Below are 72,089 nucleotides of genomic sequence, written 5' to 3' on the forward strand. Positions count from 1 at the left end.
TTCCTTAATAAGGATGAGGGAAACCCAGGTAGCTGTAGCATGTAGAAGCCGTAGTCAGCAAAGAAGCAAGTATATCAGGAGAGACTAGAAATTAGAATGGGAGGAATGATTACAGGTGCAAGCTTCTGGAGGAGATGGGAAGGGACGGAATCAAGGGTACATGTAGGGAAAGAACTGATCTTGCAAGGAGAAAGGTCACCTCTTCATCAGAAAAGAAAGCAGAATGATAATAGCTAACATTTACATAGCATTTACCATATGCCAGGCACTGTGCTCAGCCCTTTATGATTACTACCTCACTTGACTCTCACAACATGAGAGATAGGTGCTAGTGTTATCCCCATTTTGCAAGGCAACAGCTAGTGAATATCTGAGCCCAGATGTGAACTCAGGTCTTCCTGGCTCCAGCCTACTGCACCACCCTGAAGCAGAAAACTGATAAGCTACTCTTCTTACGTTCACCTATCTCCATTGCCAATCATGGGATATCACAACTTAAGGAGAATTAAAATGATTCTCCTTAAGTTGTGACATCCCATGACTTACCATAATATTATGGGGAAATTACCATTTTTTTTTTGGTGGCAGCTAACCGCTTTGAATCACTGAAAGTGATGCTCTGCTTCCCACCTGTAATCCAGCCTATTCAATATCCTCTTCAGTTCTGGGCATAGCTCACTGTCCAGCTACAGTGACATTCCAAGATATTCATCATGATAGACTAACTCCATTTCACAGATTGGAGACTAGTTATTGTTCATCCATTTTGTCATTCCTGTATGGATTGTTAGGCTAACTCTTTTAAAAGGTCACGGGTCTCATTTAAATAGCCCTGTAGAATTCTGGGGCTTGATGCAATTGGCCTGCAAGGGTGGGGAACCTGCACCCTCGAGGCCACATGTGAACCTCTCGGTTCTTCCCTTTAATAAAAGGATTTGTTCTGTAACGTTTGGATTCAGTCAAAGGGCTGCACTTGAGGACCTAGAGGGCCACATGTGGCCTTGAGGCCAAAGGTTCCCCAACCCTGGCCTAGTGTAATCCACAAACAAGAGCATCTGGAAGACCTCACTCTCATGAGATCCTAAAACAGAGTCCATTTGGACTCTATGCAGAACTTTTTTTTTCAACAATGGTAAAGGCTTTTGGTGAGCATATATGTTTTATACTTTGCTTAATTGATAGAAGATGGTTGGAAAAAGTTCTTTTTCTATATATCAAAGAATCTTGTATGATTGAAACATTATGTAGGGGGTGGATATTATTAGAAGAGAGAGGGCTACATTTTGCTCTGCAATCAAATGCTTTTTGTATATGTAAGGACCACAGAAATTTTGGTTCCTGGGAAGACCTAAGACAAAGGTCATCAGTTCACCACTTTGATACAGACCTTTTCAATCTTTTTCTGGAATTGATTTACATGGCAACCAGAGTTATGATGAGGGTTGATAAGAATCTCCTCACACCAATTCCATAGAGCTCTGTGGAAGTTTTTCTAAATGGAATCGCAAGGACATTTAGAGGGGGCGAAGTTAGTAACTAGGAGTATGACAGAAACTAAAAGAAACTTTGTACCACAACTCAGATCAAAGTCTAGACTGCGCAACAGCAGAAGAGTTCAAAACACAAACTTTAAAATGTCTAAGGCCTTCTCCATCTAGTTGGCTGGATGTAGCTAGCTGTGTGGTCTGGCTCACGGATGAGTTAAAAGCTAGTTTCCGGGCAAAGAACTAGCAGATTCCTTCCACCTTAGAAGAAACCACCTTAGAATTTATACCCAGCAGAGAGTCACCAGGGGACATTAGTGGTGCTTTTGTATTAGTGGCACAAGTCAGCCTGCCCGAACATGTTCCAGGTATGTGTTTCTGATACATGTGCCCTTTCATGTATATTCACTGGTTACAGGTGTTCCTGCATGTATGTCCCCCCCACCAATGGTGTGACAACCTATGACATAGTGTACCCTGGTGTACATGAGAGAAAGCTTGGTTTTGTTTATTTTGCAATGCTGTTTGACTAAAACTATTTTGTATGGAATTATTTCCTCTGTTTGGTTTTATAAGAGTAAAACAATCAGTGGGGCCTCAAAAGCTATGGTTTTGAGTGTATGCTGACCCACAAAATGCCTCAAACCTGAGGTATCTGTCTGGAGTTTCCAGGGGCTAAATAGAATTACCTACAACAGTAACTTGCATTTTCTATGCATTCCAATCAATCGTATTTCTGTAGTGATGTGTTATTCTACAGTAGAAAATAGTTTGTGGAAGCCTGCCTTTTTCCATCTCATATTTTTCATCAAGGATACCCTTAATATATGTGTAGATAATTCTTGAAAAGATTTCATAAAAATGAGAAGATAGATATATGGGAAGTGATAACTTCTAAACTCTTTTTTTTTAATATCTGTGATTTTTCTTTTAAAAATAAACATTGGTGTTTTTTTCTCTTCTAGACATCAGGCGTACTAATTATTGGTTAGGTTATATTGATAAGACAATTGGTTAATAGATCCTTTTCACCAACATTTCAGTGGCCATACCTCTATGGGTGAAGCCAAAAGGCAGGTTACACTTTCAAAATTGTTTATTCTGTATATACTTGATCTGGTCCAGCTACCTTCTCAAAGGTTATCTTTTTGAGTGCCATTTCGACTTCCTCATACAGTATATTACGTACTGAGGTGTTAAAGTTTAAATATGATGCTTTTGCCATCAACAATGACAGAAATAGATTGTGGAGATATTAACACATACGTTCCATTTATTTGTTGTTCTTCACATTGTGTCTCTAAGTGCCCTTGGAATGAAATGACTTTGTTGAGTCTCACATCAAGTTTTCTATAAACTAGTATGACGGGGTGTGGTATAACATAATAGTATGATTTTGGCTAGTAAGCCAAAAGTAGGTCATTCCTAGGAGCACGCACAATAGACTGCCTCCTGCCACCCTGCATTGGGTGGTAAGCCCACTTCTGGAAGTCTGTGATGACATATAATGGAGTGGAGCTGCCTCTGATCCAGAAAAATGGTTTCCTGTCTGCTTATCGCATAGTGAAAAAAGTGCTTTTAATTGGCTGCTAAGTTGTTACTGAGTGATCCTCCAAAAAACTCCAACAGAGGTATCCGACCTCTTTGTTCTTCCTGCTGGTCACAAGGTATAAGGACAATTCTATAAGCTCTAGAAGGCCCAGAAAGCACTGTCCTTCTTACCACTGGCCAGTCAACGAGCACACTGCCTCCTAGGTAAGCTTATGTCCAAGATCAGTTGGCCTCCTGTTTGTATCTTCTTTCCTTCAGTACAAGGCCCTATGAGATCTCGAAAGCCCAGTAGAATCACTCTTTGTCTGAGCCTGGTATGCAGATGTACCATAGAGAAGTAACCTACTTGACCCAACCTAGCAGTGACCTGACCTGGCAGCCAAGACATTGCGCCCTTCAAGCCAGGGAGCAATTTATCCATCAACTATGATGTACCTGAAAGTGAAGTTGGCGGTGGAAATGGACATAGCAACAACGTTATGTTTGAACCTGCTTCCCCCAAGGACCAAAGTGATAAGGGAGGACAATGTGCCCTAGTTCAGGGGACTCATTTGTACTTCAGTTCTTGATATGTCTTTTCAGTAAATATAACTTTGTAAAAGCTAGCTGATATTATTTGGCTTTGAGTGATCTCACAGTGATATCAACAAGTTAAATATTATTGGTTAGATGATAATGAGGAGATAATTGGTTGATTGACATTAGGGGAAATACAATGGATAAAGGCTTGAAGCAATAACATTAGAAGTACCCCACAGCCCCTCAGGTGTGCCTCTAGAATCCTTTGAGGGAGAAAGGAAATAGGGCTAGCCACCCTCTGGGAACCCAGTTGGATGGTATCAGTGGGATTTGGGACAAATGCCCCCAGAGTTTATATGGGGTACACTGGTTTTTCCCTCCACTGTTCTTCACATTTTGTGAGTTAATACAACTTACAATCTTCCACCATCTTCCATAATGTTTTACAAATTAGTTTATACTCTAAACTAGCATTACTCTTGGTTGCTATGTTTCTTCACTTGGTAAGATGATAGAGTATTTGCTACTTGAGGTGGTTTCTTAGCTCTTTTGACCTCCCTGTTCTAGCAATTGATTTTACACTGGTTAAATTTCTGTAAGAAATTATGATAATCAGAGACTTTTCCTTTATCTATTTCCCTTTTCTTCTTTTGGAGGCACAAGAAAACCAACTCTGCCAACTCCATATTTTGCCTCTCCAAAGAGAATCTGTAAGCCATCTTTCCATTTAGTGCACCTTCCTTTAGGTCTATATTATGGCATATTAAAGGGGAAAAACAAATCAAAGTGGTAATGAGGGAGGGGTTGAGGTGGAAGACAGAATGGGAAAAGAACAAAAAGAAAAAGAGGAGAAAAAACTAAGAGGATAGCCACACATATAACATATAAGAACATGCATTGTAGTACGTTTGCCCCCCTAATACAACCTTAAAGCAGCCTTAGGCTGAGCACAGGCCCTGCAGGAGTACTCCTGTGACCTTGAGAGTGAAGGAGAATGCCAGGGCAAAGATTTTTTTAAAAGATTGAGTTTACACCCTCCCTTCTCCACCTTCCTTGGCAGGACCATGGTGACCTCTCAAACATGACCTTATTGAAGAGGGAGAGAGATGCAGTTGTAATGGGGGTTTGGCCCGTGCCCAGATCACCTAAAATAAAATCATCCACATGGGAAGTGCTGGGGAATCTGCTTCCAAGAGACAGGAGAACTGACATGTGAAGGGACATTCTGTGTTGGCCTACCATGAGATAGGGAGTAGCTTCTTTCTGATTTTAAAACTACCTGATAATATGAATGTATATGTATAGCCTACATCAGATTGTAGGCCATCTTGGGGAGAGAAGGAGGAAAGGGGGAGAAAATTTAGAACTCAAAATCTTATAGAAATGAATCTTGAAAGCTAAAAATAAATTCTAAAAAAACAACCTAAGTAAAGCACAATAACTCTTTCTTCACTCTCATTTCCTCCGTTCCCATTCAATCACAGCAGGTGAGACCATGTGGAAAGAGGAGAGGGCCTCAGGACTACCTCCTACTCTCCTTGGTCTAAGAGAGTGACTTGGGATTTTAGTCTGTTTCATTTGTCCTTTTCTGTTCTAGGTCCAGGGAGGGGAGTTCCTGACCAGGGAGCTCAAGCCATGGAGATCTTGGAGCCAAGGATTCTGGGATGGATGTTGCAACCAGACCAGCAAGGAAACCCTGAGAAACCAGGGTCCTGGGACCCTACCCCAGTGAGGTTTTGGTTTTGAACTTGGTGGGATTAATGCTACTGTGAGCCTAATTCTTGAGTCTTCTCCTCTCTCCAGAACAAGGTGGTAGTGTTAGGGGAAATGTTTGTATGTTCGCTCATGTTAGGCCTTTGAAGTAAACATTCCTTTATAAAAACTAATCTGATGTAAGCAGGTAAGAGGAATTGGGATGTTAGTCAGTGGTCCCTTAAAAGGGGAAAACATAATAGATGAGCAGAGAAGAGACAAACCTCCTCAGGGTATTAAAGAACCCTGGAAGGTGGGGGGTAAGGAGTGGGGAATGTAAGCAACCTGGCCCTCACTGGGGCCAGAGCAAACCCATGTTACACCATTAAATGCAGACATCTGATAGCAAGACAAGAAGACCCGGAGATCAGGAGACTGGGGAGCAGAAACCAGTACCTAGTACTTCACTGCTTGCTCAGTCCATGCCACCTTTGGGAGAGACACCTAATGTTTTCCAAATTCTATATTGTATCAACACAAAGTTGATCTATGCTGGTACTTTTTCAGTGACAAGCCCCCCCTAGTAAAAGTCATTGCTTGCTCTTAGCTGAGAGCAAGGCAAAGGGAAAATCTGGGGTTTTGCGCTGCCTGCTATTTGGAAGATGATGGAAGAACAGAAAGGGCTGCAAGCTAGAAATTCAGGGGCCAAGAACATTGATGTTAACCTTCTAAGATTTATTTATACCATTCTGATTAAATATTTTATGTAGTATATCCTTGTAAATGACCTTAAATGAAACTCAAAAAGATAGAAAGAGAACAGGAATAAGGTAGGGGGGACTGGAGAGAAGGAGGGAAGAAGGGGGACCTACAAGCTGGGAGATTTGTTTAGAGCAGGGCTGGAGAACCTTCGGCCTGGAGGACACATGTGGCCTCGAGGCTGCAGGTTCCCCACCTCTGGTTTAAAGGATAATGATTGACATAAGAGTCACATGAAGGGGTAGGGTCAAGAGGTGAGTAATATCTTACTGCTGCTCTAAGAACCTTAGAGAGACCCAGGGACCATTTTCCCACAAGGCCAGACTCCTCTAGACTCTCTAGACTCCTCTACCATGCCCAGAAAGTTCTTCATCCTGGAAGATCCCTTCAGCCTTGGAATACACACACACCTTAAAAATACCCTCTGCCCCTGGGGCCTCTCCCTCTAATTGGATACCTCCTCCCAGAACCTCCATTTAAGGGCACTCAGGCCAGTCATCTTTGCAATTCCCACCAGGCCTGGGTACCTTCTCCTTCTACCCACCCACCCCTTTTCAGCACCCTTTTATGTGTTATTTTCCCACTGGAATGTAAACTTGAAGGCAGAATCTGTCTTTCTTTTTGCTTGCTTTTGTATTCTCAGCACAACGCCTGGCACATAAGAAGAACTGACTGGCCATAGTGGATGGCCCAGAGCACTCTCCAGTGTTGGATCCAGTTGGAACACGGACACGCAGGACAGGAACACTTGGGGGCTTACTAGATATGGTGAATTAATTTTAAAAAGCCTTTTAATAAACACTATGTATCAAGTTCTATGCTAAGCACCGAGAATACAAACATGAAGTAAAATATAAATATAAAAGAGAAAGAGTGGATGTCAAAGTAAGAGTTTTTCACTTTACTGTTCATTTGGGCTGAGGGCAACAGTGTTTCATCTAGGTCCTCACCGTCCAGGAGATAAAATCAAACTAAGAAATCCCAGGACTTGCTAGGATTAGATGACATGATTGCAAAGGAACAATCTACAACATCTCCAGAGTTACAGCACAAATGAAGGCCAGGGCAGAGAAAGAAATAGGACCTTGAAGAGAATGAAGGTGAACAACTGAATTTCCAGGTTTGGAGAATAATTTAAGGAATGAATGCACCAAAGCTTAAAGGCTGTGTGCAGGCTGCCATGAACTCAGAAGTCTGGACCCATTCCAATGCTTCAGGTCCACTCAAGTCGCTGAGGCATCTTGTTCAATCTGGGAGTTCCAGGGGCCCCTAGACTGATGTTTAACTACCTCTAAAATCCCAGGTATACCTTAGAACTTGACCCTGACCCCTCCAACACCTATACACACACATACACACACACACACACACACACACACACACACACACACACACACATACACACGACTTGAGCAAGACCTTAGCCTTAGTGTTGGAAAAGACTTCAGAAGTTATCTAGTACAACTCCTCAATCTACAGATGAGGAAACTGAGGCCCAACAAGGCTAAGTGATTTGCCCAAGGTCACCCAAGAGGTGTTAAACACAAAATTTGAACTTGTTCCTCCAACTCTAAAGTCACGTGATCTTTCTGGTGCCTGATACTGAGAAGCAAGTAGAATCTGGAAAAAAAAATATAGTCGAATCCAGGTGACTTCTTATCAACCCACAGTTACCATCCATTGGAAGAAAAGTATGAGTAAATAAACCCTGCCTGTGAGTTGGAAAGAGTAACAGTGAAAAACACTAGGAAAATGGTAGAATGTGAGAAGAGAAAGTCTGGTCTTATGTGTACCTTAGGCTATCTATGACTCAGTCATGGTCATTCAACATTAGAGCCAGACGTAACTTCAAAGACATCTAGTCCATCCTCTCATTTTATCAATAATTATAAAAAGAGAGTTGCAGGCCAGTCCTGCCCTTGTTAAGGGCAGAAAAAGGACAAGAAGCCAAATCTTCTGACCCCCAGAGTGAAGCCAACAATTCACAATTCTGACACTGAGGAATCCTACCCTGTACTATTGCTAGTTCTGTCTATATCTTTGCTCTCTGATCTCCTTCCTAATCCAGGAAGTGATTAAGTTGGTTGTTTTTTAGATGATATGTATTTTCTGGATGTCAGTTCAATTCATTTGAACAAGCAGCTAGGTGGCACAGTGGACCTAGTATGTGATATCAGGAAGCCCTAAGTTGGAATCCTGCCTGACACTTATTAGCAGTATGATCCTGGGCAAGTCACTTAACCTGCCTGCTTCAGTTTCCTCATCTGTAAAACTGAGATAACAGTACCTACTTTACAGGATTCTTGTGAGGATCAAAACAATATGTAAAAAGCTGTTCAAATTTAAATGCTAGCCCAGCACTGTGCTACTCGGCTGGTGGCTTTGAGTGAAAATCACAGTAGTTTCCACTCGTATTTTATTTTATACTGAGAGTTCTGGCCTCTTTGCATGAGAATCTATACAAAACATTAAAATTAGGTATGTCCTTTCCTATATTTGCTCCCAAAAAAAACTGTGGACTTGCTGGCAAACTCCTTTGCAAGTACTGGGAGTTGTGTGCATGGCTCGGGTGGGAGAAAAAAAATCCATTCTCATCATCTCTTCCCACTTTCCTCAGAACTTGTATCCAGGCCCTGCCATGGATTAGTTGCTCCAAACTGGAAAATGTTGGTCAGTCCCTTGAGAACATTCTTTCCCTAGGGGCAACTAAGACATCATCTGTCCCCTGAAGGCCATGAGCCTTAGGCTGTGTGGACACAGAAGCCACATTCACCATCTCCCCATGGGAGGATCTTGTAGCTGGCCTCCTCTGAATTTACACACAGCCTGAGAGGTTTATTCTTCTTTTAAGTTTATTTCTCTCCCTTACCTAAAGCCAGTCTCCCTCCTTCTTTTCTCCCTTTTTCTGCATATGTGCATGGGCATGCTTAAAATTGCCCTAAGAATTTTGGGATACCCCATACATAACTTTTTTATCTTTAGGGTTCAATTCTAAGTATATTGTTCCTATAAGTCCTTGGTAAAGAAAATAGAAATTACTTATTCTGTCAGCCTGAGGCTTCTGAGCAAACATGGATAGCCTTTAGACACTCTGTGACCATGTGCAAGCTCACTTAGCCTCTCTGCACCTCAGTTTTTCATATGAAATATGAATACAATAAAACTTGTAGCACCTGCCCCTACTGGCTTGCTGTGAGGCTCAAATGAGATAATATCCATCCTTCCAATTGCTCAGGTTTGCGATCCTGGAGTCATCCTCTTCTTCATTCCCCCATAGCTAATCAATTGCTGTGTCTTACTAATTCTACTTCCAACAACTGCAAGTATTTAAGCACCATCTTTCACATCATTCCCCTTCTCTCAGCTCACACAGCCACCACAGTAGTTCAGGTCCTCATCACCACCTGCCTGCCTTGTTGCAGTAGCTTCCTAACTGGCCACCATTTCCTTTCCAAATCTTTCATATAACTCCCATAGTGATATTCCTAAAGTACAGGACTGACCATGTCATGCTCTAGCTCAAGAAGGTCCAGTGACTCTCTATTGCTTCTAAGATCAGATACAAACTCCTCTGTTTGACAATTAAAGCCCTTCACAATATGGCCCCAGACTACCTTTCCAAGTTTATTGCTCCCCTTCATGCATGCTATGTTCTAGCCAAACCAGCCTCATTGCTATTGCCCAGGAATAAGTTTTTATCTCAATCTACTGGCCTTTAAACAGAGTGGAATGCACTCCCTCCCCATCTCCACTTAATATCCTTAGCTCATGACCTGAACTCACACAACAAATGCCTATCCCCCTCCAAAAAAAAATGTACCTTGTATTTACTTGTGTAACAAGGACTGGCACATGTGCAAAGCATCTCTGATAGGGTCTCCCCACAAGGAGGAGTCTGGGGACCCTATTCCCCGTGGAGTCATGATGACACGTAAAGGAAATGCCTTAGAGACACATTGGAGCATACAGTCTCGGACCAGATCCAACAGTCAATCATCAAAAAACATTTATTAAGTGCCTACCATGTACCAGGCACTGCGCTAAGTGCTGAGGATACAAAGAAAGAGTCCTTGCCCTCCAGAGCTCACAGCCTAAAGGGGGAAGACAACACGTAAAGAGGATGTTAAAAAGGTGAGGTGATCTGCTGAGGGGGCATGATGAAGTCCCACAGCTGGGGGAGGCATGAGTCACAGATTTGATTTCATCTTGCTGAATGATGAGTTTCTGGAGATCAGGAGACCCAGGAGGTCAGCAGGTGGGAAATGATGGGGTGGATTCCCTGAGGGCCCTATTCAAATGATAGAAGATTAGGGAGGAACTGTCCGATATCCAACGTCTACCCTCTCCAAGCAGAAGAAGGGAGGGACCCCAGGAGCAGTGTGTGCTGAGGAAGTGTGATCCAGGAGGTCAGCTGGATGGAAAAGGATGAACCAGGATGAGCGTGTCTACGCATTTTCCAATGTCTTTCCAATATCTCTTCCATTAAATTTCATCAAGACTCTCCTGGCCTTCTCCACAGGAGAAGAGGAGATTCCACCATCAGAGAGGCTCTGCACATGGGCTATTCAGTCCTTGTTATATTTATAAGTTGACATATTGTTTCCTCCAAAGACTGTAAGCTTCTTGAGAGCAGAAACTGTTTCTTTTTTGTCTTGGGATCCTCAGAGCCTAGCCTAATGCCTGGCACAATGAAAATGCTCAATAAATACTTACTAATTGATTAGTGAGCAATAAGTGCTTACTAATAGGATTTGGCAGTTTGCAAATCTTAAAGCACTTGTGTGTGTGTGTGTGTGTGTGTGTGTGTGTGTGTGTGTGTGTGGGGGGTGTGAGTGTGTGTATGTATGCCAATTATTATTATCAGGCCTAATACCTCTTTGGCCAGCATACAACAAGCATTCATCAAGTATTTCCTGTGTGCCGGGCACTGTGCTAAAGTGGTAGGGTTACAAATACAAGCAGAAAGGACAGTCCCTGCCCACAAGAAGCTTACATTCCAACGGAGAAAGACAAAACATAAAAGGGAACAGAAAGGTGGGAGGGTACAAAAAGGTGCTGAAGTTTGGAACATCAGAAAGCATTCCCCGAAGGGAAAGGTAGCATGACTAGCCTGGTTGTGTCTCTCAAATGCAAACTCCTGAAAGGAACTCCCCAGTGGGCAAAGAGGGCCATCATGGCAGAGAGATGTTCCAGGGTATGTCAGCTCCAAGTGATACAGGAAATTTCGGGGTAGAGAATGAACTCAAGTCATGGTGGCAGAGTCTGAAGGGTCTGAAGCACAATACCTCTTTGACCTCCTAAAAGTGGTGACTACTCCCCTTAGAGCAGTGTTTCCCTATTTAAAAAAAAGAAAGAAAAAAAGGAAGTAACTCTTACTGCCCATTAGCCATCCTCTCTTTCCCCCTCCCCCACAGCCACAAATCAGGCTTCCCAAAAAACTGGAGAGAAGATACTGAAATCCAGCAATGCAGGTCAGACTAAGAGAGTCCATTCCTGACAGGCTATTCAGTAATCAGGGACCCATCCCCACAGCAGTAGTGGCTGGCAGCTACTCCTCTCAGGACCACCATTTTCCTGTCTGTAAGAAAGACAGTTGGTTTCAGGGTTAAGTGAGAGATAGTGATGATAAAAGTCATTACAAGGTCAGTAAAAATGCATACAAATATGTGCTTTGAGTCCCTCAGATGATTAAATGTAAGTTTAAAAAGGGGGGGGGGGGCATTGGAGGCAGCTAGGTAGAGCACTGGCCCTGAAGTTGGGAGGACCTGAATTCAAATCTGACCTCAGACACTTGACACTTAACTAGCTGTGTGACCTTGGACAAGTCACTTAACCCCAATTGCCTCACCACCACCTTAAAAAAAGGGTGAACGTAAAATCCTCTTTTTTATGCCTTGGGTAGCTGGACGTAGAGCCAAAGTGACTATTCAGCTATTAACATCCCAACTTGCTTATAAACGGTTTCATTAATCTCACCTCTTAGCCATTCGTGCACTTCAAGGAAATCTGTATATTATAATGGAGTTTCCTTTAGTTCATGGCTTGACTAGAAGTCCCTTGAGGTCCCTTTGAACCCTCAAATTCTATGAGTCATTATTGTGAGTCCTTCCTCCACCAATGAAGATAGCATCCCCTCTGGTTCTTATTAGATGGCAGTGTTCTGAATTGATGTGGCAAAAAAAAAAAAAGGTTACAAATAATTTGGTGAAAAGCCTCTCTGAAATTCGGTTCACCGGATTTAGAGCTAGCTGGGGTCTTTGAGAACATCTTGTCTCTCATTTTACAAATGATGAAACTGAGGCCCAGAGAGCTCAGAGAGGATTAAAACCCACCTTCTAACTCCAAATCCAGTACTCAACCTGTTCTAGCATCCTGCCCTAAGAAGACATCACATAGTCCACTGCCAGGCTTTATGGGAAGTTAGTTTGGTAAGACCTTCCAGGGTTTGAAGTCTACTAGCATAGCCTGCATCAATTCAATTCAAAATTACTTTGGAACCTCTTATGTACAAGACCCTGTTTTAAGGACAAGGCCTTCAAAGGCAAAGGGAGAAGAAAGCAGTATACAGTGGAAAGGGTCCAGAAAGCTCTGGACTCAGAGGATCTGGGTTCAAATCTTGACTCTAATGCTTACTACGTATGTGACCTCAGGCAGTCACTTACCCTCCATGGACCTGTTTTCTCATCTGCAAAAATTAGAGGAATAGACCAGATGGCTGCTCAAGACCCTTTCAGCACTACATCTATGATCTATAAATCAAGGATAGAAACTCAGATAACCAGAAGAATGGTGAAGTCTTCCACCCAGGGTCTCCTTCATACCATCACAAACTTTAGTAAAGTCCTTTTAGCTATATACTATACATTGGATGGCAAGAACCAATTACATATATAACCCATGGCTCTGAGCAACTACCACTCCCCCAGGGATGCTAATTTTAAAGGTCGATGCCTAGAGAGTCAGTTTCCTTTTGGAAATGTTCAAAAAATGTTCAAAATAAAACTTAGGCATAGCTCATATCTACTCTTCCCCAAATGTGAGTAAAAAGGCCCTCTAGCTCCCATATAAGCCTTCAAGAAATTACATCAATCATAGAACAGTCTTTATTTCACCCTGCATGCTCATAGGAGACCATAAAGCAATCAGACAGCTTATCAAGTTCCCTTGGAAGGGAGATGAACTGGGAGTTGCTATCAAACCAACTCTTCTACATTCCAGTGAATCTCTATTTCCTATAGTTCTACACAATTTCCCCCCAGACATGCAGTATCACCCTGCAGGTTAGACTCTCCCAAAAAGTTAACCTGCTTTGGAAGCACTACTGAATAAACAATTTCCTTCCCATCAGATCTGAACTGTTCAGCTTTGCTCTCCAAGTAGGACCCTGTGCAGGAACCATGTAGACAATCTTCTTTCTCCAAGGAGCACTCTGCCTCAAAAAACTCCCCTTCTCTCTCCAGGAAACCTAAGTTTAAAAACTTTCAAAACTTGGAGTTACCCACAAGGCAGCTCCAAAAGCTGGTGCTGCCCAGAAAAATCTCCCCTCATTCACACAAGACATGAGGCTCTTTATACTCTCAGCCAACAAGCATTTATTAAGCATTTACCACATGCTACGCACTATGACAAACAAAGAGATGGAAAGGTGATGCAAAGAAACCATGGTCCCAGCCTTGATGGATCTGCCAATCTATTGGGGGAAACCACATACAAACAACTTTTTACATGCAAGATATATACAGTGTAAACGGAAGGTAAACTCTAAGAGAAAAGGCTAATTGGGAATGGTAGGGAAGACCTGGAAGACCTGGATCCTAGATGCCTTGGCTCCCAGTCCTGAGCACTTCATAATATACTTTGTGCATCCCATGATAAAGAGACAGAATGGCAGACTGGATAATGTCTAGGCTTCGGAGTCAGGAAGACTTGGGTTCAGTCCTGTCTCTGACATATACCATCTATGTGGGCAAGTCACTTGTCCTGAGCGCTAGGCAACTCTCTTAAGACTTTAAATGTCAAATGGGGTGCCTACCTGCATTAGTAGAAGGAGGTTCCTCATCTAGGAGTTCCCTATATCAATGAAATCACAGGCCCAGTCCCTATCCCTATGCCTCTCCCTATCTCATGATGACTGGGAAGCATGTGTTTAGATAGAGATGTGATGATCTAATCAAGAAAATCTTAAATCGAAGATAGCAAGGGAGAAAGAAAAATGCCTAGATAAAACTATTAAAATGGAGACTAGGCAAGACAACAAGTGTGATATATTGTCAATCAATCAATAAGTACTTACGAAGCACCTCCCATGTGCCTGGCACTATGCTAGGCCATAGGGATACAAAGTAGTGCTGAGAGTCCTGGAGGTACATAGAGGTAAATGGAAAACAAACCCAAATCGATTTCAGGGAGACAGGAGGGCACCACCAGCTGGAAGGATCAGGAAAGATTTAATATAGAAGGAATACAACAGTGAGGAAGATGTCTGATAAATCACAAGAGAAAGCATCTAAGAAAAGAGTTACAAACACAGATTTCTATACATGTAGGTAACAGATGGAACTTGAAATTTCCTAACAGGAAGGGAAATTTGACCTTATTGGCTTCATTAAGATTTGGAATGGAATTCATAACCAGAATAGGGTTTTGTATCCCACTTGGTCCTTTCTGGGGGAGGGGTTGGCAGGGACCTGGGATGGAGCAGGACTAGAGCAAAGTCTGAGTCTAGCAAAGACTACAGTAAATTCATCTATAGGTAATTAGTAGCATCCTGCTCAGGGATAAAGCAGAGGGAGAGAAGTGAAGAACAAAGCCAACAGATGGGCACATTTCAGCCAAGGGCAAAGAGGCGCAGAAGGAGGAACAAAAGCCAAGAAATCAAAGCAGGATGGTGGAAATGTCAGCAGGAATCTGGGAGAAAAGTCTGTTGTGATGTGAGAAGATGCATCATGGATAGAGCACTGGACTCAGCCAAAAAGACTGGCATGTGAATCCTGCCTCAGAGGCTTACATAAGTATTATTCTAAGCAAGTCACTGAATTTCACTAAGCCTCAGTTTCCTCATCTGTAGAATTGGGATAATAGTATCACCTACCTCGTTGAGTTGTGAGGATCAAATGAGACAATATAGGAAATATATGTACTATGTAAATGTGCACTATTATCGTGAGATGACAGCTTGAAGAATCAGCTTACATCATGGGGACATGCTGGGCATCCTGCTGACTATTCTGATTATTACATAGTAGCTGTGGGCTACTGGTGGCTTGTGAACATATTCTGAACTGAAACTCAAAATACATTGTCTGGCAAAAATATATTCCTTTTGCCAAACCTTGTTAAAAGTACAGTTTCTTAAGTTGAACTTAAAGTAATGGAAAAATAGTGACATTTCCTAGATACATAAGGATTGACTCAAATTCATAAGAATAATTTATCATTTGACAAATGGTCAAAGAATGTGAAACAGCAGTTCTGTAAAGAAGAAAGTCAAATTATCAATAGCTACATGAAGAAATGCAAATTAGTAGAACTTTGAAAAAGGACTAGCATGAAGGGAGATCAGGAAAAGCTTCTCATAGAAGGTAAGATTTTAGATGGTGCTTGAAAGAAATGAAGGAAATCAGGAGGCAGACATGAGGAGGGAGAGCATTACAGGCATGGTGGACAGCCCATGAAATCAGAAGATGGAATGCCATGTTTGAGGAACAGCAAGAATGTCAGTATAGCTGGATTGTAGAGTTAAGTGATAGGGAGTAAAATATAAGAAGACTGGAAAGGTAGGAAAAGGACAAGTTGTGGAGGGCTCTTTGGTTTTGTTTTTGCTTTTGTCTTTTTAAAGTTTTTTTTTTCAGTCAACAAAAATATCTTTCTGTCCCTCCAATTTCCATCTCTCCATTAAAGAAAGACGGAAAAACAAAACCCATGTTATAAATATGTATAGTCAAACAAAAGAAGTTCCTCCATTGACCATGTTCAAAAAATATGTTCAATCAGAATTCTGAGTCCATCACCTCTCAATCTGGAAGTGGGTAGGTTTCATCATGGGTCCTCTGGAATGGTGGTTGGTCACTGCATTTCAAAGTTTCTATACAGCTTTGGCCTTTCTATCAGAAATGTTTGGAAGTCCTCTATTTCAGTAAAAATCCTTCCCCCCCCCCCCACCATAGAATTACAATCAGTTTTGCTGAGTAAAATGTTCTTGGTTGGTTGTAAGCCTATACTTTGCCTTGTGGAACATCAGATTTCAAACTCTCCACTCATTTACATGCCAAATCATGTGTGACCCTGACTGTGGCTCCCCAGTACTTGAATTCTCTCTTTTGGGCTTCTTGCTGTATTTTTTTTTCTTTGATCTAGAAATTCTAGATTTTGACTATAATGTTCCTAGTTTTTATTTTGGAGTTTCTTTCAGGAGGTAATTAATAGATTTTATTTCCATTCTGCCCTCTGGCTCTAAGGGATTTGGGGAGTTTCATTTTATTTCTTGAAATATGATATCCAAGTTCTTTTTTTGATTGTAGCTTTCAGGTAGTTCAATGATTCTTAAATTATCTCTCTGTGATCTGTTTTCTAAGATTAGTTGTTTTTGCTATGAGGAATCTTAAATTTTCTTCTAATTTTTCCTGTCTTCCCATTTCATTTTAACATTTCTTGGCTTCTCATGAAGTCACTAGCTTCTGTTTGGTCCATTCTAATTTCCAAAGAATTTGTGGTTTAGATAAGGTTTTATACCTCTTGTGCCAAGCTGTTAATTCCATTTCCAATTCTTTTTTCCAGACCTCTCAGTTCTTTTCCCATTTTTTCTATAGTCTCTATTTCATTTATAAAAACTTTTAACTCCTTTTAAAATTCTTGCTTCCATATATAACCTACATAAAATTGCTTACCCTTTTAGGGAAGGGGGAGAAGAAGAAAGGAGGGAGAACATTTGGAAGTCAAAATTTTTTAAATGAATGTTAAAAATCATCTTTACATGTAATTGGAAAAAATAAAATACTATTTTTTGAAAATTCTTGCTTCATCTCTCCCAACCCAACTTATACCCAACCTACATTTTCCTTTGAGTCTTTGTTTTTTGATGTTTTGGAGTAATTCTCTTCTGGGTTTCTTTGAGTGTCTCTGTCACCATAATACCTTTTTATGTTTGGGATTTCTTTTTCTTTGGTATTCTTCCAGCCTACTTTCTGACTTTGGACTTGGTGTTTGAGCTGGGCTCTGTTCACTTCTAGGGAAGGAGATGCCTGGGCTGGTCCAACAGCTACTTTCTTGGAGGTACTGAGTATTGTGTCAATTCCAAGATTTCCAAGACAGCTCACTCTGAGGAAGAGCAAGTTTTCAGTGCTCCCTAAGTAGCTGGAAGTTAGAACTGAGACATTCTCTCCACCCCCCACACAAACACTCAACCCCTGGGGTCTGAGCCATACAGCCAGTTGCTCCTTTCAAAGTAAACAGCCTAAGCCCCTTGACCACTCCTCACTATAGACTATCACCCCCTAGATGAATTCTCCCTCCCTAGTCCACTCTGGATTCTGACCCAGAACTAAATAGTGAGTGAGTGACAGAGCAGCCAGGGAGCACCAGTTCCTGAAACCTACACAAATTTAGGCCCCTCTATGAGAAATTTGAAAGATTGTGAGAGATTGCGCCAGAATGCTCTGTGCAGACATTACTGGCTAGACCCTATCTGAATACCTCTCTGTCTCCCTGTGCAAACCTGCGCTGGAAAAATGACTTAAGATTTTTTTTCTTAGATTTCATGGTCAGGACTTGATATAGCAAGTTTTCTGGATCTTTGTGAAGTAGGTGTTTGTTGGAGGAAGCTTGGCTGAACTTCTTCCTACTACTCCACCATCTTAGTTCCACTTCTGTGAAGAGCTTTAAATGCCAAATAGAACATTTTACATCTGATCCTGGAGGTAAAGGGGAGCCACTGGAGTTTGAGTGGGGTAGGATGTGGTCAAACCCAGACTTTAGGAAAATCCCTTTGGCAGCAGAGTGAAGGATGGATTGGAACAGAGAGAGATAAGGATTAGTGGGAATAATGCATCCTGTGAAATATTCACATGTATTCATATTCACACTAAATGAAGTTATAATTGTGTAAAATATGGTAATTGATTCTATCTCAATGGAAATATACAGGCAAATCCAAATAATGTGACCACTTCTGGGGATTCATTATTATTGCTGAGACATAGCTGCAGTTCTAGGCAGCGGTAGATAGAGCAATAGGCTTGGAACCAGGAAGACCTGAGTGCAAATATGGCCTCAAAAACTTACTAGCTATGTGACTTTGGGCAAGTCACTTAGCCCTATTTGCCTCAGTTCCTTATCTGTAAAATGGGGACACACTGGAGAAGGAAATGGCAAACCACTCCAGTATCTTTGCCAAGAAAACCCCACATGGGGTCATGAAGAGTTGACAAGACTGAACAACAATAACATTATGAGGGCAAGAACAGTTGTTTTATCTAAATTTTGTATCTCCCCCAGGCCAGGAAAAGACTCTGCGCATAAACAGGTATTTAATAAATGCTTGTAGAACAGAAGAGGATAGAATATTCCTAAATCCCATTAGTAGAAGTTGGAGCTTCCTGGACTAAATAGCTCCCTGTCTAATCTGAGCTAATGGTAGCCAGGCTAGCTACTGTTCCCAGTCTTATTTCAAGAGCAAAACCAGCAGAGCGCATAGAGTCAGACTGAACAACCAAACAACAAAGCTGCAGTCCAGACACACATGGGGTGATGAAAGCCTACATCAGAGTTGTGTTTGTGTGAGCAGAAAGAAGAGGACGTGGATGAGAAAGTAGTGAAGGTACAAAGGACAAGATGACAACTGACTGGATATGTATCATTGTCTGTGAACAGGAAATGTGTAAGCAGATGTACCTCTTCCATGTATTTCTGACGTAGGTTGTCATCATCTGTTCTTGGTGGGGAGGAAATCGCACATGGGCATGTTTCTCTTCCTCTGTGCCCTCTCTCCTCTATTTCTGCTGAGGCTGGGGGCAGGGTGGAGAGAAGGGGAATAAAACTGATGGGACTGGGGCTGGAACAGATCCCAGGTCACTAAACACACCCTGATGGGAGTTTTCTGACTCTGTCCAAGGGAGACTCTGGTCCAAGTCTGGCAGCAAAGACTTGAAGGATGATTATATAATAAGAAAGCTAGATAGGTCAAGACATTTTCAAGTAGGACCAAGAACCCTGGTCATAAAGAGTCCAAGCACTGGGTTCAACTTGTGCCTTTGCTTGCCTGTACCACCTCAGACAATTTACATCACCTTCCTGGGCTTCGGTTTCCTTATCTTTAAAATGACTTCTGAGGCACAGTATGTCTCTAGGGCTACAATCCCAGGAAAGCCCCTTTTCTGTCACAATGAGCAACTACCAGGATGACCCTGGGCAAACAGACCCATTTAAGCTCTCAGAGGTCATCCAACAAGCATTTATTGCGGGGGCGGGGGAGGGGCGGGGGGGGGGGGTGGAATACTACAGACAAAGTGCTGAGGGAAGGGAAGGGAATACGCATTTTTTTTAAACACCTACTACATGCTAGTCAGTATGCTAAGCACTTTACAAATAGCTTCATCTGATCCTCACAACAATCCTGCAAGGGAGATGATATCATCATCTCCATTTTACAGCTGAGGAAACTGAGGCAGAGGTTACAGTAAGTGTTTGAGGTCATACTTGAACTCAGAGCTTGCTGACTCCAGGTCCACGGGTCTATCCACTGTGCCACCTATCTTGGCTCAATTCCATAAACATACAGTAACAGCCCACTAAGGTTAAAGAAAAATCAAGTCAGTACTTGAGGAGCTCTCTCTCTTCCCTCCTCCCCTCTGACTAACTGACCTCCCAGGCGCCCTTTAAGTCCCAACCAAAATCCCACCCTGTACAGGAAGCCTCCCCTATCCCCTCTTAATTCCGGCGTTTTCCCCCTCTTTTGCCTATTTATCCCGTACATAGGTTGCTTTATACATATTTGTTCACATGTTGTCTCTCCCCTTGGATTGTAAGATCCCTGAAGACATGGATCGCCTCTTGACTCTTTGAATCGCCGGCCCTGACACATTGCCCAGCACAGCAGGCACTTAATAAATGTTTATTGATTGGTTGATGCTCCAATGTCCGCTCCTCTGTAAAATGGGTATAAATAATCCCCTATCCACTTACCAGAGTTTTGCACTATGTGAGTGTAGGGGTAGAAACTGCGCTTCTTAGTCCAAAATCAATGCTTGCGGTTTATTTGTGTTTGATTGACCCATGAAGATTAGCACCGAATCATCTAGCCCTGCCGACTGATTGATGATTGACTGATAAAGATAAGCACAGAATCATCTAGCCCTTCCGAAAGAAAAGGGATTCCTGCCCCACCCCACAATGGCAGACGAGAGCTAAGAGCACGTGCTCAGACAACCGGGCGAGGAGACAAATGACCCGCGGGGGGAGGGTAGCCGGGACCGTTGGACCGAGAGCTCTGGAATCCCGAGCGTTGCCCGTGCGCGTGCGCGTGCGCTTGCGCGTAACCCGAGTCTCCCTCTCAGCTTGTGGGAGTGGGAGGGGTTGGGATGAGGCGGGGGGCGGGGCTCTATGGCAGGTGACTTCTGTGGGTCAGGTGACCGCCGGCCGGGAAGGAAGTGCGCTAGGCCAGCCCCGGGTCCCCCACTCCCCGCAGCCCGCAGTCCCCATCCCTTGGCCCCGGGAGTCACACGGACCCCGGCGGTGTGGCAGCATCAGGGCAGCTGCCTTTGCACCGCCTGACCATGGCGTGGACCAAGTACCAGCTGTTCCTGGCCGGGCTCATGCTGATCACCGGCTCCATCAACACCCTCTCGGCCAAGTGAGTTCGGGGAATAGGGGACCCCCACCCCTGGGGTCGGGGCCTTGGGCGGGGCTGGTGCGGCGAGGACGGGGCTCCGCATCCATCCCTCCTCGAGAGCTTCTAGGTGAACCGACGAGAGGCCTCGGAGTGCGCCGGAGAGAGGACGAGCGCTTGGGTTCGAATCCCCGGGTTCGAATAGCCTCTCGCTACTTTGGGCCAGCCGCTTCTCATTTCTGGGCCTCAGTTTCCCAGTCTGTAAAATGAGAAGGTCGGAAGAGATGATTGAGGAGTCCCCTGCCAGTGTTCGTTCCTCTGGTATCCCCTCGGCCACTCTCCCTCTGTCTTTTTGTCGTGCCCTCTGGAGCCTCCAGCCTGTTGTTAAGTCGTTTTTTCAGTTGGGTCCGACTCATGACCGCATTTGAGGTTGTCTTGGCAAAGATACTGGAGTAGTTTGCCATTTCTTTCTACCAGCTCATTTGGAGATGAGGAAACTGGGGCAAACAGGGTTAAGTGACTTGCCCAGGCTCACACAGCTAGGAAGTGTCTGAGGCCAGATTTGAACTCAAGATGAGTCTTCCCAATTCAAAGCCCAGTGCTCTCTCCACTTCGACACCTACCTGCCTCTCTGTTCTTAATAATACATCACTGCTAACCCGCTTCACCTCCAAAAAATTTTGTGTGTCTGTTATTTGTGGTATATTTGTATAAAGGTGTCACCCTGCTGTCATAGGTTGTCTCTTCCCCAGTGGAATGTAAATTTCTTAATGGAAGCATTACCTGGTTTTTACTTTACTTCCCTAGCAGAACTATTATATGCCTGGCTTATAATAGGTGCCTAATAAATGCTGAATGGATGTTGAATGGAATTCCAAATCTTTGGTCCTCTAAACTATGTTGGGAGGAGGCCAATTCATATCCCGGATTCTAGGCCCACAGAGATTGTTTCACTGGAGTTAATTAGAAAGTGCCTTGCTTTTTGGGTTGAGTTTCAACGTAAATAAAATGGGTATTGGTAGTAAGACCTTTGCCCATAGAAGAGAGGGGTGAAGAAATGAATGTTGAGCTTGCTTTTTTAAAATGAGAGCCGGACTTGTTGAGGGAACCCCCCCTAACTTCTATGCAAGGTCCACCTTTTTAGCTAGAGCTAGAAAGGCATTGGAAAGGTATAGTCCAACACCCCTTGTTTTGAAGATGTGAAAACTGAGTCCCATAGGGGCACAATTACTTGGCCAAAGTCACAAAGTTAATAAATACCTGATTCAGTTTTACAAACATTGGTTAAGTGCCTGCTATATGTGATAGGTGCTGAGGCTTCCAAGATTTATCTTTTATCACAATTACTTCTGCACTCTAGGTGGTTAGGGTTTTAGGATTCCCTCCTTTCCCTGGCACTTTGGCCATGTAGGGGTGCTGGAAAGCTGCGTACCCCACCATCCCTTAACACTCATACTGGGGATTAGGCCTCTTAAAAAACTTCCCTTTGCTACTTTTCCCATGGATTGCCAAGGCTTCAAATTATTTGTCATCTACGTTGGGCTAATACAACTCTTTTAAAAGGCTCTAGACAAGTAGAGAGTGGTCTATCTAGTAGGAAGCAAGGAAATATCCCTGGTCACAGAAAAAAGGAAGGTCATTTTATCTACCTTTGTTTCCTTGGTCAACCAGTTGGTCCTGTTGAGTTAGTTTCCCAAACTGGAGGACAAACTTTGATCCTGCCCCTGGTGGTTTCTGGTGTGAGGAATCTCACATTGTAATTATATTTCTCCTTTGCACTCTACTTTACAGTTTTCAGTGTTCTTATTTCCATAATCTCATTTGATCTTCGTAATTACTTGGTGGGGTAGTCAGGGTTGGAATTATACCCCTTTTACCGATGAAGAAACTGAGGTTTGGAGAAGGTCAGTAAATAAGTAAGCAGCAGAACTGGGTGGGACAGGAGCCCAGGCTTTCGACTACAGATCTTTCTACTACATCACCTTCCCACCTACAGGAGAGATTAGTTCAAAGCTGTAAACCCAGAGCAGTGGTTTCAAGGCCAGTTAGAAACTGTAGGGGTAATGGGACACTTCCCAAGAACTGAAGACTGGGGAAGATCTTAGCAGATTGCAGTTTAAACTTCCAGCCTGAGAGTTGATATACAGAAATTAGGCTGCAATGTACATAATTTGGCTTAGAGAGAAGGTGGGGGTGAATCTTGATTGGTTAATTTTCTAACCCATTCTAAGCCATATCTTTAGGGACAACCGTACATAACACACACCCCCCAAATCAGACAGACATGCTCCACTTGGAACAGAAACAAACTCTTGAGAACTCTCCCAACAAGCTGTATTTGGAGACTGAGTCTACATTCTCCTAAACCAAAGCATCAGACCCTCTTTGTCCTCACTACTCTACCATGTCAAGAAATCCCTCACTAGCAGCTATAAAGAATTCCCCTCAAAAGCGCTTCTCACTTGTTGGTCCCCAATTACTCAGTCCATTGTGGTAAAGTAAAAAACACAAGTTTTGGAGTTTTAGGCAGCACCTAACTTTGAATAACAGTTCTTCCAAAGTCTCTGTGAGTCACTTCCCCTTCTTTGGACTCAGTTTCCTTGTTTATGAAATAAGGGAGTTGAGCTAGATGGCGTCTGAGGGCCCTTCCTGCTCTAAATTTATGAATCTCTGATTCTCCTTGCTCCCAGAATGATGCCCCAGAGTCAAGTCTAGTAACTCCATTCCTTTGGCTGGGTCTCAGGATCCCAGGCTCTGTGGCTTTCTTCTCTGCTACTGTTCTCTTCTTGTGTGTCTTGTCCAAAGACGAAAGAGGAATTCCTCTCCTTTCATAAGTAACACATTTAGATACTTTTTTTTCTTACTATTGAGGTACATGTTATTGTTCAGTCATTTCAGTCATGTCCAACTCTTCTTGACAAAGACACTAGAGTGCTTTGCCATTTCCTCCTCCAGCTCATTTTACAGATGAGGAAACAGATGAGGCAAACAGGGTTAAATGACTTGCCCAGGGTCACACAGTGTCTCAGACCAAATTTGAACTCAGGAAGAGGGGTCTTCCTGACTTCCAGCCCCAGCACGCTATCCACTGTGCTACGTAGCTGCAGGTTATTATCAACCCTGTTTCACAGAGGAAGCAAGTGAGGCTTAGGTTCCTAAGATCCTAGAACCAGAGCTAAAAGGGACCTCATGCTCTCTAGTTTGACTCTCTCATTTTACAGATAAGGAAACTGAGACCCAGAGAGGTGAAGTGATTGCCCAAGGTCACCCAGGGAATAAGCAGCACAGTGGAGGTGAAGGGGGTTGCCTATGGTCACACACCCTGTAAGTGCAGAGCAGAGATTGGAAACCTGATCTTCTTATTCTAAGTTCGGTGTTCTTTCAGTTATACCAGTAGGGTCAAACTCAAATAGAAATGAGGGCCACTAAAGCATATATTAGGATTCCTACAAATCACATATTGATTCAGAAAACTACATATTAATATTATGTTTTATTGCATCTTTATTTATTTTGTTAAATATTTCATTTTTATATTACATTTTAATCTAGTTTGGGCCATGGCAGCCAGGAAGCACAGTGGATAGAGTGCTGGGCCTGAAGTCCGGAACACTCATCTTCCTGAGTTCAAATCTGGCCTCAGACACTTACTAGCCGTGTGAGCCTGAGCAAATCACTTAACCCTATTTGCCTCAGTTTCCTCATCTCCAGGTGAGCTGGAAAAGGAAATGACAAACTACTCCATTATCTCTTCCAAGAAAACCCCAAATGAGGTCATGAAGAGTTAGACGTGGCTGAAAAACGACTGAACAACTATTTTGAGCTATACTTGATAGTATTGTGGACCACGTGCTTGATACAGCTAGGCCAGGGGTGGCGAACCTGCAGCCTCAAGGCCACATGTGGCCCTCTAGGTCCTCGAGTACAGTCCTTTGACTGAATCCAAACTTCACAGAACAAATCATTTTATGAAGGGGGTTTGTTCTGTGCATTTTTGTAAATGAGTACATTTACTTCTGCTAGGCCAATAAATCTCTCACATTGCTTTAGCCTATCTGTTTTCTCTGAGGCCAGAGCCTTTGGGTTCTGCCTTTATCACAGCCCCAGCCCATTAAGCACCAGGCCAAAGGCTAGCCCCCAGGCAGCTGGGGGCCAGAGCTGCTGCCCGAAGTAGCACTGGCTCAGCCTGTTCTGAGTGACAGTCTGTTCTGAAAAGCCCTTTCTCTCCTTCCCGTAATCCCACCATAGCTGTGAGGTCTCCAGCAGCCCAGACAGGACCTTGCTGTCATCTAGGCCAATCCTTTCATTTGTCAAGTCAATCAGTCAGTCAATAAACATTTATTAAGTGCCTACTATGTGCCAGGTACTATTAAGCACAGGGGATACAAAAAGAGGCAAAAGATAGTTCCTGCCCTCAAAGAGCTTACAATCTAATAGGGGAGCCAACATGCAAACAAATATATACAAAGCAAACCATATGCAGGATAAATAGGAAATAGTTAACAGAGAGAAGGCACTGTAATTAAGATGGGTTGGGGAAGGCTTCCCATAGAAGGTGGGGTTTTAGTTGGGACTTAAAGGAAGTCAGGGAGGTCAGTAGTCAGAGCAGAGAAGGGAGGTCAATGTCACTGGATCCAGTAGTACAAGTTGGGGAATAAGATGTAAGAAGACTGGAAAGGTCGGGGGTTGGGGGGGGAGCGGGGCTGGGTTATGAAGAGCTTTGGATGCCTTTTATATTTGATCCTAGAGGCAACGGGAAGCCACTGGAGTTTATTGAGTAGGGGAGGTAACATTATCAAGCCTGCATTTTAGGAAAATCACTTTAATGGCAGAATGGAGGGTGAATTGGAGTGAGGAGAGATTTGACAAAGGCTGGCCCAGCAGCAGGCTATTGCAGTAATTCAGGTGTAAGGTGATTTGAGGGGCTGCACTACACTGGTGGCAGTGTCAGAAGAGAGAAGGAGGCATATTTGAGAGATTTTGCAAAGGTGAAGTCATCAGGCCTTGGCAATAGATTGGGTATGAGGGAGGAATCCAGGATGATTCCTGGGTTGCAAGCCTGAGGGACTGGGAATATAGTGTTGCTGTCAACACTGATAGAGTAGGCAGGGGAGGGAGGAAATATGATGAATTCCATTTTGGACATGTTGAGTTTAAGATGTGTATGGCATGTCCAGTTTGAGATGTCTGAAAGGCAGTTGGAAATTCAAGATTGGAAGTCAGCAGAGAGTCTGGGGTAGGATAGGTAGATTTGAGAATCGTCAGCGTGGAAATGGTAATTAAATCCATGGGAGCTGATGAGATCACCAAATGAAGTAGAATGGCGGGAAGAGAGAAGAGGGCCCAGAACGGAACCCTGAGGGACACCTATAATTAGTGGGTGTGATCTCGAAAAGGATCCAGCAAAGGAGATGGAGAAGGACGAGTCAGATAGGTTGGAGGAGAACCGGAAGAGAGTGATGACCAGAAAACCTAGAGAAAAGAGAGTATCAAGGAAGAGAGAGAGATCAAAGGCTGCAGAGGTCAAGGAGAATAAGGGCTGAGAAAGGCCGTTGGATTTGGCAAGTAAGAGATATTGGGAATTTTGGAGAGGGCAGTTTGAGTGTATTGGTAAGGTTGGAAGTCGAATTAGAAGTGGTTAAGAAGACAGAGGAGAGAAGGGGGAGACACCTATTGTAGACTCCTATTTTAAAGAGTTTAGCTACAAAAGGCAGAAGAGATGTAGGGTAATAATTAGCAGGGATGGAAGGATCAAATGTGGGGGGTTTTTTTTCAGAATAGGGGAGATATGGGCATGTTCATAGGCAGTAGGAAAAGAGCCAAGAGAGGGAGAAATTGAAAATAAGTGAACAAGTTGGAATGACAGAGGAGCCAATCTGATCACTTAAACAAGCAGAGGAGTCAGCCTTGGTAAGGAGTAAGGCCGCTTCATCATGTGAGACAGGTGAAGGAGAGAGAATCAGAAAGCATTTGAGTGATAGGGTATGGGGAACAGGGAAGAAGAGGGAGTTCATGGCTAATGGCATCAATTTTTTCTGTAAAATATAAGTCAAGGTTCTCAGCTGAGATAGTGGGGCAGGGGGAAGTTTGGAAGGTTTGAGGAGGGAAGAAAAGATTTGGAAGAGCCACTGCAGAGCATGGGATAGTAAGTTGATAAGGGAGGTATAATAAGATTGCTTACCAGCAGTGAGTGCCCAGTTGAGGTTATATGGCAAAAAATCCTACGGGACCCAGTCAGAACAGTTGTGTGATTTTCTCCACCTTCATTCAGTGGCATACGTGTAGGAGTGAAGGTGACAAATTGTGGAAGTGATCCAAGGATGAGACTTAGCTGGGCAAAATGGGCAATATGATATGGGTGAGGGATTGAAGAAAGGACAGTGTAGATTGGAATTGGTTAATCAAGGGGTCTAGATGGAGAGAAGAGAAAGGAGTGGCTAGTGCAGGAGAGATGGTCTGGTAGAGAATTGAGGGAGTCAAGGGATTGGAGGACATAGTGTAGATGAAGAGTGGAGTTATGTAAAGAAAGGGAGAGGGAGAGGTGAAATGCCAATAGATTATGGTAATACTCAGGCCCTGAGAAGTAGAATAATTGGGACAGGGCTCCACAGCTGGTGAGCAACAACAAGACAAATGCAAACTAATACTCCCTAGCTGATGGTTTAATATCTTGGATTTGGAGCAGGTTACCTAGGTCCATTTCCCAGCTCTGCTGCTTACTAAACCTATGACCTTGGACGAGTCACTTCTTAGACTCTCTAGGTTTCAATTTCCTCATCTGTAAAATGAGAGGGTTAGGCTAGAGCAGAAGTGGGGAACCTGCAGCCTTGAGGCCACAGGTGGCCTTCTAGGTCCTCGGGTGTGGCCTTTTGACTGAGTCCAAGTTTTATAGAACAAATCCTTTTATTAAGGGAATTTGTTCTGTAGTTTGGATTCAGTCAAAGGGCCACACTTGAGGACCTAGAGGGTCACGTGTGGCCTCAAGGCTGCAAGTTCCCCACCCTTGGACTAGATGATCCCTAAGCTCCTTTCCACTTATGAATGCTATGATTCAATGAACTCCAAGCCAAAGCCTTTCTGCTCCCCCCCGCCCCAGTCCTCCTCCTATAACTTCAACTCCTCTTCCCTAAGCTGGAGGGTAGAGGGGCAGGAGGGCAAAAGCTGCTTTCATTTTGAAAGGGTCAGGATTTATGTGTGTTCACAGTGGGGAAGGGGGAGAGAGGGAAGGAAAATGATTATTCCCTGGAGAGAGTTAAGAGTTAGGGTCTGTGCCGTAGGCACAAACCCTCTGCCATCTGATGCTTACTATTTGCAACTATTGGCAAGTCAGTTAACCTACATGAGCCTGTTTCTTCATTTGTAATGAGAGTGTTAGACTAGCTGGCCTCTTTGGTCCCTTTCAGTCCTAGGTCTGTTTTCCTCTGATCGTGGCCTTTGGGGTAAGAGGCATGGTGGAGGTTGGAGGAAAGGACAGTGGTGCCCAGAAAAAAGAATAAGGAAGTAGCCAGCTTGGCTTGGCTCGGCTCAGCTAGCAGACATTGTCTCTTTTCCTTAAATCTCAGATCCTCAGCTGCTGGATCGTAGTGAGTCATTTGCCTTTCACTCTCTTCCCTAGCAGCCCAGACCAATACAAAGCCCAACATTTTTCAGAGGAACTGAGCCAGGGGAAGTGGCCGTTGGAGCTCTCTTTGCCTCACCACCTTGTATCGCACCAACGAATACCTGCTATTTCTGGCTACTTCCCCAGGGAGACAGCCTCATCTGCCACGTGTGGGATTTACAGAAGGGCCAGGACCTTACCAGCTCTTTGGAGGCAGTGATGATAGCAGTAATAGCAGATGTTTTATAGCACTTTTAAGTTTCTGAAACATTTTATGCATATTATCTTAGTTGGTCTTCACAGCAACAAGTACTAACTACATAGTATTATCATCCTAATTTTATAATTGAGTCAGCCAAGGCTTAAAGGAGCCTACGAGTGACTTGCCCATGCAGATGTCAGGGGCTGGACTTGAACTTTGGCCCCTCTTGACTCTGAAGTTTAACCCTCTTGCTATTATCTCACCTCTCAGGGTAGCACCAGTCCTCCTGGTCTTAGGCCATTCAGCCCAACTTGAAACCCCTTATAACCAACCATCCCATACAGACTCTTCCAGAGGACAAGGAGAAGAGGGTGGGCAGCCGCCACAGCTTTGGCTAGAATCTGGGCATATGCGCAGGGCTAGAATTAGACATGGGGTCTGTTCCTGATGTGCTATGTGACCATGGGCAAGTTATCCCCTTCTGCGGGGCTCACTTTATCTGAAATGCAACAAGGTTCGTCTGGATGACTTCTGGGGTTCCTTCAAGGTCTAATATGCTGTAATTGTGAAGTAGCCGTGGACAGAAGCAGGACACTTAGCCCAAGATTGTTCACTCCAAGGACTAATGCCTATAATACCAGTTTGGCTATGTTGTCAGGATCTAGCTGGCCTTGAGACTGAGATGAAAAGATAACCTGGTATAATGAAAGGAGTAAGGGCAGCTAAGTGTTGCAGTGGATAGGATGCCAGGCCTAGCGTCAAGAAAACCTGAGTTCAAATCCAGCCTCGGACACTTCCTAGCTGTGTGACCCTGGGCAAGTCACTTAACCCTGTTTGCCTCAGTTTCCTCATCTGTAAAATGAGCTGGAAAAGGGAATGGCAGACCATCCTAGTATCTCTGCCAAGAAAACCCCAAATGGGATCAGGAAGAGTCAGACACAGTTGAAACACGTAAACAACAATGGAAGGAACACCATATTTGGAGTAAGAGAACATGGATTCACATCCTGGATCTGCCACTTAACTTGGGAGTGGGGAGATAGAGGAGTGTTGAGCTTCCTCATCTGTAAAATAAAGAGGCTGTACTAAATGATCTGTAAGAACCCTGACAGTTCTAGATTTGTGATCCTGTGATCAGAAACAAAAACATCGGTCATATTCAGGGCACTGTGACTGATTTCCTAGCAGCCCTAGGTTTACTATAAGACTGATAGGCCAGGACTGGGAATGTGTAGGTCAGGAAGGACTCCAGAAAAAGGCCATTGCTGGAGAGCTGGCCTTGGGCATAGCAGTTTTAAGATCTGGAGACTTAGCTTTGTTGTTATTATCAGTTAAAATATTTAATATTAATATTGTTAAACTTGGCATCTGACTTGGACATGTCACAACCTCCGTGGGCCTCGGTGTCTACATCTCTCAATTGAAAGGATTGTACTAGGTTCTAAAGTCTCTTAAATCCCAATAATTACATATTTTATTTACATATTAAATAATCACATATTCATAATTGTGGTTGTTAATAACTCACATTACTATTGCACCCAAGGTTTATAGAGTACTGTTATTTGCAAGAATCCCATGACATGAATAGAGTAAATATGAGCCCCGTTTTACAAATGAGGAAACTGAGACTCAGGATAAATCATTTGCCCAGGGTCACTTAGCTAGTGTCAGAGCTGGGATGTGAACCAAGGTCTCCTGATTCAGAGGCTGGTGCTTTTTCTATTGCATTGTGCTTTGTGGAACCTCTGCATCATGCCCCATCCCTGTGGGGTAGTCAGTGTACCAAGTGCCCATAATTAAGGAGAAACAGCCCAGAAACACTCAACTTGGCTCTGATCATCTGTAACTGGAAACTAAAAGCTGCTTGGTGGAGCAGCACACCCTGCTGACACCCGATCCCTGAGGAAGCCAAGGCCTACACCTTAGGGGCTGATACAAAGGGATCCCATTTCCCTGCCCCGGGAATATTGCCAGCATATCCATACCTGTGTCTGGCCAGTCCAAGCAAGACTCCTTCAAGGGAGATAGTCCATATGAGTGCTGAAAGAAAGTGGCAGGGAATAGCCTGTAGGCCTTTAGCTTGTCATATTGATGGGGCTTTCCAGCTCTATCTTAGAGCCAGGCATTCACCTAAGCACCCATGCCCCTGCAGCACGAAGTGTTGAGTCCTAAGCCCCCTCCTCTGTTCTATCCCAGGAGCATACTCAAGTCTGGAGAAAGAGGGAGGCATGCTAGGTGAGAGCTCCTGGGCAAGAGAACCAGGTAGGCAGGGGTCCTGCTTTTCCATCCTGCCCATCCTTTCCTCAGTGCTCCTTGAAAGACCCTTCCAGGGATTGTTTGGTGATTTGAAACTGAGAAATTATTATGCCCGCACACTTCCTGTGTTTTCTTTTTTTTTGGTCAGCAAAGCTGGAAACAGGCTGGGGCTTGTTCTGAGCACCCTGCCCAAGTGACATTTCTGGTTGATCTGCATCTTAGACCCCTTTCTCCCAGATGATGTAGCAGAGACAGGACCAGTGGACCAGAGCCCTGGCTTCTAGGCCCTCCTGTGCTAATTGGTACTTGTGCCAATCATGTCATCTCTCTGGGACTCAGTTCCCTCCTGTATTAAATGAGGAGGTTAGACTCACTTCATTGTCACTGGAGTATACTACAGCCCACCTGGACATAAAGGAAGCAGATTAGTTTGAGAAATAAATCACACACCTGACACAGAGGCGTGAGATGTAGTGATGGGAGGGGGAAAGAGGGCCAGGAGGCTTTGATTATCCAGGCATCTGCTGGAATTCTCTCTGCCAAAAGCATAGCAGCTAGCAATTTCTTGACTTACCTTATTGAAAACTTCATTCTTTAAAAGGCAGAGGAACCAAAAAGGAAAAATTCTGTTCTAGATCTGATTCTCACTAACAGAGACAAACTGGTTTCTGGGGAGGAAATTAGAGGATAGTGGCGGGGGCGGGGGGGGGGGGTGCCGCAGGTAGGTGACCGCTCCATAATGGAATTTATGATAGAGAAAGAGAAGAAACGGGGCATAATCTGACATACACCCTTGATTTGGGGAAAGATAGGATCCCATGGAGCAAAATGCTTCAGGGAAGTTGGCCCACGAGGGATGATGGAAGATGCTAAAGCTAGAAAGGGAAAGTTTCCAGGGAGGAAGAAAACTGGGATTTGTCTGAAGAGACTGATGTGGAGACAAAAGGAACTCCCCAACCTAGTTGGATTTTTAAGAGACATGTACAGTGGATGGAGGTATGTGGCTCAGGCCTACAGAAATGTTGTCAGGGTCACTAAAGCTTGGAAGGAGCTAAGACTGGCAAGATTAGGTGAGGGTATCACAAAGGGGTTTAGTCTTTGTGGTGGGGGGAGGTTAAGCTCTCTGGGGGAAAAAGAGCAGCGAAAGAGAGAGGCCTTTCCTTGGGCTGGATGGGATGGTGATGATAACTGACAACAGAGAAAGCAGACCTAGCCAGTTCTTGGTTTGTTTCTGTTTTCTCTACAAAGGAGAACAGCCTTTTACTGGAAATGAGAGGACAAGAATGAGGAACAGGCAGTTGGACACCCAGAAGAAGTAAGAGAATAGTAAGAAAGCAAAGATCTGGCCTTGATGAACTCAGGTGCCCTGGCCCAGCTGGGCTGCATCCTTGGGGTAATCCTAGCAGACGAGATGGCTGAGCCACTGTCAGCCATATTGGAAAGATCCCATAAAGAGGAGAGGGGAGCACAAGACTGGAGGAGGCCTGTGAATCTGACTTAGATTGCTGAGAAGTGCCTAGAATATATCATTAAAGGGATGATTGGTGAACATCTAGAAGGGAAGTGATGATCCCAGAGAGCTAGCATGGCTTCATCAAGTATGAGTCATGCCAGATGAACCTCATTTCCTTTTTTTGATGATATTCTTAAACTAGTAGATGAGAAAAATGCTATGACTATGCTCTTCCTAGATTTTGGCAAAACTTTTGATAAAGTGTCTTAACTATTTTTGTGGAGAGTACAAAGAGATGAATTAGATGATAATACTCTCAGATGGGTTCAGAACACACTGGGTGGCTGGTATCTTTAATGGGTCAGTGTCAACTGATTTGGGAGGTCTCAAAAGAAGAAGCCAGAGGTGCTCCTGTGCTTGTCCCAGGGCATTGTATAAAAGGCATTCAATCATGTGCTCCTCAGATTTGCAGATGACACCAAGCTTGGAGGGAGAGCAAACCCACTGAGTGACAGTCAGAATCCAGAAGGATCCCAACTGGAGCTTTGGGCTGAATTTACTAAGATGAACTTCAGGCACAAAAAGTGGACTTCACAAGTATAAAATGGGAAAGGTGTGGTTAGACTACAGTTGTTCTAGAAAACACTTGGAGTATTTAATGGACAGCAAACCCAAGATAAGACCATGGTGTGATGTGGCAGCCCACAAAGCTAATGCAATCTTGACCTTCATTAAGAGGTCCATAGGTTCCAGTAATAGGAAAGTCCCACTGTACTGTGCTCTCATCAGACCTCGTCAGGAACAGTGTTAAGTCTCAGCACTATGGCTTAAGGAAAACATTGACAAACTGAAGAATATCCAGGGAAAGACCACCAGGATGCTGAAGGGCCTTGAGTTCATATCATACAAGGACTGGTTGAAAGAGCTGGGAGTTTTCAGGCTGGGAAAGGGAAGACTTGGAGGGGAGGTACGTAATAGCTGTCTGCAAGCATTTGAAAGGCTGTCATGTAAAGGAGCCATTAGATTTGTTCTTTGTGGCCCCTAGGGGCAGAACCCTTAGAATTCCCCAGCAGTTCATGGGAGGTGGAGAGAGGCAGAAGTTGAATGTGCCTGTGGCTGGAGAGGTCACACAGAGGCCAGGGGGCCACGTGGGAGTTTTGAAAAAGCAGGAATTTCTTTCAGGCCTAAGTTGACGTAGATGGCTGCAGAGGTCCCTTCCAGTTGTCAAATTCTCTGATTTTGTGGTTCTGAACTGGATGAGCTCTCAGTTCCTTTCCAGTCCCTTAATAACATAGTACTCTAAGGTTTACAAAACACTTTCCATACATTTTCTTATTTGAGTCCTGAAACAGCATTGTAAGGTGGGTCTTGTCTTAACCCTATCTTACAGTGAAAGAAACTGAAGCTCAGAAAGGTATAGTGCCTTTCCCAGCATCACATAGCTTAGTAAATGTCTGAGCAAAGATTTGAACTCAGGTCTTCCTGACTGCAGACATCGTTCCCTCATCTCTGCTGTTATCTCCAGGACCTGCTCCCCAGACCTCTGTGGTGCAGAAGCATTCTTAGGTATCTACTTTACCGTTTCATCTGACCAAAACCTCCAGTCATTGGCTCTCAGCCTCTTTGTCTCCTGTGAGCTAGGTATCAGGGGAATAATACCTACACACTAGTAATGCCCGGGTAGTCACTATCTCCTGAACATAACAGAGAACAGGCTTTGCCAAACCTGGTTCCTCAGTGCTTCATTCCACTAACTGCCTGCTGTGTGTCCACACTGTGCTGATTGCTATGGTACAAACAAAGGATCAGAAGACACAGTCATTACTCTCAAGAGTAACCAACCATTTTCATTTTGAGATGATAACTTCATGAGACCATACCTGAGCCATTGACCAAAAAAGCAAGCCGGGAAAGTATTTGGATTGTGTGTTGTGGCATGTGGCATAACTACAGTGCCAGAAGGATTTCAGAGGAGGGAACAATCCTGGTGCCCTCGGGAAGGCTGGGAAAGTGCCTTGGTCAGACAAAACCTGTGTTCCAGTCCCAGCTTCCCCTCTTACCCGCCCTGTAACCTTTCTGAACTTCTGAAATGGAGATGATCCTTGCACTGTCTACCTCACGGGGCCGGTGTAGGGATGAAGCAAAATAACAGTCGACATTTTTCAACTATAAAGTGCTCCCATAACTTACCATCAGCCTTACTTAGCATTTTGCTAACCCCTTCCTAGTATCCTCTCCTGTCCTATTTTGTACTGTATCATCAGCCATGTAGCCTTGTGGATAGAGAGAGTGCTGGGCTTCGGGCCAGGAAGATGAATCTGAATCCTGCCTCTGATACTTAGTAGCTTTGAGAGCCTCTGAACCTGCTTCCTTTTTTGTAAAGTTGGGCTAACACCTCACAGGATTGTCGTAAGGATCAAATGAAACAACATATAAAGCACTTTGAGAATCTTAAAGTGCTATAGAAGTAGAGGATATGAGTGGCCGTCATTCTGGAGGCATGTTATCTCCTCAGTTGTCAGGTCCTTGATGGCAGAGACCAGGTGGACAACTGAGTGCTTAATGCATCTTTATTAAATTGGGTTGAACAGGGAGCATAGTAGCCTCACCAATCAATGCCATTTTTCTCTCTTCCAGATGGGCTGACAACTTTAAGACTGAGGGCTGTGGAGGAAGCCAGGCCCACAGCTTCCAGCATCCTTTCCTCCAGGTATCCCCTCCCAACCCCATCTTTCCTCAAGCTTTCTGTCTCCCTTGTGGCTCTGAGCCCCCAGTCCCCTTTCCTTGGCACCCAGGGCTTGAAAGTTTACTTCTGCCATACCACAGTCACAGAACTTTCTCTTGCTTCCAGAAGCTGGGGACTGAGTCAGGCCTGAGTCAGGGCTGAGTCAGGCCTGACTCAGAAAAGATCACTGGTTATTCTTTTCTGCTCTGTCCTGCCCTGTTCCCAGTAGCCATGTAGAGATGCAGCAGGGCAGGAGGATTGACTATCTATTCTTGGCCAATAATGGGTGTGTTGAGGAAGGTCCTGGATATTAGAGATGAGTGGGAAAAGTGACTCCTCCCCAAGCCCAGGGGCCTAAGCATCTCCATCTCCATCCCAAACCATAAAGGTACCACATTCCTCTTGTGGGGAGCCATTGACCTTGCCCCTGGACCATTGTTAAGATAAGCAGGTTGGATCAGATGTCCTCTAGTGTTCCTCCCAGCTCTAAGAGTTTATGATTGTATTAATTCCAGGCAGTAGGCATGTTCCTGGGGGAGTTTTCCTGCCTAGCAGCCTTCTACTTACTTCAGTGCAGAATTTGGGGGCGCACAGAATCTAGTGTGGAACACCAGCAGTCCTTCAATGCACTGCTTTTCCTGCCTCCTGCCCTCTGTGACATGACTGGGACCAGCATTATGTATGTGGGTGAGTAGCAAGATCTCCTGGGCAAGTACCAGCTGTTTGAGGTATGATAGGGTGGGAGGGGAAAGTGTTTCAGCAGCAGCAGAACCCTTCCTCCCACCCTCATTCCCTTTTCCATCTCCCAACCAAAATGGATTACTGTATATGTTCTTCTTTAAATACCCTGTGTTTTCCCAACTCCAAACCTTTGCTTATGGGATTGCTTGTGCCTCTATATCCTCTCCTCCTCTAACCCGTTAAATTCCTACATGTTTTTTTAAATCCGACTTAAACATTGCCTCCTCTGCAGTTCTTTCCCTATAATCACCTTCCCCTCCCTAATTCAATAACAACTCTTTTCCCCACTTACACCTTACCATAACACTTTGCTTAGAATTCTCTTAGGCCCTTATTATGTATTCATTTATGTGTCACATCTCAAATGTGAAGTGCTTTTTCAACCATAAAACATTGTAAAAATGTCAGCTGTTGTTATTACTAGACCTGTTTCCCAAGAACAGGGACTGTGTCTTATCTAAACTTGTATCTCCCTGGGCATACTCTTAAGAAATGTTTGTTGAACTTCTCTGTAGCCCTGAACATGACTAGTGCCTCCAGCTTCCAGATGCTTCGTGGGGCTGTGATCATCTTCACGGGTCTTCTTTCCGTGGCTTTCCTGGGAAGAAAGCTGCTGCCAAGCCAGTGGGTGGGCATCTTTGCCACGATCGTGGGCTTGGTAGTTGTGGGTCTGGCTGACCTCACGAGCAAGCATGAAGATCAACACAAGGTCAGCGATGTGATCACAGGTATGTTGAACTGTAGTGAACAGAGCCAACTGTAGCTGGGTGGCTCCCAGGGAGAGAGCCCCACAAGAGAGACCCCCAGGACCCAGGCACAGAGATAGAGCAGGTTGGAGTTGATGTTGAGAGTGCCTGAGCTGAAGAGAAGAAGTATGTTTGAGTCCTGGGCCAGGGCACCACAAGGCAGCCAGCAGAGCCAGACGGAAGGTGGTCAGGGATGTCCTTGGGTGTGACTAAGAGGTCAACCTTGCCTGCCTTTCCCCTCTTCAGTGCAGTGGTACTGAGGAGTTTTTTAAAGAAAAGAAAAAAATTATGGCTATTTTAATATATTTTAAACTTAGCAACTGTGAACTATGGCAAATCCACATGCAAAGTAAGGAGCAAAATATCAGTCCCAAACAAACAAGCAGAACCCCAGCAGGTTTACCTTACGGCCCCTTCTGGGTCCCTCCAAAGTTCAGCTGCCTCTTGCTTGTTGCCCTTTTTTGTTTTTCCGCTTATAGTTGAGGCCTATGAATGTTGTTCTAGACCTTCTGAGCCTGCCGTGCATCACTTCGTGGAAGACTTTCCATCTTGCTCTGTGTCCTTTTTTGGTCTCCACCTGTCATTGCATTGATGTACTGAACTCATAGTGAGGAAGCTCCCTCTACCAGTACAGATCAGCAGGTGCTTTACAGCTTAAAGTCTTGGAGATTTGCCTGCAACACTGAAAGTTTGAGTGACTTGCCCAGAATCACAGCAATGTGCATGTTTGGAAGACTTAGATCCCAGTCATCTTGAGGCTGCCTCCCATCCTGGTGTAATGCCTTGTGTTCATTTATCACTCTTACGTTGCGTTACATTGATAGACTCTGAACCATTCTCCAAGCATTGAATGTAGAGTTGAAGAAATTGTATTTAAATAGTCCTCAGTCCTAGTTCTTCATTGGAAGTCATATGAGACTCACTTATCCATCTTCTGTTCACCTTTTCCTCTAATCCCCTTCCACAGCCTCTGAAATCTGTTTTGCCCAGAAACCCTGAGGGCCTTCCCCTCCCAGATTGATTTTTTTTTTTGACTAGGTAAAAGAGGCCATTCTTTGTCTCATTTCTTACCTAGCCTTAATCATTGAATGGGCATTGCCTCAGTCATACTGAGACCTGGGAAAGACCTTAGCTTAAAAAGGCCAAGGTCTCCCACCATATCCGGGCCCATCTCCGGTTGTCCTGATCCATATCTGGCCACTGGACCCAGATGGCTCTGGAGGAGAAAGTGAGGCTAATGACTTTGCACAGCTGTCCCTCTCTGAAATCTAATTCACTAGCAAATCATAGCATCACCTTCCTGGTCCTCTTTGAAAACAAAGGACAAACAACAACAATAATCCCCTCCCATGGCTCTGAAATCTTTCCCTCGGTGCAACTACTTTACCTCTTTCTGGTCCTTCCTCTCCAACAGGAGATCTGCTGATCATCATGGCACAAGTGATTGTCTCCATCCAAATGGTGCTGGAGGAAAAATTTGTCTACAAACACAACGTGCACCCGCTTCGGGCAGTGGGTACTGAAGGTGCGTTTGTGGGCAGATGGGAAGAAGAGGAGACATAGAGAGTGCGTAGTGGGGAGCAGAGAGAACTTAGGGTGAGATATGGGACAGCACAGAGAAGCATGTTGAGGAAGGGACAGAAATGAGGTAAGGTACCCAGAGGATGTTGGGAATGAGTTCTCCAATATAGCCTTCTCAGCTCATATATAGATTGAGCATCTACTGTGTGCAAGACACTGGACTAATTGTGTAAAGGACACAGTCCCTGGTCTTGTAACACAGGAAATAGGAAAGGAAGGGTCGCTTCCATTCAGTGAGTGGTTGAGGAATATATGGTAGGAGAAATGACATATGAGCTGGCCTTAAATGTGTAGGATTCTCATAGATGAAAAGTGCTGTATCATGGGAAGAGGGAAAAACTTAAGCAAAGCAAAGCTCACAAGTAGGAAATTATGCCTCTCAAGGGATCATTAAGTAGTCCTACTGGACCAGAGTCCAGGGTTTGTGGGAGAGTAATAGGAGATAAGGCTAAAAATGTAGGTTGTATTTGGAATATAGAAACCATGTTGAGCTCAAATTTTTTTCTGTGGGTACTAGGGAACCATAGAAGATTTTTGAGCCAGTGAGTAGAATAAGCAAAATGGTATTTTGTGGGTGAGAGGTACAACATGAATCACAGTTGGGGGACACTGGAAGCAGGGAAACCAGTGATAAAGCTCTCGTGAACCAGGTGAAAAGTGGTAAGAACCTAGTTGTAGTGAGAGTGGAAAGAAAGGAACAGATCGGAGACATTTTGAGGCTTGAGATCCCAAGCCCTTCTGGAGCATTATTTAGTGAAAGATCTCACATGTACCCACGTGCATTTGGAGTTTGAGAACTCAGCACATATTCTGTGAAAACATTCACTCCTTTGCCCCCTCGTTCCTCCCCAGGGTTCTTTGGCTTTGTGATCCTCGCTTTGCTGCTGGTGCCCATGTACTACATCCCTGCCGGCGCCTTCAGTGGGAACCCCCGGGGCGTGCTAGAAGATGCATTGGATGCCTTCTGCCAGCTGGGAAGGCAGCCACTGATCATCGTGGCACTGTTGGGCAACATTAGCAGCATTGCTTTCTTCAACTTCGCTGGCATCAGCGTCACCAAGGAGATGAGTGCCACCACCCGCATGGTACTGGACAGCCTCCGTACTGTGGTCATCTGGGCCTTCAGCCTGGCACTGGGCTGGGAGACTTTTCACCCACTGCAGATCCTAGGTTTCTTCATCCTCCTGGTGGGCACAGCTCTCTACAATGGGCTGCACCAGCCCCTGCTGGCCCGTCTGCCCTGGTGTCAGCCCCCAGCTGAGGATCGTGAGCGGGAAAGCCTGCTTGGGGGCAACCATACTCCCATTAATGAGAACAGCTGAATCTCCACCAGCTCTGCCATTGACTGAACCCTGAATTTTAGGCTCCTCTTCCCTGAAGACAGGGATCCCTGGGATCCTCAGGAGGAACCTGGGAAATAGGGTGTCTAAGGTCCTTTCTCCCACCTTGTTGCCTTCTCCTTCAGGAGGACACTGGATGTGCCATTGGAGTTGAAACCCAGCTCCACTGTCCTTTCCTCTAACAGTGTTTCTCAACTTCCTTTGATCCAAGACATACCCTAAAAACCTGCAGAGGACCCAGAGACCCAGGAGAAGGGCTTGGGCTCCCCTGCATCTGTCTCCAGCCTCATTATATAAAGTGATGGACTGAACCAGGCACCTGAATTGCTCTGATTTGCTAAATCACAAATCCAGACTGAATATTAATCATTTCCCCTGAATCATGAATCAAATTTAGTTTTCTAAAAAAAAAATACCACTTCAGAACCAGACTTAAACCTGTGTATGTTTCAGACCTGGGTACTGCTGGGTCATCTGCAGAATGTGCCTGAGCCATCCGGTCATGAATGTCATGAGCTGAATAAGCATCAGGCTTCGTTGATTTGGCCCCCAGGTCCATCTCCATTCTTTTCTACCTTTTCCCTGGGCAGCAGGCATAGTTCTTCTCCACAATGATGACATGAGATGATGACATGATGACAGGGTAGTTCTGCTTAGGTCACAGGTGTTAGTGGTTTACACTGCTGCTGGCAGCTACCTGACCTACAGTCTAGATGCCAAGGAGCACAGGCTGATTGGGGTTGGGCCAGGACTTCAGCTGCGTCTGCTGGAGGATGGGGAGGAGACACTCGGTGGCACTTTGAACTATTGCCTTTGGCATTTCTTTTTTAAAAGTAAAACCTAATAGAAGAGCGATCCATGATGTCTGAAGTTTGAAGTTTTGGTTTCATTTTTAGTAGAGGGGAGTGTAAGGAATTTTTCTGGGCATAGAATTCTAGAGTGCTGGAGGTATAAAGAACTTTTGGCATCATCAAATCTAGTCCAGGGACACTGAGTGCATCCTTTTTGCATTCTCTTCTAAAACAAATATGGTTTTGATAACATGTAAGGTAAGGCCTAAAATTGAATTGAGAAGTTTTGAGGGGGAATATTATATAATAGCTGGTGTGGGGGTGTAGGGATGTGTGTGGGTGGGTGTGTTTTCCTGGCAGCACTCCAGTGGTCAAGATTTAGTTAGACAAAAACTAAGAAAAACCGCTAGAGATGATAATGCTGTCTTGATTAAAATTGAACAAAAAGGTAAACTGAGGCAAATCCCTGAGCGAGAAAATTTTATTAGCAGGGGCATGCTGCATGTCAATAAATGGGTCAGTGGTTTGTCTCCATTAATGCCAAAGACCCCCAGCAGATGGACAGCTCCCCTTTTATAGGTTTTGGGGAATACACAACAGGCTAGATGACATCATGGGATTAAGGACACCATGATCAGTTACAGAGCTGAGGCACAGGGAACAACATGCTGGACTGGAAATCGGATAATGGCGGTTATGAACAACCCCCTTTTTCTCTCATGAGAATAAGAAGTGCTCATTGTCCAAGTCCAGATGCAAGGTAGCAAGCTAGATATGGGGGCAGCAAACCAGACATCCTGGAGGGATAGCCTGGTGGTATAAACATACTAGGCCTGACTCCCTTGCGATCACACTTTTCCCCAGGCAGTTAAATTCCTTGTGGCAAGAATTAGCAGGATTAGTCAATGATTAGACAGGCTAGCTGAATCTCTGAACCAGAGGCAGAGATAATGAGCCATGACTTAAGCAATTACAGGACAAAAGCAATTAATTGTAAATAGGATTGATGAGAAAACAATAACAGGACCAATTCAGTCCTTACTGTGTGATAGAAAACCTTTTTACATCTGGAATTAGAAAGCCCAGCTCTCACCACTTCCTTAAGCAAATCCTCTCCAAGCCTCAGTTTACTGATCTGTAAAATGAGGGCCTCAGACTAGATGATTTCCAAGGTCCCTTCAAGCTCCAGGTGTGTGATCTGTGCGCCCTGGCTGTACTGTCAGCAGTCCTGAGACACTCCTAGTCAGGGCAGGAATACCATGTGAATCTGAAAGCAGCATTAACTTTGTTTCTGAACAGAAGTGCCATAGAGAGTGCAATGATGGCTCACATTTATATAGCACCTTATGGTTGGTAAGGACTTTTCCTTATAACAACCTGGTGAACCTGATAGTGTAAATATGATTACCCTCAGTATTCAAGTGGCCAAGCAGGTTGTAAGCCTGAGTCATCCGACTCCTCTTCCAGTGGTGTTTCCATCTTGTCCCACTACCTCTCAATTTAATTTCTTTTCATTGCCCATATTATTCAAACCCTACCCCTCAGTTGACCCAGTGTCCTGATTTTGTAGTTGGTTCCACCATCCTCCCAATCTCTCAGGCGTCAAACATCATCACTACTTTTAATCCATCCCTCTACCTCCCCCCATAACAGCTCAGACCTTTGCTGAATGTTATACTAAGCACAAGCAGCTGTTCTAGGACCAGAGATACAAAAGGAAAAAAGGAACCCTTCCCTGTCTTAAAGAAGCTTGCAAGATAGACAGTACAATTCCACAAACATTAAGTGTAAGAAGGTACGTACAAGACAGTTTGAGGACAGAGTCTCAACAACTAACAAGGGGTCTCAGAGAAAGGTTTCATGTTGTAACATCTTAGCTGAACCTTGAAGGAAACTTGGACTTGGAATACGCAAATGGGAGGAGGCAGTAAATTCCAGCCATAGGGGATGACTTGTTCAAAGTCACGGAAGTAAAGAAACTTAACGGTGAGTTTAGGGAACAGCTAGTAGGCCAGTTTGGCTGGAACAGAGAGTGTGAATTGGAGAGTAATACAAAATAAATTGGGAAAAGTAGTTGAGAGATGGGGCCGGGGGGTGGTAGGCAAGAGAGAGCCAATGAAGGTGTTTGAGCCAGGGAGTGACGTCAAATATGAGTGTTAGGAATATTTAAATTGCCTGGTATGGACGCATAGATGGGCATGTCTTTGAGAGGACACAAAAAGCCAGGAAGGATCACAATCACACCAGATGACAAAGAGTCAGCATCCAAAAAATCTTCAACACAAGCAGTAGGCTGAATCTAATAAAATGAACTTCAGTAGACATCAGTGCAGAGTCTTTTGGTGGGGAGGGGGGAAGGCAGGGTAATTGGGGTTAAGTGACTTGCCCAAGGTGACAGCTAGTAAATGTGTCAAGTGTGTGAGGCCGTATTTGAACTCAGATCCTCCTGACTCCAGGGCCAGTGCTCTACTCACTGTGCCACCTAGCTGCCGCAATGCAGAGTCTTATACTTAGGTTCAAAAGAAAAATAACTTCACAGGTACAAGATGAGGGAGATAACACTAATCTGCAATATGATGTAGCGGCCAGAAACCTGATAGGATCTTGGGCTGCACTGAGGGTCATAGCTTCTGGGAATAAGGGAGAGAAATCATCCCTCTTTCAGATCTCATCTAGGCTATCCAGTTCTGAGCACCATATTTTCAGAAGGACATTCATAAGCTTAAAGACATCTAGAAGAGGACAGTGAGGATGGTGAAGAGCTCAGAGTGCAGATCTTGGGAACTGATGGAAGGAACTGGGGACATTGAGCCTGGAAAAGAGAAGAATTAGGAGAAACAGGAAAGATGTGTTCAGATATTTGAAGGGCTGTCACAAGGAAGGATTATATTCTTTTCAGCTCCAGAGGGCCGAAGTGCAGGAACAGTAGATGAATGTTGCAAAGGGCCAAACTTGTACTTGATGTCAGGAAAACCTTAGATCAGAGCTACCTAAAGGTGGAGTGGGTCGTCCCAAGTGGATTCCCATTCATTGGCAGTCTTCAAGCTCAGGCTAAACGACCATATGTTGAGTATTTTTTAAGGTGTTCTTTATTGATATCTTTTGTTTTTATATCTGCACTTTCCAGTATATCCCTGCTTCTCACAGAGAGCCATTCCTTATACCAAAGAACAAAATCAACCAACATATTGAAAAAATCTGATATTATCTGTGGTGTTCCGCACCCGTAACTCCCTACCTCTGCAACAAAGAAAGCAGGGAATCTCATATTTTCTTTGGGGTCAAACTTCATCATTATAGCTTCACAGCATTTGGTTTCAAATGTTTTGTTGTTCATTCCGTTTATGTTGTTGCTTCTTGTAGTGCTTACCTGACTGCCATCGGTTCAAATAAGTTTTCCCCAGCTTCTCTGAATCCATTACATTCATCTTTTCTTACAGGATAGCAATTACATGTAACTTATTTAGTTATTCCCCCATCAATTGTGGACTTGGGTTTCTAACAGCCTTTCTTTTCTAAATCCAATGATCTTAATGCAACAAGACATTGACTTCCAGGCCAAATTAGAGCATATACGTAGTAAACAAGTTTAGTCAATGATGTTACTGAGATCAGAGCTGATGCCAATAATTTTTGCGACTTATGGTGGGAGCCTAGATGTAAGTTATATCTGCCCTTGTCAGGTTTCAAGGTCCTTGGAATCATCAGATCTTAATGTGGAGGTGGTACAGACATCACACCAACCTGGAATCCTTGCTATTTTTGACTCTGGGGCACGTTCTAGATAGTGTACTCATTCTCCTATATTGAGCTATGTGGCAATAAGGACGTGGACAGTTGGAGACTTTGGAGTTTTCAGCCTTAAATACTCATAAACATCATTCCAGCCAGAAGTTATCCTTCAAATGAGCGAGCCTTCTTTAATCTCCATTAAGAAACATCCCAAGACAAGGCAGCAAATGTCTAGTAGGCATCTTAAACTCAGCATATCGAAAAAAGAATCACTATCTTTCCCCCAAAATCTACCCCTTTTCTGAGTTTCTATATTTTCATCAAGCTCACTACTGTACCTTTTAAGTCTCTTTAGATTTGTATCCTTGGAACCATCCTCAGTTCCATCCCATATCCAATTATTTGCCAGGTCTTGTCCATTCAAACTAAACATCCTCTCTCAAATCTCTCCCTTTCTCTATTCACAGTCATTACCTCTTACCTGAACTGTTGAAATAGTCTCTTAATTGACTTCACTGTCTCAAATCTTCCCATTATGCTACATCCTTCACACTGTTTCTATCCTCCATATAGCTTCCAGATCTAACATCCCGAGATAGTAGTTGGTGACTTATCTCCTCAAGACTCTGTCATTGATTAGAGGTACCTATCTGGTATTGACTAGCCAGTTGTAAATTTGTTCATTGTTTCAGTCATGTCTGACTCTTTGTGGCCGCTTTAGGGGTTTTCTTGGCAAAAATACTGGAGTGGTTTGCCATTTCCTTCTCCAGCTCATTTTGCAGTAGAGGAAACAGGGTAGAATGACTTGCCCAGTGTTACACAGCTACTAAGTGTCTGAAGCTGGATTTGAATTCAAGAAGATCAGTCTTCCTGACCTCAGGCCCAGAATTTTATCCACTGTGCCACCTAGCTGCCTAGTTGTAAATTAGCTTTTACAAAGGGATATTTACTAAAGGTATTGCAAAGATAGATTTTACAAACACCATCTCCCAAGCTAAGGCAAGGGTGCTTTCCCCTCTCTGCACATACTCAGTCACTAGGGAGAGTGGGCTTTAACAAAGTTAGTGGGACACCTGTTTAGGGAACTTTGTGGTTCAGGAGTACTGCCTGACCCTAAGAGTTCACTTCTGGGTATAGCACAGCAAACAGATGAGTCATTCCCTTTCTTGCTAGACTAGCTCCTTAAAGGACACCATGCATCCTCTGTTGGATCCATCATCTTTGAGGCTGGGTTAAGCAAGGTGGTCCCCAGTGCTGGTCTCACCTGATTAAGCTGTTGCTACTGGCTCTGGTGGGCTCTGTCACCAACTTTATTTACTGAGGGGACCTCCATAAGCTCCTTTGAGGATCACAAGGTTAAATATCCATTCCATCCCTATTTATTCATTTACCTAATATCAGAAATAACACACCAGAAAGAGGCACTTAGGGATAGCTGGCAGGCAGGATGGGAGATAAGGCAGCTAGCTGGTGGCCACCACTGCCCCTCCCCAACCCAGAAGCTCCCAAGCAATTCTCCACTCAGAAACCTCCAGGGAAGAGAGTTGCTGATGGAGGGGTTTTTGCATGCCACCTCGGTTCCATCACCAACATCTGGCCTTCCACATCTGAAGCCAGCCCAAGACAAAAAACTCTGTCATCACCACCTAGTATCTGCCCCTCCATGACTCATGGTCAGAAGAAGGCTTCCCAAAGCACCACATGTTGAAGTCAAGCAAGAATTGTTACCTGTGCTTTAAAAGCTGGAGCCTCACTAGGCCATCACGATTCTGTGAAGTGTCCCAGGTAGGATTTATACCCAGGCCATCTTGACTTGGCGTGTTTATCAGATTTTCAAATGACAAAACTAAAAAGGCTAGCTATAGTAAGGGGCAGGTTCCAAAACGATCTTGACAAGTTGAGGGGGCAGGGTAGGGGTGGAGAGGGAGAAGGAAAGAGAGAGCAAAAGAGTGTACTGGGCTGAGTGTAATGAGATGAAATGTGTCATTTAATAGGGACAAATGTAGGTTCATACCTTAGTCTGAAGAAATAAACTTCAAGATGGGGGAGGCAAGCAGACTACCCAGACTTCTCCTAGATTCCTTTTTGGTTTTGTTCTTGACCTTAAGGGAACTTGGGGAAAGAAGCTTGAGAACAACCACACCAGGGACAGCCACCATCTTTCCAGAGAAGAAACCGGACAGTGATCATGAGGGTCAGGGGGCAGGGGAAAGTGAGGTCATGGTGGAGAAATTGGGCATCTGTAGGGAGCCTTAGCCAAGACTATATCTCAGACTATCCAAGCACGGAATTAATGGGGGAATCGACATACAAACAGATGCAGCAGAGCAGGAAAGGTGAGGGTCCAAACCACCAGAAGATGTGGGACGCTGTGCAGCTTATAGGTATCTGCAGCGCCCCCACTAGCTTCCATGATCATGACTCTAGAGCAGAGGGTCAAACCCCAATCAGGCTTCATTCAAAAAGACATTGATAAGCTGGAAATCGTTCAGAGAAAGTTGACAAAAATGGTGAAGGGCCTGGATTCTGTATCATATGAGGATTGTTGGAAGGAATGCTTAGCCTGGAGAAAAAGCTTGGGAACAAAACTGTTTTCAAGCATTTGAAAGGCTGTCATGTTGTAAGAGGGATAGAATTTGTTCTATTTGACAGGGGGAAAAATCTTATACTTTTTTGACAGAATAAATCTTCTACAGGAAAACCTTTCTTTGATACCCCTTGATTCTAGCACCTTCCCTCTGTTTCTTATCTCCAGTTGATCTTGTCTATGGCTTGTTTGTATGCAGTTGTTTGCATGTTGTCTCCCCTATTAGACTGTGACCCCCTTGAGGGCAGGGACTGTTTTTGCTTTTCTTTCTCTCCTCAGCACTTACCACAGTGCCTGACACATAGTAGGCACTTAACTTATTGACTGACTGAACCTAGAAGGCAGAACAGTTGGCAATGGAAGGAAGACAGAAAAAAGAAAATGTAGGCTTGATGATAAGAAAAAGTTATAAATAGTTAAAGCCACCTGACAGTGGAATAGACTGCCTCAGGAGGTAACATGCTCTTTCCCAGAGGTCTTCAGGCAAAGGTTAAATGGCCATTTGTCAAATGTGATGCAGTGGGGATTCTTGCTCAGAGATAGAGTCAATTAGATGGCAATGGAGAACCCTTCCAACTCAGACATTCTCTAACCACCAACTCCAAGTCCAGAACTCTGTCCATAGCACCAAGCTTCCTCTACTTCCTGCTGATCAGAGAAGACTTCTTAGAATGGACCTTGAAGTAAGTGTGGATGGAGAAAAGCATGATGAGATGAGTAGAAAAAAAGACATCTGCATGTATATACAGACATGTCTATAGAGCTATGTAGACCTATTTATACTGCATATATATACATATATATATATATATATATGTATTGAAAATGCTAATACTATATGTGTTCAAAATATGTATACAAATGCTTAGGCTATATGCATATGAGTGTGTGGATATAGACGTAGATATATCTATATCTAGTCCAAGCTTTTGCTAAAGGGTCCCTTCTACTTGACATACGTTTATTTATTTTGCATTTTAAAATCTTTCAAGCCTCTTTATGACCTACTGAATAAAGTACACACTCATATATCTGGCATTCAAGGCCTTGTCTGTACAATTTGCCAACAGCCTGACTTTCCAGCTTTATTTCAACCTAATCTTTGTGCTTCAACTAAATCGGACTGCTCTGAACAAACACTGCTCTTACGCCTCAGTGCTTTTGCTAAGGCTGATAAGAAGCTGGTAGAGATCCATATGAAGGATAGCTTTACAAAGGTTTCTTCATGAGATAGAAACTAGTTTTCTATTCCTGGAATGCACTCTCACCACCTTGCTGGCCAGATTCCTCCCTGTCTTCTAAACCCAGCTTCTTAACTTGGGATCCACAGACCCCAGAATGGATCTGTGAATAGATTTGAAGGGGTCTCTGAACTTGGATAAGGAAAAAATTGTATTATTATTTTTACTTACCTGTAATTGAAATTTACTGTTTCCTTTAATCGTTTTAAAACATTATTCTGTGGTGGAGTCAAGATGGTGGAATGAGAGGAAATATTTTTGCCTAGCTCTCCCAGAACTTCTCCACAACAGCTTAGAAAACACAGCACACTGCATTCTGATCAGGAAAGACAAGAAAAAGATTATAACAACTCATTTTTCCAGGCAAAGGCAGCTTAGAAAAACAGATAGAGGTCTGTGGACACAGGGGTAGGAGCTGGCCAGACATGTAGCATGGTGGCAGTAGCAGAACTGGGAGTGTTCCAGTGCCTAGGGATGGAAAAGGAGCTGATTAGAGCACCAGGGCAGAAAGAGATCCCATGGGGCCCCTTAACAGGTGCTGGGAGCAGGAATGGGTGCCAGCCAGCCATTCTGTCACCCATTATCCAGTTCCAGGTCACACATTCAGGGTGGAGAGGAGCAGCCATGACTGAGCATGGGGCCCTAACTGAATACTGAGCACAAAACAAGTTCTAGAAATTTAGCTGTAGGCTCTGAGTCCAGGAGCAGAGCAGTGACTCAGTGTAACCTTTAGACTAGCACGTAAACTTCTAGTGGAATAACAAGGGCAGGAACAAAAGGGAACCAGCAGTTCAGTTTCTCTGAACCTACAGAACTCCTCAGTGGGCTAACAATGACTGAGTCCAGCAACAATCTACTGAAACAACTACACACAAGCCAACAGACCTAAACCTGAGTCAGAACATGCAGACATCAGACTAGGATGGCAGTGAACAGACCTCTCCCGGGAGTCACACCTCTTTGGAAGCAATGAAAAGTTTCAGGCTAGACATCCTTTTCCCCAAGCCTCCACCAAAATGAGCAGAACCCAACACTAAAATAAAGTCTATAGTCAAGAAGACTGGAAGAATGAAGGACAAAGAAGAAGAAGGAGGAAGAAGAAGAGAAAGAGAAGAAGACAAAGAAGCTCAAGACACAAACACAGAAGAAGACAATTTGAAAATATCTACAATGTCTCAAAGAAAAATGTGGATTTGACACAAACCAGAGATTATTTTTTAAAGTGATTTTAAAAATCAAATAAGAGCAGTAGAGAGAAAAAATGGGGAAAGAAAGGAAAACTATGCAAGCATGTATTAGGGCATAAAAATCTCACAAGCAAAAGCAGAAATAAAAAATGCATCTTTTTCTGACCATAATGCAATAAAATTACATTCTATAAAGGGTCTTTGAAGCATACATTAAAAATTAATAGGAAACTCAATAATCTAATCCTAAAGAATATGTGGGTCAAAGAACAAATCATAGAAACAATAAGTTCATTAAAGATAATGACAACAATGAGACAATGTACCAAAATTTGTGTGATACAGCCTAAAGTACTTGGGGAAAAGCATACTTCTAAACACTTACATCAGTAAAAGAGAGAAAGAGAAGATCATATTAGTAACAAAAGTCTTATTATTTCAATAGATGCAGAAAAAGTTTTGACAAAATACAAGACACATTCCTGTTTTTTTTAAAAATACTAGAAAGCATAAGAATAAATGGAACTTTCCTTAAAAAGCTAACTAACACCTATTTAAAATTAAGAGCAAGTATCGTCTGTAACGGGGATAAGTTAGAAGCCTTTCCAGTAACATCAGGAGGGAATCAAGGATGTCCATTATCATCATTATTATTGACTACTGTACTAGAAATGCTAAGTATAACAATAATGCAAGAAAAAGATATTGAAGGAACAAGCATAGGCAATGAGGAAATAAAACTATCACTCTTTGCAGATGACATGATAGCTTACTTAGAGAACCCTAGAGAGTCAACTGGGCAGCTAGGGAAGCAGTTGGTATAGCACTGGGCCTGGAGTCAAGAAGACCTGAGTTCAAATGTGATCTCAGACACTTCCTAGCTGTGTGACCCTGGACTTTACCCTGTTTGCCCCAGTTTTCTCATCTGCAAAATGATTTGGAGAAGGAAATAGCAAACCACTCCAGCATCTTTGACAAGAAAACCCCAGATGTGGTCACGAGTCAAACACGACTGAAATGACTGAACAACAACAGAGAGTCAACTAAAAAACTAATTGAAACAATTAACAACTTTAGCAAAGTTTCAGGATACAAACTAAACCCACACAAATGATCAGCATTTCTATATATCACCAACAAAACCAAAAAAAAATGCAAAGGAAGGGGGCCTAGCAGTACCAGGTCTCAAACTATACTACAAAGCTGTAATCATCAAAAGAAGTTGGTACTGGGTCAGAAATGGAGAGGTTGATTGATGGAATAAATTAGGTATATAATATACAAGAGCACATGAGCACCGTAACTTAATGTTTGATAAACGCAAAGATCCCGGCTATTGGGGCAAGAACTCACTATCTGACAAAAAACTATTGGGAAAACTGGAAAGCAGAACCTAAGCATCAATCAACATCTCACACCATATGCCAAGATAAGCTCAAAATGGGTATGTGATTTAAACATAAAGGTTAATATCATAAGCAAATTAGGTAGAGCATGGAAAAAATTACCTGTCAAATCTATGGATGAGTTCATGACTGAACAAGATTCACAAGAAGTAAAATGAATAGTTTTGATTATATAAAGCTAAAAAGTTTTGCACAAACCAAACTAATACAACCAAAATTAGAAGAAAAGCAGGAAACTGTGGCGGGGGGGGGGGGGGGGGAGGCGGGGGATGGAAATCTTTGAACCAAGTTTTTCTGATAAAGGTCTCATTTCTAAAATATATAGGGAACTGAGTTAAATTTACAAGAATAAGAGCCATTCTCCAATTGATAAATGGTCAAAAAATATACAAAAGAACAATCAGTTTTCAGAAGAAAAAAGCAAAGCTATTTACAATCATATGAAAAAATGCTCTAAATCACTATTGATTAGAGAAAGGCAAATTAAAACAATCTAAGGTACCCCTTCACTCCTATCAGAAATGACAAATGCTAGAGGGGATGAGGGGAAAATAGGTACAATAATGAACTGTTGGTGGAGTAGTAAACTGGTCTGACCATTCTGGAAAACAATTAAGAACTATGCCCAAAGGATTATCAAACTGTGCAAACCTATTGACCCAGCAATACCACCACTAGATCAGTAACCCAAAGAGATCAAAGAAAAAGGACAGAAATGGGCAGAAATATTTATAGTAGCTCTTTTTGTGGTGGCAAAGAATTGGACATTGAAGGGATGTTCATCAATTGGGGAATGACTGAACAAGTTGTGGCATATGATTGTGATGGAGTACTATCATGCTGTGGGAAAGGACAAGGGGGGTGGTTTCAAGAAAAACATGTCAAGACCTATATGAATTGATGCAAAGTGAAGTGAGAAGAACCAGGAGATCATTGTGCACAGTAACAGCAATGTTATAATGATAATCAACTGTGAAGGACTTGGCTGTTCTGATCAATACAATGATCCAAGACAATTCCAAAGGGTTCATGATGAAAAAATGCTATCCACCTCCAGAGAGAGAACTGATGAAGTCTGAGTGCAAACTGAGGTATAATTTCTTTATTTTTCTTGCTTTTCTTTGAAATAGGGTTAATATGGAAACATGTTTTGCATGATTTCACATGTATAATTGATATATTACTTGCCTTCTCAATGGGTGGGGGAGAGGTGAGGAAGAAGGAGAGAATTTGGAACTCAAAATTTAAAAAGAAAAAGAATCTTTAAAGTTTTTAAAGAATTTTTTATAAAGAAGAAACCTCTATAGTCTGATTCTCTATCAAAAAAAGATATGCAGATGTAGTTTTCAGAAGAAGAAATCAAAGCTAGCAATAGCCATATTAAAAAAATGCTCTCCATTAATAATTAGAGAAATGCACATTAAAACAACTCCAAGGTACTTCCTCACATCCAACAGATTGGCTAAGATGGCAAAAAGGGGAAATGACAAATGCTGGAGGGACTGTGGGAAAACTGGTATACTAATGCGCTGTTGGTGGAGTTGTGAACTAGTCCAAACATTCTGGAAAGCAATTTGAAACTATGCCTAAATAAACTGTACATACTCTTTACCCAGTGATACCACTACTTGGTCTATTCCTCAAAGAGATCAAAGAGGAAAAGGCCTAAATGTACAAGGGTATTTATAGCACCTCTTTTTATGGTTGCAAAGAATTGGATACTTGAGAGGATGTCCATCAGTGGGGGAATAAATGAACAAGTTAGGGGACATGAATGTAATAGAATACAATACATTATGCTATTAAGAAATGGTGGAGGAGATGGTTTCAGAAAAACCTGGGAAGATTTGTATGAACTGATGGAAAGCAAATGAAGCAGAACCAGGAGAACAATTTATATGGTAATTACTGTAGTTGTAGTAAATATTATAAAGATATTGGTTAACAGCAATATTGAAAAATAGTTGAGTTTGAAAGACTTAGTAACTCTGACCAATACAATGATACACCATGGTTCCAAAGGATTCATAATGAAATATGTTGCCTACCTGCAGATAGAGGCCAGATGAACTCAGAGTGAAGATTGAAGAATATTTTCCTTTTTTTCTTTCCTTTTTTTTCTAGAATATGGATAATGTGGACATTTGTTTTGCATTTCTATACATTTTTATAATGCATTTTATTTTTCTTGACTTCTCAATGAATATAGGGAAGGGGGGAGAATTTGGAGTTAAGTATAAAATTTAATTTAAAAAATTTATTCTGAGAAATGGTCCATAGGTTTCACTGGATTGTCAAAGGGGTCCATGACATACACAAAAAAGAGGTTAAGAAGCCCTACTCTAAACCCAACCCAAATGTCATCTCTTCCATGAAACTTTCCCTGCTTCTTCCATTCTCCTACCCTCCCCCAGCATTTCCCTTATCCCCAAACCTCATAGTACTACTCTATTTGTGCCTCTCTAACACACTTATCAAACGATACTCTGTATGATGGATATCCATGTTGGTCATATCCCTCTAAAAGAATGTAAGGCCCTTGAGAGCTGAGAATCTTTCTTATCTCAACTTTCTATCTCTTTCAGCAACTTGTTAAATTAATATGGAAATGATGGACCCTCTCTTAAACTTTGGTTAGAGGCCTGAGTGCTTAGAGGCGGTCTGCTTGAAATGAGTTGGTTGACTGACTGTTTTTGATAGACATCTCCTTTCCTCCCCCTTTAAGAGGAAAACAAAATACCAAATCAAAATGCACTTTGAAGAGATTCTGAGGTCTTTTGGTCTAAGGTCCCTCACCTAAGACAAATCCCAGTGGTGTTCTGGGTCTTGGCCTTGCTGCTGATTCATTGCAAGACCCTGGACAAGTCTCTTCCCCTCTTTGGGCCTATTTCTTCAACTAAAACATGAGGTCGTTGGACTAAGTGATCTCTAGAGTCAGACATGACTAACATACAGTAAAAACAAGTTTAAAAGATTTTCTACCTAGTGGTAACAGCATTTATCATTTTCTAGGCTGGGCTTTTATTACACTTGGAAGCAAATTCACAGCCAGAGGGTAGAAAGGAGATTGTAAAATTCTAATTTTAGGGAGGGAAAATAGGCAGACAAAGGGGAGGAGTGAAAGGGGGGAGAAAATTCACCATCAAAATTAAGACAAAGAATATCATACCTCCAAACCTGCCATAAGGCAATACCATTATTGCTAACCCCAACACTGATTCCTCACCCAAATAAGGGACTTTCATTAGGTTTAATTCTGTTCAAAGAGTTATCCTTGCTAATTTGCTGTAGAACCTTCCATAACTCACTGGCTGGGAGCCCAGGAAGCTGGGTTAGGTCTCTGCAAACAAGACAGAAGAGCATAAGACTGGTTTTGGCAAGAACTCATTCACGTGCTCCAGTGGCTCAGAACGGCCTTGACCTGGAATGGGAATAGGCCAGAGCAGGCCCTGGTCACCAAGTGAACTACCCACATGAAGTTCACGCTCCTTCTATGGGTATATAACTGGGGAGAGTGCTCATTCCTCACCATGATCCAGTCACCTTGAGGAATCCCAGTCCTCCTACAATTGCCAGCCCTAATGACTTCTGCCCCTAGGATGAAGATTCTGGACTTCCTGTTGGCTTTGTCATTGCTTCTGGATGGTATCACTATCTCACATTTGGTTATCTTCAGTCTGGGATGTGGGGTTAATTTGAAGGTGTCCTCCTGGCTCAGGAAAACGATAGAATTGTGGATTGTGCCACAGATTTTCTGGTAAATGTTTACCAAATGGTGCTCCAAAAAAACAAAACACAGGACACACTTTTAAGCTTATAATTTAACATTTTCCCTACCACTTTTTTAAGTCTAGACAATCGATAAAACAATAAATCAATCTCTGATTTGTAGCATTTTGCCCATTTCTGAGGTGTAAATGCTCACACTGAAAATTTAACAAGCTGGTAGGAGCTGGCTCTAGCACACTCATGGGTCGTGGGTGCCAAAGAATAGATAGGATTTCCCCAGGTATCCTTTCTGATGTGGATTTGAAATCCCCAGTCTCTGCGGTAAATTCTGAAAGCCGTACATGTCTCTGGGGTCCTTTTTTTCAGTCTCCTCCAAGAGTCATCTTTCCCTGCTTAAATTCTGTGTTCCTCTGATTCTCCCAAGGAGATGACAGGAACAGCCAGACACCATTACATCAATTTCTGTTTAGGACCTCAGCTTTCATTTATCATCCCATCTGACATTTACTGGCTCTATCACTGTGTCAGCATGGCCCAGGTGGAAGGAACACTGGATTTGGAGCCAGTTCTGGGTTCAAATATTGTCTCTGCTCTTTAATTCTTGTGTGACCTTGACAAATTGTTCAGCCTCTCCTAACCCTTGAAGAGGAGGAGGAGGAGGAGGAGGAGGAGGAGGAGAAAGAAGAAGAAGAAAAAGAAGACAAAGAAGGAAGGAAGGAATTGTGATGAATTACCGTCATCACACTGGAGTAGAGAAACAGTTCTATCATGAAGAAGTAACTAATTTAGATAAGATCAATGATGATAATAACACATCTACGTAGGAGTTTCAGTGTTTTCTTGAAACCACATGAAATTGGTAGTATAATTTTCCCTATTTGGCAGACAAGGAAAGAGATGCAAAGGGTAAGTTAAGTCACTTGCCCATGGTTATACATCTAATGAGTAGCAGAATTAGGAGTCACACTAGGTTTTTTTCCTCAAAGTCCAACCTTTTTCTTCTATAGTTGCCTTGAGCTAGTATAGGGATAGCCCAGAGCCAGAACTCATGGAATTACTCAGAAACCAATTCTAGAATTAATCAACATTTTTGTAACTTCTCTGTAGAAAACAGGTACTAAGCAGGGAAATCTCTAAGATATCCTAAAGTTGTGTGAGTGTATGGGAAAGTGGCAAGTGGGTTTCAGCTGGAGGCAAGTGCAAAGTGTATGAAGGTGGAAATAATCCCAGCTATTCTTCTAGGATAGGCGTTGACCTCCTAATTGGCAAATGAATCTTTCACTAGGTTCTCCAGTGAAAATTGTCAACAGGCAAGATTTACTTTTAGAGTGTTCCCATTTCCTTTTCTGTACCCTTCTCCCCACCCCACCACTTAGAGAACACAAAAAGAGAGCAAAAAATGTTAGAATTAGAAGGAACTTTAGAGATCATCTAGTCCAAACCCCTCACTTTATAAATGGGGAAACTGAGGCCCAATTAAAAGAAATACTTCACCTAAAGTCACACAGTTAATAAATAGCAAAGTCAAGTCTTGAACTCAAATCCATATCCTTTGATGTAGTCATTCTTCCTACACAATGCTTCCTCTTCATACTTTTTTATGTTTCATAATACTTAGTAACGTGGCTTATGTGGTAGTTGGTCAGATGCTGGGAGACCAGGGACAGTAGGCTTACAATCCAAAGGGTCTTAGTGTGACAAGAGGTGCATGCTAATGGAATGTACTATCTCACAAATGAATGACTGGAAAAGCATTTATTAAGTGCTTACACACCCTAACCAAGTGACTCTGTTTATCCCCTGCCTGACATTGGTGTCTGTGGATGTCTGAACACTGTTTCCACCATTCTACTGGACTGTCCCCATCACTACTAAAGTCACAGGCAAAAATCTTTCCTGTTCGTGACTTTCCCTGGCAGGGTATCCCTTGCCTTCCATGTCAAACAAACATCATCTTGTCAGTCGCTTTTTCCCCAGGGATAAAATGTTCACCTTGGTTCCTCAGCAGGATGTCCAAAACTGTTGCCTCGATTAGCCTACCTTTTTTGCCTGCTAGTATCATCATCTTCATCATTATCACCATCATCATAACTAATATAGCAATTAGTATGTGCCAGGCACTGCGCTAAGAGCTTTACAATCATTACCTTATTTAATCCTCACAACCATGAGAGACGGGTGCTATTATTATCCTTTTTTTTTTTACAGATGAGGGAACTGAGGCAAACAAAGGATAAGTGACTTGCCCAGGGTCACACAGATGGTATATGTCTGAGACTGGATTTCAATTCAAGTCCCCCTGACTCTTGACCCTCCGTTCTATCAACTGAGTCACCTAGCTGTCCCCAGCACAAAAAAATGTTTCTTTCCTCAGGTAGGTTTTCCAAATTCATAACTATTAGTTTAACATCCAAAGTGTTCTTTGCAAAGAGAAGGCTTGAAAAAGAACTTCCCGTTATTGTAAATTGGATACAAACCTCACTTCCATTTCAGCACATGGATGTTCAAACTGAAGGAAATCAACTAGCTTGAGAGGCACATTATTCTATCTCTCCCAGGGTGGCTCCAACTGCCCTGCATGTCTCTGACTTTATCTTGAGGGTTTTCATGTAGATGCATGGAACTAGAAAGTTGGAAAGGCCCTTAGAGATCACCCAGTGGCAAACTCCCACATTTCAGAGGAGAATGAAGCCCAGATAGATTTAATGACTTGTCCAAGTCAGACAGGTTGTTTACTGTGACACTGAATGGTATTTGCTACCATATTTAATGCCATTTCCTTTACTCCTAGGTTCAGAAATTGCTTTTGGGATTTCCAAAATAAACTAGACCAGTGAGCACTACTAGGGGAGAGTTTTTATTCATGAAGGTCTAGAAAACAAATTCTTTTTCAGTCAAATTTACCAACATCTTTAATTTAAATTCTCATTTTCTTAATTGGACCAAAAAGGAAGATAAGCTGGTTAAGTACATGCAGAATAGTATATTTAGCTCTGATGAAGCCATAAATGCCGTGTCACACAGACATTTGGGGCTCATCCTCCTCCCCACCCACCACCCAGCCTTAGCATTGCCCAGTCTCCAAACTCTAGGAGCTGGTCTTAGCTTTGACCCTACTGTAATGTTCCCCCTACACATCCCCTAACCAACATGGCCCACTAAGTTTGTATTTAGCCTTACTGTCTTTCCTATTTCTCTTCCTCTCTTGTTCCTGACATACACACTAAATCCAAATCATTTTCTGTGAACTTACTTTCTGAGTCAGTCAATAAACATTTATTAAGTGCCTACCGTGTACCTGGCACTGGGCTACCTACTGTGGGAATACATAAAGAAGCTAAAGACAGTCCCGGCCTGACCTTATCAGGACAGTTTTCTATCTAATGGGGGTTTACAATCTAATAGGCAAGACAATAAGTAAAAAATATGTTCAAAAAAAATATGTTCAAAGTATATACAGGATAAATAAGAAATAAATAAGAGAGGGAAAGGAAAGGCTTCACGTAGAAGATGGGACTTCAGGTGGGAAATCAAGGTCTCCTTCCATTTCCTATTTCCCTTTGAGGAAAATTCTACAGTGATCTGGGCCCTTAGGGTGATATGTTTGGAAATAATTCTTCCTGCTAAGACAAAGGGGTCTGTAGTGGGGAGACATGCCAGGAAACACCCCAAGCATCCCACTCTCTGCTGTAAGTGTAGTTCCATCCTTTCTTTTGTGCCTCCCAAGCTTGACTTTTTAGAGATCGAAGAGACGCTAGAGATCATCTAGTCTACTTATCCTCATTTTACAGATTAGGAAACTGAAGCCCAGAGAAGTGAAGGCCAGAAAGCTCATTAGTCACAGTAATTTATCAACATCATAGATTTAGAGCCAGCCCGAAAGAGAGGTCACCTTGGATGTTTTACAACATTTTACAGATGTGGCCCATAAAGTTCTGCTCAAGATGATGAACATTCTGACTCCAAACGCAGCAATCTTTCTACAATCCCAGTGGCAGGGCTAGGATGAGAACCTGAGTCTCTGGACACACACACCTCCTAACATTGCTCCCTCCCTGAAGTGCACTTTCCACCACACCACATTGCCCCTTCTTTGTTTCTCTTATCAATCAATCAAACAAGTATTTACTAGACATACCAGATATCAGACACTGTGTTAGTGTAACGGGCCCTTCCCTACTCTCAACACGTGTAGCCCCTTTCTCATAGACTAGGAGGAAACTTTGGGGATCAGCTTCTGGCCATATATGACTCCTCCATTGACAGTTCTCCGATTTGTTCCTGAGCCTGAAGACCTCCAAAAGTGGGGAAGAGACCCATTACACTAGACATTAGGACTATAAGACAAAATCAAAGCAGGTCCTGCCTTAGAGGACCCTGTATTCTATCTGGGGAAACCGAGCTTGGTGCCAACTGCCGATAGCTCCTCTTCGGAGGTCCCAGTCACATGAGCCTTTCTTCCACTGTTGCCAGCTCTGGCATAATTGAGTTCCTCAAGACCTTCAAGTATGGGGAAGTTGGGAAGCTCTAGAAAGAGGAGTAGGACATCTTCTTACTTATCAGCCTCCAGTCTTTCTAGATAGTTCTTCCCTTCTACACACACATTGAACAATCTGTAAGTATTTTTGACTAGCTAAACTATATACCCACATCTGAGGGAGGCAAAGATGGTTGACCAGTGGGCTCCCTGACTCCTGAGGTTTAGTAATAATCTTTTCAGTGGAATACAGAACCACAACTAACTGCAATTTTTCTCTCTTCTTTCTTCTGGGACTTGGACACTCATCTCTATCTTTTTTATGGCAAGAAAGGTACAGGTGAGAAGTGTTCCCATGTGGCAGAGAGAGTATCTGGTTTGGCTAAGAATGAGATTAAAAACCAACCTAACCATGTTTTCTCCATTTCTCTACTCTGGGTTGAAATGTGACCAGCTAATTATGGACTTCTTCTGACACTATCCCTGGTGCTGGATTATTCCCATGGCAGTTGGAGGTGAGGATTACCCCTTCTTATGCCCATGTAAGCACATTAAGACAGGAGGCTAGTTGTTCCTTTCCTGACTCTGAGACCCAAGGGAAGGCATTATTCCTTGATGGACATTAACATTAGTGAAAATCCCTGACTCGGGTTTGTTCTGAAATTGAAGAGAATTATGCCCTAGACCCAAAACTTGCACCTCTTGTGCCTTGTTCATAATATAAGACCTAGGAGGCAACAAGAGGAAAAGAATTGTGTCTATTGTTTGTCTTTCACCCCTAAGTGACCACACAATTCCTTCCTGTTCAGTGGCCTAGGCGTGTATTCAGAATAATTGGTGCTGTGTTTTAGAGCCACAGTGCTGGTCCCTGTCCCCTGCTACAAAGGCCTATAGTCTCTGCACAGTCTCTAAACCACTTATTCATTCATCCCAGAAAACAATCTGAGTGAGAGGAGGAGAGACCCTACAGAGTATTTTATGCATCTCCAATTAGGTGTAATAAGGCTTACCACTCAGGGGAGGGCAAGAAAGTTTTACAAACTCTCATTCCAATTCAACTTTCTTTCTTGGTTCTGCTTGGGAATCTTTTTATTTCTTTGAAATTCTTCTACCTGGACTGGATTGCCCCAACTCTGTGGCAGGACTCAGTAAGAACAGTTTTTGATTCTATATAATTGTTCTTTGTAGGCTCCCACAGTCCCACCCCCTAAGAGTCAGGTCCAGACTCTTAGAAGAGGCTGGAGGGTGGTGGGAGCTAGAGAGCAGTGGGGGAAAGTGGTGTGTTTGGGAGAACCTCCAGGAGGAAGAAAAGAAAGGTAACATGTCGCCTAACCAAGGAGCAGTATGGTAGAGTAGGAAAAGCACCAAGTGTGGGAGCTACTTAAGGGGAAATATATTTATTTTCTCTGTGTTATTACTTCCTAGCCCTTGTCACCTGCTAAAAGATGTGCCATCCTCAAATTCAGTCTTCCTAAGTCCAGTGACAGTGCCAATGATCTCAAGCCCATGTCTCCATCTTGCATGTACTCATGAGGGTCTCCAGAACATAATCCTCTTCTCCAGTGCTTATACTGAACCCTCCCAGTGCTCTCCCCTCCATCTTGTTCCCCTCCAACACAGCCGCATTGTTTCCTCTGACTCTAAATGATCTTTCCCAGTCTACATGAAGGGTCAGGCATCCCTGGGGTCCCTGAGAATACTGATGAAGTTTGCCAACCCCCAAGGCTCTCCTAAAATATTCCAAGATGTCCCCAATTCCCATGACCCCGATCCCTAATATGCTGCCAGACCCTTATTCCAGGGTCCCCTTTTAGACAATATAGGATGTTCTATGGGGTCATTTCTGAATATCTTTTTATTTCCTGCATCTCAGATAAAGCTGGTGACATCATGATAATTAACAAAATCATTTACTGTTAAGCAAAGGCTTCAAGCTGCAGAGCTCTTTCCCGGCTCATAGAATTAGCCCAGGAGAAAGCATCTTCCAGCTTAGTGCCTTTTGAGTTGTTTTCAGAGCATGGGAGAGATGTTGCTGACAGGAACATAATGGGATAAAGTGCCCCTTGAGCCTGAGATTTCCTGGCATCATTTCTCTTTAGTATACACCCACTGGGGCCAAGCCTGGAGACTATTAGGGTAGAAAGGAGCTCACTGCTCATTCTCTCTCTCATCCAGTCTGGTCTAATACAAATGGCCTGTGAGATATGGATATTCAACATTTGACCTTGAGGGAAAGAAGTGACATCAATATGTAGGTCAGAATTTAGAATTTACTTCATGGAGATGGTCACCACTATGGCAAAAAGGGCAATGGAACTGAGTTAACAGTTACCCTCAGTCAGGCTCAGTGGGGTTACAAATGGACTGATTATGATTCCTTTCTCTACTCCTTCCTGGAATCTGTGATCCATGTGATGGCAACACCCATAAAAGTGGGAGCTGAGAATAGTAGTAGTTGCAGTGTATATCTTCTGATGTGTTAAGCATTGGGTTTGGAGGTAATAGAATATAATGGGCAACTAGGTGGTGTAATGAACAGAGTGTCAGACATGAGTTCAAATCCAGCCTTAGACACGTACTAGTTGTGTGACCCTGGGCAAGTCATTTAACCCTATTTGCCTTAGTTTCCTCATCTCTAAAATGAGCTGGAGAAGGAAATGGCACATTTTTGTGTTTGTATCACCCGTGCCGAGCACATTTTGTGACTGTTCTATGGTAGCAGACATTTAATCGGTGCTTCTTGATTGATCGATTTGGAGACAAGATTTGAATATGCGTTGTCTTGAACAAGTCATTTCACTACTCTGAGCATGAGTTTCCTTATCTATAAAATGAGGAAATTGTCCAGATCTTGCAGCCTTTAGCCCCACCCAACTCCAAACTTCCCAATGAGGTTAGTCTTAATTATAGCCCCATTCTAGTGTCCCCACCACCACCACCATGTTCCCTACCTAACATGGCCCACCAGTACATATCCCATGGTGGCTTTATGATCTTTCCTATGCTTCCTTCATTCTTTTCCTGCTTCCCCTGACCTCCATTCAAATCCTCTGCCAATGTCACATCAGTGCCAGTCAGGGCTTCTCTCTGGGCCCACAGTGGCTTTGCCTACAAACTTCTCCTTTTGCTTAGGTGGGGTTGGGGATAGGATGCCGGTGCTTGGTTTGGAGGCTTATGCTAGGAGATACCCTAAGTATCCTCCCCAATGTTACAGCTAAAGTTCTCTGGGCCTCCTCAGCCCTTCATTTTTATTAAATCCTAGAATTTTTAGAGTTGGAAGAGACTTAGAGTTCATCTAGACAAGAGGCGTCTAACACACAGACTGCAGGCAGCATGTGGCTCACAACACTCCTGAGTGTGGCCGGTACAAGATTAAAATGTAACTGAGACATATTTAACAAAATAAATAAAATACAGATAATGTTAATATATGCTTTTCTAAGTCAATATGCAACCCACAGGTATTTTTGTGTACAGTTTAATGGCCCCTGCTTCTATTTGAATATGATGCCACTGATCTGGTCTACTCATCCTTATCTTACAGCCAAGGAAACTGAGACCCAGGGAAGTCAAACTTGTTAGACACCATGATCATCTTAGATAGAGATCTGGCATAAAACTAAGGAATAACCTAGGACAACCCCCTTTTTTTACAAATATAGGAACTAAGATCCAGGGAGGTTAATGATTTGCCCAAGGTCCTCTGACTCCCTACCCAGGGTTCTTACTGGAACAGTGGCAGAGCTCAAACAAGAACCCAGGCCACCTGATCCTCAGAATACAAGACGACCAAACCTTTTTCTCTCCATATCCCTACTATCCATCCAGCCTCATACATTTTGAGCTGCTTCTCCTTCTCCTGTCAACCAATCAGTCAAGCAAGCATTTATGAGCTACCTACTGTGTGCCAGGCACTCTACTGGAGATACAAAGATAAAATTAAAACAATCCCTGACCTCAATGAGCTTATATTTTATGGGAGAGAAGTAGGTTGCTGTCCAATACCACTCCTGTAGGGACCCAGTCACATAATGCTTCCCTCCATTCTCCTTGGCCCTTGTTCAAATGTGCTCCTGAAGGTTAGGTGGTTGGCGGTGCTGGGAAGAGGGGTAGGATTATTTATTGCTCAACCTCCAGACTCTCAAGACACTTCTTCATTCAGTTAAGTGTCATTAACTGGCTAAAGTAGCCCACATCTGAGGAAGGCAAACCTAATTGACCAGAGTGCACTCCCTCTCTCTTGAAGTTTAGTAACAATCTTTCAGTGGAATACAAAACAGTGACTAACTAATATTTCTCTCTTCTTCATGCTGGGATCTGGGCACATGTCTATGTCTCCTTTGTGGGAAGAAAGGCACAGGTGAGAATTTTTCCTACTCAAGCAGGGGCTCTGCCTGAGGAGAGAATGAGATTACAGAACAACCTATGTTCTCTCCATCTGTCTACTTTGGATTGGACTGTGACTCATCTATCCTTCCAAACTATTCTTGGTGCTAGATTATTCCCATGGCAGCTGGAGGTGAATATTGCTACTGCTGATCTTTGATCCCTTCTTCTGCTCATTTAAGCACCGTTAAAATGAAAAGCCAGTTCTTTCCTCCAGGACACTGAGACTGGGGAAAGTACTGTCCTCTGAGGTATATTATTGAAAAAAGAAAACTATGCCCTGATTGTTGTGTTATTCAGTTGTTTCCAACTCTCCATGACTCCATTTGGGGTTTCCTTGGCAAAGGTACTGGAGTAGTTTGTCATTTCCTTCTCCAGCTTATTTTATAGATGAAGAAGCTGAGGCAAACAGGGTTAAGTGACTTGCCCAGGGTCACACATCTAATAAGTGTCTAAGGCTGGATTTGAACTCATGAAGATGAATCTTCCTGATTCCAAGCCCAGTCCACTGTACCACTTAGCTGCCCAGCTCCTGATTGGGGTCTTCTCTAAAATGAATTGATTCATGCCCTGGTCCCACCTTAGGTGCCTTTTTATCACTTATAAACTAAGAGAGGAGGGCAAAAGGTATGTGTGTGGTCAGCCTTTTACTTCTAAATCTCCAACTTTGAACCTATACAATTTTCTGTTGCTTGGTATGGTGGGCATCTGTTCAAAAGGGCTCCTCTTGAGAAATGGGGACCTAATCCTGGACCTTGTCCCAAGTAGCAATGGTGTAATAGGGGCCCAGTCTCTGAATTATTCTACTCTCTACAATTTCCTCCATTGAGAAAACTAATCAGAGTCCGGGCAAGGGAGGTGGGCAGACAGGGCTCCGTGTCTCTAAACTTTATGTAAGTTGCTCCCCAGAAGGGGGTGGGAGAGTTTTGCCAATTAATATTCTGAATCAACTTTCTCTCCTGGCTCAGAATGGGATATTTTACTGTTTTAGAATTCTGCTTCCTGGACTGGGTTTCCTCAACTTCATGGCAGGACTGAGTAATAATAATTTCCGATCCTATGTAATTACTGTCTTTCATTCCTCATGTAGCCCATCAGGATATCAGGCTGAAAGACAACTCCTGTGACCTTCAACAGTCTCTGTATCTCTAGCCCATCATGTCTCCTTCTTGATTATACTAATAAAAGTCTCCCGAGTATAACTCCTTCACTGACTCTAAATGATTAGAGATCTTTGCCAGTGTTTATGCAGAGCCAGTCATCCCTGGGATCTCAGGGAATACTGGCGAAGCTTGCCAACTCCCAATGGTTCTAAAATATTCCAAGATGCTCCAAACTCCCATGATCCCAATCCCCAATATGCTACCAGTCCTTTACTCTAGGTCCCCTTGCAGACAATGTAGAATGTGCTAAGGGCTTTTTTTCTGAACTACCTTCTGAAGCTGGTGACATGGTAGTTAACAAAGTCACTTACTGTTGAGCAGTGAGTTTGTTAAAGACTTATTTAGCCCAGGAGAAGGTGCTTTTCAACTTAGGGCCTTCCAAGCTGTTCTCACAGTGTGAGAGATGCTAATAGAAACATAAGAGGCTAAGGAGTCCCATGGGCTTGGGATTACCTGGAGTCCTTTGTCCTTAGTGTGCAACCCCTGGGACCAAACCTGGAGATTATCAGTATGGAAAGGGGTCCACTGCTCATCCTCTCTCCGCCAATCTAGTCCCGAATTCTCTGCTTAATACAAATGACCCATGAAATGTGGATGCTCAACACTGGGACAGCAGTGACATCATTATGAGGGTCAAAACTAGAATTTACAGCTTTTCGTGGAGGTGGTCACCACTTTGACTCTTGACCTGGAGAGAAAGGTCAATGGAGTTGGCACATTAACAATGACCCTTAGCCATGCTTAGAGACAGATAGGTTATCATATCTCAGGTGAGAAACTGTTATCATCAGGTGCATTGCATGTATAACAAACAGACTAATTGTGATTTCTTTCTCTACTTCTTCCTGGGATCAATCTGTGACTCACGTGATGACAACACCCATAAAGGCTGGTGGTGAATGAAATAACTACAATGCTAATAAATATGGTGCTTTATGGTTTACAAAGCATTTTATATTTCTTTGGTTTTGGGTTTTGCGAGAGGCAATTGGGATTAAGTGACTTGCCCAGGATCACACATCTAGTAAGTATCTGAGGCTGGATTTGAACTCAGGTCCTCCTGACTCCAGGGCTAGTGCTCTATTTACTTGCACCATCTAGTTGCCCCTACAGAGCACTTTATATACACTATTCTTCAGATGTGATAAAGTCGAAAGAGCTTTGGTTTTAGAGTCAAGTGGAAGCAACAATTGTCACTTTTTTTCTGCTGTGTAACCAGTGCTTACATAGTGACTAGCACTTACAGGGACTCAATAAAAGCTTATTGTTGGAGTTGGAGTTAGGATTTTAATGTGTGACCTTGTGCAAGTAGTTTAAGAATCTCAGTTTTCTCACCTGTAAAATGAGTGGATTGGACAGGATGGCCCCGAAAGTCTGCTCCAACCCTAAATCCTATGATTCTCTCCACAGTCTTGGGAGGTAAGGAATGCATGGTTTTTCTGGGAAGTCCAGATCTGTGCTTTCATCGGTATAGGAGCTTAAGGTAATGGAATTTCCTCTACTGGATCAGCCTACAGTCTTGGAGAATTGCCCTGAGCACAGAGAGGTTTATATCACATACAACCAGGATGCTGACTTGAACCCAGATCATTCTGACTTGGGCCATCCTTCTGACTCCTGAACTTGGGGTCAGGGGTACGAGGGTTTGAATCCCACCTCAGACACTTCCTATCTCTGCGACTTTGTGGAAGTTATTTAACCACTTTGGGCTCCAGGGTCCTCATCAGTAAAACTACAGGCTTAGAACAGATACCCTCTAAGGTCCTTTCTCACTCTAAATCTGTGTGCCTGTGATCCATGAAGCATCAATGCAAGTATCATTACCTCCATTTTCTAGATAAGCCAAGGAGGCTGAATTGTTAATGTATTTTTGCTTGATGGGAAGATCTTTCCCATCCATTAATAGAGCCATGTGACCTACTTAAGTCATGTGGAAGCCTAAGTCACATGAGCCTGGGTCACAAGGGTTGTGATTCCCTCTGACCCTGAAGAAGCGTATATACACCTGGAGGTTAGCATTTTGCTTTGGGGCTCACTTATGAGAAGAGTGTTCATGTGATATAGCCAGATGCGACTCTGGGTAGCCATTAAAGAGGCCCCTGGCTTTGAAAACCCAGAGGTTGGTACTTCTCTCTCTGGTAACTATGTATGTATTACTATGGTCAGACAGAAGCCCTGTCTTTTGATTTGTGTTATTTGCTCTGTTTATATAATTTCTGCTTGTAATTTCTGTTTGTATTTTGCTCTGAAGTTCAGAGTGCTGGTTCTTCCCCTGAACTAAGTGAATGATATATGTGTGTGTATATATATGTGTAATATATATATATATGTGTATACATATATACATATGTTTGATTAAAGTAAGATTGTTGACCCCTTTAAAATTGCTTTCCTTTAGAAAAGCAGATCAAATAACCTGTGCTAGCAGTCCTCCTGTGTGCTGGTGTTATTGGTCTTACACCCCCACAGAAGCTGCAAGCAACATTGCTGTTACAGAGGCTCAGAAAGATTCAGGGGCCTCACAAGTCCCACAGCTAGGAGGGGGTAGAGCCCACATTCAAACCCAACTTTTCCAAAATCTCAATCCATTGCAATTTTTTGCACCAGGCCACAGCTGTCACCTTTGTTCCATCCAGAGTCAGCTATTTTGTGACTGATAGAATCCTATCAGAGAGAGCTCCTGAATCCTTGAAACTGTTCTTTCCTTATTCTGCTTATTGTTCTATAGTTCAAGTGTAATATAAATACCAGGTTAGAATAGAGGATTAATTCCATGACTCTCCTCTTCTCCCCCATCCTTCTGCATATACCCCTACTGCCTTTAAGGAAGCTGGTTGTTATACCTTTGTTTGTACCGAGTAACCAACTCTGGTTTCTCTCTCTATTAGACTACACACCTGTCTGCCTGCTGTCTGCTCTTTGGCTCTGTCACAAGCATCTGTAAGTAACGTTCCTTCCTAGGCCTACCCCCAAACTCCCAGGCAGACACCAAAGGATCCAGGGGCTCAGTGGGTCAGAGTTCTGTTTCTGGTACGATGGGACTGGGTAAGGAAGGATACTGCCATTGGAAAGTGCTGAGGATGCACAGGCCAACAGCAGCTGTCAAAGAGCAAGTATGTTGAGGTTTTTTCACTTCACATCATAACAGGGTCCCTCAGATCAATGTCAAAATAAAAAAACTGGACAAATCATGAGGATTTCCTTTGGACTCTTAGGAAAAGGACAAGGAAAGGACTTAGTTACTTCTTTGTCTCTGTTCTCTATACTCTTCCACTGGAATCATATCATCATTCATTCATTTATTTCATATATTAAACCAATATTTAGTAAGTACCATTTATTTGTTAATTCCTTCAACAACATTTTGGTTGATCCATATGAGAGGAGGCCCTTGAAGTTTTTCATGCTGAAGATCTATCCACTAGCCAGGCTGCCACCCTGACATAAAAATTTACAGATTTAATTCTATGGCAACCAAACTACCAAGGGATTACTTTGGAGAGGTATAGACAAAACAATTCATCTGGAGGAACAGAAGATCTATCCATCAATAACAGTAACAATAATGGCAGCTAACATTTTTATAGTGCTTACTATGTGCCAGGCACTATGCTAAGCATATTACAATTATTATCTCATTTGATGCTTACAACTCTGGGAGCTAGGTACTATTATAATCCCCATCTTACAAATGAGGAAACTAAGGCAAACATGTTAAATAACTTGCCCAGGGTCACATAACTGATAAGTTTCTGAGGCCAAACTTGAACTCAGGTTTTCCTGATTCCAGATCCAGCACTCTGTCCACCTAGCTGCCTCATAGAATGTAAATTCCTTGAAGACCAGGGCGATTTCATTTTTTATCTTTTTATCCCCAGGTACAGTTCCTAGAACATAGTAAATTCTCATTAAATGTCTATTGAATTGAATTTAATCTAATTAAGTACTTACTATTTACAAATAATTGTGCTAGGGTTGGGAGAAAGATTGCCACCAAATATAAGAACAAAAAGTGTTTCACCCTCGGGAAGCTTAAAATCTAGAAGTTGAATGGCTAGAGGCCAAAGCTATAGCCCATTGTTCCCACTCCACTCCTCTACATCAGAGGCCCTCAGATATATTTCTCCTGATATGTAACTCTACTCAGAATAACCTTAAGTACATCCCAGACACATGCTACCTACCTCAAACCTCAGACTTCATCCTAAACGAAATTCATCTCAGTGTAACCAGGTATTTGAATGTAACAAGCATCAGCATTCATTCATTCATTCAACAAATATTCCTTGAAAACATCCTAGGATGGGGGTGGAGTCAAGATAGCACTCACTTAAGCTCTCCCCCAAATCCTTCCAAACACCTGCAAAAAAATGGCTCTGAAGAAATTCTAGAGCTACAGAACCCACAAAATAACAGAGGGAAACAAGTCTCCAGCCCAAGACGGCCTGGATGGTCGCTGGGAAGGGTCTGTCACACCGTGCTGGGAGCAGAGTATACCCCAGTGTGGGCTGTGCCAGGACAGACCAGAATGGGAGTTGGGTGGAGCAGGCCTTAGGGCCATGAATCACTGAGCTGTGGCAGTTACCAGATTTCTCGACCCACAAATGGCAAAGACAACAGAGCAGGTTAGTGGGAAAAGAACTGCTGGATCAGGGTGAGAGAAGTGAGTGGTCCGGCCCCTGCCCCAGGAGCAGCAGAGGAGGCTCGGCAGCAGCAGCAGGAAGCTTCTGCACCTGCTTCCAGAGCTCCAGAGTCAGCTGCTTCCAGAGTCCCTGGCGCACACAGTGGGGGAATCAAGCAACACATCAGAGCGGCAGTGCAGGGAGCACTTTGCTGGCACAGAGGCAGAGTTCTGTTCCTTTGTCCTGCTTGGATCTGGGTCAGGGTCCTGACTGGCAGTTCTTGGGGAAGGAGGAATACTGCTGTGGCAAAACTGGTGGTGATGGTGGAGTAGAAGTAGCTCTGAAAACAGCAGCCCAGCCCCTAAAGCTTGGGACAAAGTACTCTACAAGTAGTCATACCCTGACAAAAAGCTCTAGGGTCAAGTAGTTGCCTGGGAACATGAACAGGAAGCATAAAAGGACTCAGACTATAGAATCTTTTTTGGTGACAAAGAAGATCAAAATATACAGCCAGAAGAAATCAACAAAGTCAAAAAGTCTACATCAAAAGCCCCCAAGAAAAATATGAATTGGTCTCAGGCCATGGAAGAGCTCAAAAAGGATTTGGAAAAGCAAGTAAGAAAAGTAGAGGAAAAATTGGGAAGAGAAATGAGAGTGATGCAAGAAAATCATGAAAAACAAGTCAATGACTGGCTAAAGGAGACCCAAAAAATACTGAAGAAAATAACACCTTAAAAAATAGACTAACCCAAATGGCAAAAGAGCTCCAAAAAGCCAATGAGGAGAAGAATGCCTTGAAAGGCAGAATTAGCCAAATGGAAAAATCAGATTGGAGCAAGTGGAAGCTAGTGACTTTATGAGAAATCAAGAAATTATAAAACAGAACCAAAAGAATGAAAAAAGGGAAAACAATGTGAAATATCTCATTGGAAAAACCACTGACCTGGAGAATAGATCCAGGAGAGATAATTTAAAAATTATTGGACTACCTGAAAGCCATGATCAGAAAAGGAGCCTAGATATCATCTTTCAAGAAATTATCAAGGAAAACTGCCCTGATATTCTAGAACCAGAGGGTAAAACAGAAAATGAAAGAATCCACCAATCACCTCTTGAAAAAGATCCCAAAAAGAAAACTCCTCGGAATATTGTCACCAAATTTCAGAGCTCCCAGATCAAGGAGAAAATATTGCAAGCAGCCAGAAAGAAACAATTTGAGTATTGTGGAAACATAATGAGGATAACACAGGATCTAGCAGCTTCTACATTAAGGGATCGAAGGACTTGGAATACGATATTCCGGAGGTCAATGGAGCTAGGATTAAAACCAAGAATCACCTACCCAGCAAAACTGAGTATCACGCTCCAAGTCAAAATATGAATTTTCAATAAAATAGAGGACTTTCAAGCTTTCTTGATGAGAAGACCAGAGCTGAATAGAAAATTTGATTTTCAAATACAAGAATCAAGAGAAGCATGAAAAGGTAAACAAGAAAGAGAAATCATAAGGGACTTAATAAAGTTGAACTGTTTTGTTTACATTCCCACATGGAAAGACGATATTTGTAATTCATGGGAACTTTCTCTTAGGGTAGTAGAAGGGAATATACATATATATAGACAGAGGGCACAGGGTGAGTTGAATATGAAGGGATGATATCTAAAAAATAAAATAAAATTAAGGGGTGAGAGAGGAATATACTGAGAGATGGAGAAAGGGAGAGATAGAATGGGGTAAATTATATCACATAAAAGTGGCAAGAAAAAGCAGTTCTGTAGGAAGGGAAGAGGGGGCAGGTGAGTGGGAATGAGTGAATCTTGCTCTCATCAAACTAGACTTAAGGAAGAAATAACATACACACTTAATTGGGTATCTTACCCCACAGGAAAGTAGGGGGAAGGGGATAAGAGAGGGGAGATGATGGAAGGAAGGGCAGATAGGGGGAGGAGGTAATCAAAAGCAAACACTTTTGAAAAGGGACAGGGTCAAGGGAGAAAATTGGATAAAGGGGGACAGGATAGGATGGAGGGAAATATAGTCTTTCACAACATGACTATTACGGAAGTGTTTTCCATAATGATACATGTGTGGCCTATGTTGAATTTCTTGCCTTCTTAGGGAGGGTGGGTGGGAAGGAAAGAGGGGAGAGAATTTGGAACTCAAAGTTCTAAAAACAAATGCTCAAAAAAAGTTGTTTTTACATGCAGCTGGGAAATAAGATATACAGGCAATGGGGTATAGAAATCTATCTTGCTCTACAAGAAAGTAAGGGGAAAGGGGATGGGGGGAGTGGGGTGATGGAAGGGAGGACTGACTGGGGAACAGGGCAATCAGAATATATGCCATCTTGGAGTGGGGAGAGGGTAGAAATGGGGAGAAAAATTGTAACTCGAAATCTTATGGAGATCAATGTTGAAAACTAAAAATGTTAAATAATAAAAATATGAAGAAGAAAAAAAAAAGAAAATGTCCTAGGAGCAAAAGTACAGTTCTAGGGACTGTGGGGGATACAAAAAACTATCTGCTGCCAAGAAACCTACCATCTATTTGAGGAGACAATAATCTTATTAGATTACAATAAAAGACAAGAGAAGTGGCAAGGCAGTGTACAATTAATGGCCAAGTGAATGCTACAAATAAGTGGTCAGAAAAACATTCAAGGGAGCAGCATGGAATGAACCTGGTCTTGAACAATGGGAAGGTGTTGAATAAGTAAGAAAGTAGGGAGAGTATTCCGGGAAAGATAAATGGTAAAAAATATATGAGAATATGTAGAAAATGTTCAGGAAAAAACAAATAGACTCATTTGATTAGAGATGCAGGTACATGAAAAGGAGTAGTAGGAGATAAATTTGTCAAGGTAGGTTGGGTGCAAATAAACAGAAAGATTGGAGGGCTAGTCTAAAGAGTCTGGAGTATTCTATAAGGTACTGGAGAGTCATTAAGATGTTCTCAAGATTAAGTTCTCAATTAAAATTGGTCGAAGAATAAATGAATGAAGGCAATGATGTCTTATAAAGATAAAACAGAGAAAGGAATATGGAACGAACTGGAGATGAGAAAGGCAGTTAGGTGCTATTGTAAATAATCCAATCACAATCATATACAACATCTTATTCAGCCATTCTCCAATTGACAGGTTTTCCAATTCTTTGCCACCACAAAAAAAGAGTTTCTATAAATATTTTTGTATGTATGGGTGGAATATATGTATATATTCCTTTCCCTTTGATCTCTTTGGGATACAGACCCAGTAACAGTATTGCTGGGTCAAATGGTATGTGCGGTTTTATA

The 72,089-nt window shown here is 43.0% G+C and overlaps 1 protein-coding gene across 1 annotated transcript; it reads left to right on the forward strand.

Annotated features, from left to right (window-relative positions):
• Positions 1-20,553: 20,553 nt before the first annotated feature.
• Positions 20,554-40,335, forward strand: SLC35F6 (solute carrier family 35 member F6). Its single transcript, XM_036751876.1, has 6 exons — positions 20,554-20,850; positions 34,978-35,050; positions 35,581-35,752; positions 36,322-36,534; positions 37,967-38,077; positions 38,986-40,335. Exons 1-6 carry the CDS (start codon positions 20,774-20,776, stop codon positions 39,453-39,455), a joined length of 1,116 nt encoding a protein of 371 aa, XP_036607771.1. The 5' UTR covers positions 20,554-20,773; the 3' UTR covers positions 39,456-40,335.
• Positions 40,336-72,089: the final 31,754 nt, after the last annotated feature.

Source organism: Trichosurus vulpecula, chromosome 3 (genome assembly GCF_011100635.1).
Source record: "Trichosurus vulpecula isolate mTriVul1 chromosome 3, mTriVul1.pri, whole genome shotgun sequence".
In the NCBI taxonomy this organism is placed as follows: Eukaryota; Metazoa; Chordata; class Mammalia; order Diprotodontia; family Phalangeridae; genus Trichosurus; species Trichosurus vulpecula.

Bases quoted from the DNA above. Each gene is read 5' to 3' on its own strand.
- SLC35F6 (XM_036751876.1), top strand. From the start codon at position 20,774: ATGGCGTGGACCAAGTACCAGCTGTTCCTGGCCGGGCTCATGCTGATC. The intron at 35,051-35,580 runs GTATCCCCTCCC...TATTAATTCCAG, and splicing joins TCCAGCATCCTTTCCTCCAG to GCAGTAGGCATGTTCCTGGG. The intron at 35,753-36,321 runs GTGAGTAGCAAG...ACTTCTCTGTAG, and splicing joins GACCAGCATTATGTATGTGG to CCCTGAACATGACTAGTGCC.